This window comes from Watersipora subatra, chromosome 11 (assembly GCF_963576615.1).
Source record: "Watersipora subatra chromosome 11, tzWatSuba1.1, whole genome shotgun sequence".
Lineage (NCBI taxonomy): Eukaryota > Metazoa > Bryozoa > Gymnolaemata > Cheilostomatida > Watersiporidae > Watersipora > Watersipora subatra.
Genome location: NC_088718.1, coordinates 38290034 through 38362122, shown reverse-complemented (window position 1 = coordinate 38362122; position 72089 = coordinate 38290034). Strand labels below are relative to the sequence as shown.

The window sequence follows — 72089 nt, the reverse complement described above, 5'->3', positions numbered from 1 at the left end:
ATAATGTTACAAAATGCATATAAACCTATTTAAAAATGTTACCAAGCCTTTGAAAGGTTACCGCAAATTCCTAAAACTAACCCATCTTATCAGATTATACACAAATAGACAGATTAATTTTGACAAAAATCGCCACAAAACGCTTGAAAGGCTTGGTTTAATAAAAGTTAAGACCGGAAATTGAAACGCTGAGCGACAGGAAATAAAACGATGAAGTTTTGAGCATTTCACGAAAAACGTCCACTTTTCACCAGTCTATAGCAATGTCGAATTGCCGAAGGTTTCGGCAATTAACATAGGAGTACAGAAATCGTTTCATTCTTGCCGGTTTCAATTTTTTCATTTTCAATTTCATTTGCCGACACATTTGAGTACTTTCGTATTCTAACTGATGTCCAACGCAGTATACGTAAAGGAAATGGCGATGATATTTTTTAACGGTTCTTATGAGATTATTATAATAATTAATTATAAGTTTGGATGACTACAGAACAATGACTACGTAGTACAGATTTTCTAAAAATCTATATAAATATCACAACTTCGTGATATTGTTAGCAATGACGTTTTGAAATGTAAACAAAATTGTGCATTGGTTTTATATTATTACTATATTATTAATATTGGTTATTCTAATAATATCAGTGCATTTTACTTCTAATATTGGCCAACATTGCATTTCTCTTTTTGCAGGAGGAAAGATATAAACATATAATCTTTTCCTTTCATTATTGCTATTTGTTGTATATAATAACACCTACACCCAGTACATTACAGCTACCATTGCAGTTATCCTATTTGACTGCTAATATTGCATTTCTCAACCATCAGTACCCTTTCTTTTTTCCAATATCACTTTGGTCATGGGCTGTATGACAGGTGAATTTCTAGTAGGTAGTAATTCTTTTTTCAAGTCATTGTATTAAATTCTCTGAAGTTTTCTTAAAAGTTTGACATTTTTACTTCCATAACAGTATAAATTCAGTCATTTTAAACAGCTTAAGCACTTGTTTCTCAAAAAAGCGTTTAGTAAAATATATTCAGATTCCATACTGCATAGCGGCGTAACAACCGAAGGGAGTATTGTTTCTAAAGATTGGCAAATAAGGAAAACAAATAGGGAAGGTTCTAAACTTTAAATTGTTACTAAGTTTTCGTAATTTGGCTGTTTTAAAAAAAATCTACAGCTGGTTGCATGTGTTACAGAAATGCTAGATTATTGCAGGCGGTTCTATACTTTTACATATAACTGAAAAGCACATTTTAGCTTAACTGAAAAGCACATTTTAGCTAAGTTGAAGTTATATACAATCAGGAAATCAATGTGTCAAGAAATATTCAATATTGAACATGTGTCTAATAACAGACAAATATTTTTATGGGCAATTAGAAAAACTATCCACTACCTGAAATGTTTTATTTTTTCTATTTTTTAAATTTGATTTTTATCTCTTTTAGGACTTCTATGTGATGGAAGATATGTGTCCACAAGCATTCTTTGGAAATCAAGAGTTGACTAAGTTCAAAATTACTCCCAACGATGAGAGAAGACTGGAAAAAGGCTATTTTCAAAGCTCTCCAGGTTGGGAGGCTCATTACCAAATTAACATTATGTCTTCATTATGACAACAGCTTTTTAAATAATTCCTGCGGACAATATATTTAAGCTAAGTGTCTTCTAAAACTGTGACATGTAGCAAGAGCTTGACTCAAAGTATTTCTAAAACTTGACGTAATAATATTCAAAATTATTAAAAAACTTTTTTCACAACATTATTCCTAGAGATGCAATAACAAATTAAACTATTGTTAAATTAGTTTATTAATAATTTGATAATAGTGTTGAGACTTGAGATAAGTTAATGGCAAAAAACGCACTTTCACAAACTGAATTGTCTGCTCTTATTTAAATGTTGGTTTGAATGGAAGAGGAAGCAACTCTTTGTTCCTATTTCGGCAAATTTTAGCACATATTGTTTTCAGTATAGTTTGCAGTTCTTTAATTTTTTATCTGCATGATTTCGGTAAAACTGTTCATCAAACGATTTATAAACAAGTTTTCAATTGCCATTCATGTGCATGTGCATGCCCGCGCATGCGCATGCTTGTGTGCATGTGCACCGCACACATATGCACACACATGCACCCTGTGCACACATATGCACACATATGCACCCTGTGCACACATATGCACCCATATGCACACATATGCACCCTGTGCACACATATGCACCCATATGCACACATATGCACCCTGTGCACACATATGCACCCATATGCACCCTGTGCACACATATGCACACATATGCACCCTGCCTTCTGCCAGGTCATTAAAAATATTTGGTTTTAAAACTCTGCATGGTTTCTGAGAAACAGACTCTATTTCTGAAAACCTCGTAAACTTCTGCCAAGAGCCTATTGGATTAAAAATAAAACTGTTGATTAACAATGATTAAAGTTTTGATTAAAGTTTTGATTAAAAATCATTTGATTAAAAATGAAAAAACTGTTATAAAAGTTTTGCAATATATAATTAAAATATAAATAAATAAAATACAAAATATAAATAAAATACAATTCAAGCATTCAAGGCTTGAACAACTAGAATTTGTTCAAGCCTGTTTGTGCTGTGCCTTTTGCATAATTTTTCACAGGCATATGTGTAAATAACCCAACAGGTGTCTATGAACAGCCTATAAACTCTTCACCTATTTCTCTATTAATATCTTTTAGTTGTCTATAACTAAAGCTAGCTATTACTATATCCTACATATCAGTACGGGTCTTCATTGTATTGTATCTTGCTATGTTTTCCAACTCACACACAATGGTCTATCTACGCAGGAAATCTTCTAATAAGTGGATTAGTTAAGGAAAATTCTACCCATCTCGTAATAGCTTCCGCAGTGCAGTACTTAGGCTACATGGCTACTCCAGAGACTGTGTTTTATGTGCAGCTAAGGAATCCAACAGAAAGGTGAGTGAAAAGGTTTGTTTGTTTAGAACCACGAGCTATACCTGCAAGATAATGTAACAATAAAAAGTTACAGTTTATCCTTTACTTTTGTGACTATATAGCCTGAGATTTTAGTTAGAAACATGAGGATAAATGTATCATTAAAAGTGAGTAGTATTTGTTTTAATTCTATTTAGTTATAATGTTTTGTCGCCTCTTTGTTTCATTCATTCAGATTATAGGCAGATTATTATATTAATAGGAGTTATTTGCTCAATGGGGTTATCTTCTTTATTGTAATCCTCATACAACAAAACATTTGGCTTATATGCATACATATTACATAGGTTATGTATTCCTTCTTTGTTTTAAATATTAAGCTATATCTATAAGCTAACATATCAACAAGAAATTTAGCTTTAGACATATCTTATTATTCACAGAGCCAAATATGTAGAGTTTAATAAAGAGGCAATCGAAGTAACAGATATAAATGTGTTATTGAAAGTTTGGTATCTTTACATCAACTGCAATAAGTTGCGATATATCAATCAATGCTTGTTATAATTTATTTCAAAAGCATTCATCTTAATGCCTTTGAAATAAATACTGTACATAATAATATATATGTACAGTAGATATGTACATACATATAAGTATATATATAATTGTATATATATATGTCTATATATATTTCTGAAAGTATGTTTTCTGTTTTCGGTATGTCCAGCTATAGCTATTAAAATTTTGGATTTTAAAATTCCGCGTTACACTCGACTTGAACTCACGAAAATTGCGAACACAGTTAGATAGTCTAGCGCTTCAACCACAAAACCACGGAAGCTCATACTGTTGCTCGCTCTTTACACATAACGTATACATCGTTTTCTTTTTTTCACACCAAAATGACGTAATAGTCACAGCTCTATAAAATCTTTCATTTCTATGAAACGCGATGCTTTTTTGTCCTAGCCCTATTAATGCCAATTTTGTTTTTCGCAAAACGATATCAACAATAGACTCTTTCAATATTAGAGTTTTTGTGATTAGATTTTATTAACTTGATGAAACACGGTGCCTTTTTGCGTTTTTGTGAACCTCTATTTTCGGTTTTTCGTAAGGTTCAATTGCTAAATCGCTATAAACGTTAATACTTTTCACATGGACAACTACATGTATATTATCTGGAGTGGGAAGACCTGTAGATTCTCTCACCCTCGATCAGACAGATCAATAAACATATATATAGTATATATATAGTATATATATATAGTATATATATATAGTATATATATATATATATACTAGCTATATATATACTAGCTATATACATACTAGCTATATACATACTAGCTATATACATGTGTATATATATGTATATATATATGTGTATACATATGTATATATATATATATATATATGTATATATATACCGTTGCATGTATGTATAACAACTTTAAATTTCTCTCTTTACAACTGGGCACGCCTTCAGTCATCGAGTTTCCCTTGCCACTGAACTCAGACATGTCCAGCCAAGATCACAGAATTATTGTTTGTAGAACAAGGTTATTGAAAGTATTCAAAGCCTCTGCCTGCAGTAATTAAGCAGATATTATACTCAATATTCAAGGGATTGCTCACATATATGAAAACATTGGTTCATTCTTGTTTTCAGAAATTATCAGCCGTGTGACAGATATGTTTCTTTTATTTTAGAACTATATCGTACTTATTTCATTGGCATCACATGAGAAAAAATCCAATCTATACAAACATGACGAGAAATGGTATGGACGCGAAGTTTGTAGACAATGTAATACGCAGTCGACTGAATAAACTCAAAAAATGCATTGCAGACAATGGAGAGTTTTACTGTGCATACCGTACCAGGGGACATGATGCTGACATGCTGGTGGGTCTAATTAAACATATTCTATAAATTGTCTGTTCTGTTAACACATGAAATGTTTAAGTGTGTAGAGTGAAACCTCAAGTAATGAATTTAATTCTTTCCATGATCAAGCTTGCAGTTTAAAGTTTGATACATTTAAAACAATTTAATCTAATCTAATTCAAAACAGCTGAACTTGAATTTACGCATTTCAAGCCTAAAAACATTTTATTAATACAGTAAATTATGAAAACTAAGCATGCATTTAAGTGGTAAGTACGTTACCGATGCATGATGAAAGCAGAAAAGTTGCATTATATAAAAGAAATATGTGTTTAGCTTCAGTAACAGATGGATAGAACCAATAAAAGTAGAGATGACTTAGGAAGAGTATTGTTATGGTCAAAAAAAAGTTTTTTATGACGACGAATTCCTTATTGATTAAATAAACAAAAAACTTGATGTGTTTACAAAAAACAAAAGCAGATAGCTTTATTAACTCTCACTTAAACTTGGCAATTTTTATTTTACTATTACTGGGTCTTACTTTATTATTTTCGCTTTCATCACTTTCACGTATTAAAATAACGCATTAGAGACAAAGTAAACAAATGATATGCACCAGAACTTGTTCACTTTATGTTGGGACATTACAATGGATAGCCAGGGAATTACATGGCAAATTATATTGACTATGTCATTATACATAGCTGGCTATTTATGTATAATTCCCGGATAATACTTTTGTTAGCAGCTATCTATACATATGTATACGTGGGATGTCTCCTACCAATTCATTGTAAACTCAGTACTGGAATAAAAAACATTACAGTGAAAATACAACATATTATTGGCAACAAGGATGGGATTGGCAACAAAGACACTCTTCAGCTGGACATTCAACACTCTACTCTAAATTTTCCCTACAATGTCTACTCAAACTGAGCAACTGATTCAACTGCTGACTCAACAGATGGCTCTTCAAAGAGAACAGATGGAACAGCAGAGACGGCAGCAGGAAGAGCAGTTGGAGTGGCAAAGAGAGCAGATGGAACAGCAGAGACAGAAGCAGGCAAAACAGTTGGAGCAGTAATTGTAGCAGCAAAGAGAGTAGCAAAGAGAGCAGCTGGAGCAGCAGAAAGAAGAAAATAGACGGCTGATCGAACTGTTAACGCAGAAGACCGAAATAAAAGCAGGAAGAACTACTCCTAATTTTACTGCTATTGACCCAAATACAGAGCTGTGGACAGACTATTTACTGCGCTTCAGGACATTCATAGGAGCCAATTCTATTACTGAAGACCGAGTTCCACAGATATTTCTAACCAATCAATCTAAAGCCATTTACAGACAATTAACTGATTGGTCAGATCAACAAACTCCAAAGAAAGAAGTCAACAAACTGACAATAGAAGATATTGAGAACTACATGATGACTCAATATAACCCTAGAACTTTCATTGTTAGAGAAAGATATCGTTACTGGAGCAATATGAAAAGAAATCCAGAAGAGGCAATTCAAGAGTTAGCAGCAAGAATAAGACATGATGCTACAACTTCTGACTTTGCAAGTATTGCCGATACACAAGATGAAGCTTTACAAACAAGATTCATCTGCTCAGTCGGCAATGAAGCAATACTTAAAGCACTATTCAAATTGAAAGATGAAGACCTTACTTTTGCCAAAGCTATCGAAGTTGCTATGGAAATGGAGGAAGCAGCAAAAGTGGCAAAGGAAACAGTCTATGGTGCAGCAAATCCTGTCAAGGTGGTAAACAAGAAGATGACAACTTCAAAACCATCAACATCTGCAGATCAACAGAAATGCTACCGATGTGGAAAATCTAACCACAAATCTATCGAATGCAGATATAAGAAATGTACCTGCAAGTACTGTAAACTTACAGGACATCTAGAAATCGTCTGCCGTAAAAAGCAGAAAGGTGCTAAGCCTCTGAACTTAGTGAAGGCCATCAAAACCGTCAACACTAATCCACAGCTACATGTCAACCTTGAATTACAAGGTCACGCAATGACTATAGAAGTGGACACTGGAGCGGGAGACAACTTCATATCATTGGACAACTGGAGGAAAATGGGGAGCCCTACACTCAAAACTTCAGAAGTTCATTAAAATATCAGCATATTTGAAGCTGAAGGAGATGCTATGCAACAACACGGTGTTGGCACATTTTGACCCTTCTCTAGATATCGGGATCTCTTGCGACGCATCAGACGTTGGGCTAGGAGCGGTGCTCTTTCACCGATACAAAGATGGCAGTGAAAGACCAATTTCTCACGCTAGCAAGACGCTGACCAACACTCAGAAGATACAGTCAAATTCAAAAGGAAGCTCTATCTATCATTTATGCACTAAACAAGTTTCAACAGTTTATCTATGGGAGAAAGTTCATCTTGGTGACGGATCACAAACCTCTACTAGCGCTGTTTGGACCAACCAAAGCAACACCCGCTATGGCAGCAAACAGACTAGCAAGATGGGCTCTTACTCTCAACCAATATGACTATACCATTGAATATAGGAAATCCTCTGAACATGGAAATGCAGATGCACTCAGTCGCTTACCGATTGGACATGATGACAAGTTTGATGGGGAGGAAAAAGGTGAAGATATTGACACAGTTTGCACAATCAAACAAATTGGAAGTCAGCTGAATCCAACAGATCCTGGTATTCTGAAGAAAGAGACTGCTAAGGATCCTGTACTCAGCACAGTGATGAGATATCTGAAGGATGGATGGTCTAAAGAGCATGACGGCAACCAAGCTGGAACCATGACTGAAGGCTATTCTGTAAAAGACTTCAGAAAACTTGAGATGTCATTGTCAGCTGATAGCGGATGCTTGATGTATGGAACAAGAGTTGTTATACCACTATCTCTACAAAGACAAGTTCTCCAACTCTTACATCTTGGACACTTTGGCATGCAGAGAATGAAGCAATTTGTTAGAACTGCTGTTTAATGGCCCAGGATGGATCAAGACATCACAGATACTGCACACCTGATGTACTTCCTGCAATGAGCGTCAAAACAAGCCGGATCGTCTACCAAATCACCCTTGGATGATGCCAGAAAAACCATGGAGCAGAGTACACATCGACCATGCAATTAACTTCATGGGAACCAACTGGTTGGTGTTAGTGGACGCATACACAAAGTATCCATGTATACATACTACCAATTCAGTATTAACCAAAGCTACTACCGACTTACTCGAGAATGACTTTGCTCACTTTGGATATCCACATACCATAGTGTCTGATAATGGAACTATATTTACTTCCGAGGAATTTCAAGAATGGTGCAGAAATCGGGGAATCATTCACCTGACAGGAGACCATACCATCCAGCCACCAATGGAGCTGCAGAAAGGCTAGTGCAATCTTTCAAACAAGCACTCAAGAAGTTAGATCTCTCAGCTCAGTCTGCTTTGCAAGAATTCTTAATGATGTATAGGAGAACGCCACTGTCTTATGGTTACTCACCCAGTGAACTGCTGAATGGGAGACAAATCAGAACAAAGATTGATACATTACTGCCATCACCAGCTCACTTAGCTCAAGCAAACAGATGCAAGATAACTGATCAACTAAAACAGTTAATCATTACACAGTTGGAACACCATGCTATGCTTTATACTGTGGACCCAAAAGAGATAAACGGCCTAAATGGGTAGAAGCTGTTGTTATCAAGGTATTTGGCAGCAGAACAGTCAATGTTAGAGTACTACCCAGAGGACCCACCTGGAAGAGACATCTGGAACAGCTTTGTCCTAGACATGCTTTACCAGAAGATGCCGAACCACCTGTCGAAATACCAACTACTCCAAGCAGTCTTCCACAATCGCAACAATTGCCTACAGCTGCAGCACCAAAGCCGAAAAGACGAAATCCAAGATTACCTGATGGCAATGAATACAACAGGGACAATTCCAGACGTTCAAAGAGACAAGCTAATCGCTGAAGTCACCCATAAAACTTCAAGCTAGCAGGGAGGTGTTGGGACATTACAATGGATAGCCAGGGCATTACATGACAAATGATGTTGGCTATGTCTTTATACATACATTATATATCTTATATATATCTTATTATATATCATTATATCTTTATACACATTGCTAACAGCTATCTAAACATATATATACTTGGGATGTCTCCTACCAATTCATTGTAAACTCAGTACTAGAATAAAGAGCATTACAGTGAGAATACAACACTGTACATGCCATAAACATAGTTCCTTAAAACAACAGCTTATATTCTAAAATTTTGTCCAAAACAAACAAAAATTGCTTTTAAATCAAAGCACTGAATGTTTTGCACTACTCATATTTCAAAATCGGACTGTATTTGCAGATAAAAATACACTACAAGCTAATGTATAGCAAAAATATGTAGTTCTTGGTGTACTACTCCACTGTATTTATTTAGCTATAATAACGTCTTTAGTTAACCAAATTCAGAAACAAAATTAAAATAAATTAATTGTGAAAACTGTTATTGAAACCCAATTTTTAAATATGCCAATGCATTAGTGCTGGCTACTTTCATTGCTAAAACATTGCATTGTATTCTAAATATTACTAAAGTAATACAATACTAAAATATTGTATTATTTACTCATCTAGCATATCTTTTGATAAAAATTTTACTGTATCTGTGGATTTGTTAGACTGAATTTCTAAAAAATTTTGCCCACATGGCAAACAACAGTTTATTTGGTATCAAAGCACTGAATGTTGTGCATGTTGAAGCATGTGAATGAAATCGGACTGTATCTGCAGATAAAAATACACTATAAGCTAATGTATAACAAAAATATCTAGTTCTTTGTGTACTACTCCAAATTTATTTATATAACTATAATAAATTCTTTCATTTCTGTCATTAATCAACCAAATTCAGAAACAAAAGTAGAATCGAATTATTGTGAAAACTGTTATTGAAACTCCATTTTCAACTTTACCAAACCATTAGTGTTGCCATCTTTCAGTGCTCATAGCATCCAGCATGTCTTTTGATAAAAACTTTACTGTATCTATGAAATTTTTGAATTAATTTCCGTATTAAGCAGCAGCTCATAATTTCTTGTTTTATGTTGGCTTATAGTTATAACAACAACATAGATAAAACAAGAAATTATAGACTGCCGCCTAATATAGAAATTCAGTCCAGAAATGCCATAGATACAGGAAAACTCTTATAAAAAAATATATAAATATACCGTAAAACTTCTAATTGAACACCATGGCACTCTGTTTTTTAAACCTTCCTCTATAGCGGCGCTCAATTAAAGGTGGCGTTCAAATAGAGATGGCGTTCAATTAGAGGTTATATGGTAAGTCTGGACGCTTTGGGAGTATGAGCTTAAAGATGATAGCTGTACAACCACAACATCTTATTAGATTTTGCACAAGCTATATAGGTTTTAAATTTTGTACATATTTAAAGAAAAAATTATTGATTAAATTATTACCAAAAAATAATTATTAAATAAATTATTTAGTAAATTTGTTTTATGTAGAATCTAAATATCCTGATATTTTCTGCAGGCCCTCATACCTCACAGCATGTATGTCGTGTACATCCAAGAAGCTTTTAAATTTATACCACGGAGTCAGATAAGATTCAACACTATTGAGGAGTATAGCAGCAATCCAGTGAGTAGTTGTCTTCTTAATCTGTTTTTGTTTTTGATCCATTCTTTTAGGTCGTTTTGTCAAATAACGTTCTTAGCTTTCTGCATAATTTTAGAACAGGGATTATTAATAAGGAAAAACCAACTCCAACTAGCGTTGTCACTTTTAATCTATCTTCAGATGTGTGCATTTACTAAATCAATTTCATTTCTTAATTATAAATTAAGTTAACCAATAAACCTGTGCAGCTACTCATTATATTAGTGGTGACCTGAGATAATAATCTGGAAAGAGTTTCAGTGCCAGTACCAAGAGTTCCAGTGCCAACATGCTGGTTTCCACTTTATGATGCTTTCTACATACAGATGTCTCTTTGAGAGTATCTGCACTGGCAAAATATTTCAACAAACTTTTTAATAACTTTTTAAAATGCAAGAGTAGAAATTTATGCAGAAGGAACCAATCAAGCACAAATGAGACAATGAGCAAACACTAGCTTGATAAATCTATGATTGATGCTATTGGCATAATCATAGATTTATCAAGCATCATGTCATACATTGGCGTGTGAAGCCATCCTCAGCCTTCTGCGGAGATTCTTGTACATACGCTCTCGAATGATTTTTATAAAATTGTAATCAACTGTGCTTCATTTCGCTATGAACTATTTTACTTTGATTTTTCCTGTTGTGAATTACAAATGCATCTGTTCGACAGGTCAAATATGCAGAGGAGTTCATTCAGCAATATTTAAAGTTGGGATTTCAGAGTCGCGCAAAAATATTGAGTACACCAAGAAAAAAGAAGGCAGCAAGAATCCAGTCTGGAAATCTACTAAAAAACTTCTAGATGCCTTTTACCAACCTTATAATATTCAACTAGCAGAACTGTTGGGTGATGAGAAATGGTTATTTTACATTGATAGAGATTCAGATGAACGGTAAACATGAACTTACAATAAGTGGGCAGCTGACAAGAAATGTTCAAGTGTTGGCTAAAGGCATGTTGATTGAGTGTCAACAAACTCTAAAGAATTTCAGGCATACTGGAAGTCTGCTTCCATACAATGTGTGCAGTGCAGTCTTTTCACTAAAAATGATTGTGCAGGGTTGGAGTCAGTATTTAAATAAATGCTTGATTTTTAATTGATATTTTTATTTTGTCAGTTGTTTTTCTATTGGTTGGCCATACTATAATACTAATAGAGCTGCTGATCTTATTAACAGGTCTGTCAATAGATTGTGTTTTTTTAGTTTTTAGCGTGAGAATCATGTTTAAATTTGAAGGTAGTTTCAAAGCTATATTAATGCTTCTTTTTTTATTAGCAACTTTTTTGTTTTAATCCGTACCATTATTAAATGTGGTGGTACAAGTGACACATGATTTGAATCTGTTTAACCTGTATTTTTTTACTAAATATACTCAATATCTGCTACTGTAGTATGCTTTAAATAAAAGCACTGCATAGAATAAAGCTGTATAAATACTGTATACTGTATATATAAAAAATTGTTTCCTCACCCCGGATACCCCGTATGGGTGGTAATTTCTGCTCTAACTCGGGTCCCCTACCAGAGACCTGGGAGTTTGAGCACTTGCCTCAAGATCTTAGCTGTTCCCAATAGCGTACTTTTCTGCAACTCACCTGAGTTGATTGCTGTTGGTATCTGGGCAAGACACATTTTATGCGCCGGTGTTATTGCACCCAGTGCCCCAATGACTTCTGGGATTACAGTTGTTCTTACATTCCAGCCTTTTTCAATCTCTTCTCCAAGAGGGAGATATTTCTCTACCTTTTCTTTTTCTTTGCTGGCTATATTGTAGTCATTGGGTACTGCTATATCTATTATAGTAACTCTCTTGTTCTCCTTGTCCACCACCACTATATCTGGCTGGTTTGCTAGGACATGCTTGTCAGTTCGGATGTAGAAGTCCCAGAGGATCTTAGCGCGGTCATTTTCATTCACCTTACCAGGAGCTTCCCACCAGTGTTGTGGTTTATTAAGGCCATACTCGTCACATAGACTTCTATACACAACACCTGCAACATGATTATGCCGCTCAGTGTATGCGTTTCCTGCTAGCTGCTTGCATCCACTGATGATGTGTTGGATGGTCTCAGGTGCATCTTTGCACAGTCTGCATCTAGGATCGTCTCTAGTGTGATAGATTTTTGTTTGGAGTTACCTTGTTGGGAGCACTTGCTCCTGGGCTGCCATGATTAGCGACTCTGTATTGGCTGTTAGGTTTCCTTTGTTCAGCCACGTATATGTCTGGTGAAGATCACCAACCTTAGATATTTGTCGATGGTAAGCACCATGAAGAGTTTTCATGTGCCAGTCAATTTCCTCATCATCAGGGCAAAGGTTCATTGTAAGAGCAGCCGATTGAAACTCAGCTAGCAACTTATCTGAAGTGGCCATGGAGGCCGCATATGCTTTGATGCTTTGCTCCTCTTCTTTCACTGTCTGCTGTACACTTTTGAGTCCCCTACCCCCATCTTTCCTTTCGAGATATAATCTAGTAGTATCAGATTTTGGGTGGAGTGCTCCATGCATGGTCAGCAGTTTACGAGTTGCTATATCGGTTTCCTTGATGGCTTCCTCAGTCCACTTTGTTATGCCTGCTGGATATCTCATTACTGGCAGTGCATAGGTATTTATTGCCATGACTTAGTTCTTGGCATTGAGCTGGCTCCGTAAGACCTGCTGAAGGCATTTCTTGTATTCAGTAATGGCTTTATGACGTACCTCGGCTTCGTGGTTGATGTTGATTTGCATAATCTTCAAGTACTTGTACCCTTCTTCTATATCTTTGATGGTACCATTTGGCATTCTTAAGCATCTGTGAGCATATAATGGTCTTTCTTAAGAATTAGCCTTCCACATTTCTCAATATTGAAGGTCATTCCAATGTCCTTGCTGTATACCTGAGTGAGGTGTATTAGTGAATCAATGTCCCTTTCTTTGTTAGCGTACAGCTTGATGTCATCCATGTAGAAGAGGTGGTTTATCTTGGTGCCACTCTTAAACTGGTACCCATATTGAGTCTCCTCCAGCATATTGCTTAAAGGGTTTAGGCATATGCAGAAGAGCAGCGGTAATAAGGAGTCACCTTGATAGATGCCTCGCTTAATTTTTACACTCGCCAGCTTTTTGCCATAAGCCTCCAGTTCCGTCTTCCATTTGGTCATTGACATCTTGATGAATGCCACAAGAGCAGGGTGAAAATTGTAGATACTGAGGCACTCAAGTATCCAACTATAGGGAATTGAGTCATAGGCCTTTTTATAGTCAATCCAAGCCATGGCGAGATTAGTTTGCTTTCTCATGCTGTCTTGACAGACCGTCCGATCCACCAGTAACTGATGTGTGGCTCCTCGGGTGTTGCGCCCAATTCCTTTCTGAGCCCTGGTCATATAGTGACTCATGTGCTCCTCCAGTTTGTCTGCAACTATTCCTGAGAGCAGTTTCCAGGTGGTGGGCAAGCACGTTATTGGTCGATAGTTTTTGGGAATCGGCCCCTGCTTTGGATCTTTTATCAGAAGTACAATTCGTCCTTTGGTCATCCATTCTGGATGGTCCCCTTGTTCTATTTGGCATTCCATCTGCTTAGCCATTCTAGTGGGAAGTGATGTCAATTTCTTTAACCAGAAGGCTTGAATCATGTTATGGCCAGGTGCTGCCCAGTTCTTTATACGCTACACTCGGCACTTGATGTCCACTTCGCTGATGGTGAGTCCTTGCTGAGCTACAGTGTGTTGATGGCTCTCTTTAAGCCTTTTCAGCCAATTTGCAGTGGTGTTATGAGTCGTCTCTTTCTCCCAGATGTCCTTCCAGAACTTCGAAGTGCTAGATCGGGAAGGATCTGACATTGGCCTCTGCAGTTCACTTTTGAACTGGGAATACACTCTAGATAGATTATTGATGAACAGTTTGTTCATTCTCTTGTTATCCCGCTCTTTGGTGTACCGCTTCAGTCGTGCCGAGAGTGCTACTAGCTGCTGTTTGGCAGATTCTAGAGCTTCTATTTTGGTTTCCCTTTCCCTCGCTCCAAACTGTGGTTAGATCTCTCACTGAGCCTACTAACTTTTTTGCGCAAGTCTTTGATCTTATTTTGTAGCCTCAGCTGCCAGGATGGAATGGCTTGAAGCTTTGTTGGCAGTGGCTTAATACCCATCTCCTCCAAGATGACGGTTGCTGTACTGTAGATTAGGGCATTAGTCTCACTGATCGATCCAGTTGAGATCGACTCCAGTGCCAAGTTAATGTCTTCTAACAGCTTCATAGGTATGGCTTTGCTAACTCTCCGTAGTGATACCCTGTTTCCATAATCATTAGCAGCTGGCATCTTGTTTAGGATATTTTCCGCAAGCTCTTTCACCCTTGGGTCAAGGTCCAAGTGCATTTCTTCTTCAACCCGTGAGTCAACACACGATTGTGTATGTGTGACAGTGTGTGTTGATATGCACTCCTCGTTGGTCAAGGTTACCTGGGTGAACTGTTCCCTAATTTCATCTACCACAAGTTTCGATATGAGGTGCTGCTTGATTATGTTACTCCTCTGAGCTACAAGTTGCTTAGCAGTTAGTGGCAATTGTGGGTGCATTTTTATCCACAGTTGATGCATCCTTCCCATGTAGTCTCACTTTTGAAGTTCACTCATAAAGTAGCACTGCATGAGGTCCGTGTTTTCAGTCCGAGTGCATTTCACCCGTTTTGAACCAGTAGCCCATATATATATATAATATATATATAGCCCATTTTTCATATATATATATATATGTATATATATACAATGTGTATACATCATCTTTAGTGTGATAGACAGGACGCTATCTGTCCTGTCTATCACACTAGAGACGATCCTAGATGCAGACTGTGCAAAGATGCACCTGAAACCATCCAGCACATAGAAGCTTATAGAATATCAAGCTTATAGAAGATTACGAAATGCTCCACTAAACCCTGATTTGAGTAGGAAGTATACCATGCTTAGAAATGCTTTAAGCACAAAATTGAAGAATGCAAAGTTTAGCTATTTTTCACAAGCTTTTGATCAATGTAGTAATTCTAAGCAGATTTGGAATGTTATAAACAACAAGCTTTTAAATAAACCAAGTTGTGCAAAACGTAAGCTACCAACAAAATTGATTAGCTTTCAAAATCGTTCTTGTATAGCTTCAAGTGATTATGAAATAGCTAATGAATTGAACTTATATGTCTGTAGCATTGGAAAGCGTTTGGCTTCTAAATTTAATAGCATTGCTACGCAGCTTGAAAGCAGTCCCGAAGCTGAGGTCAATAACAATTCCTTAGTTTTCCAATTTAAACATACAGATAAAAACGAAGTTCTAAAACAGATATCAAATATGAATTCAAACAAATCTTCTGGGCTCGATAATATTTCTGCTAAATTTACCAAGGCTATATCTTATGCTATAGCCGAGCCGCTATCTAAAATAATCAACTATTCATTTGAATCTGGGAAAGTTCCTGCACAATTAAAAACTGCGAAAGTTATTCCATTACATAAGAAAGGATCTTGTGAGGAATGCGCTAATTATCGTCCCATCTCTATCTTACCTATTTTTAGTAAGATAATGGAAAAACTTGTAAATCAGCAAATTCTTGATTTCTTAGAATCCAACAACCTTCTCAATCAAAATCAATTTGGCTTTAGGCGGGGAAGAGGCACATCGGATGCAAGTTTATCTTTTACTGATCAAATTCTAGAGTCTTTTAATAAAAGAGAATGTGTAATTAGCATTTTCATAGATTTTAGTAAGGCTTTTGACACCATTGATCATAATATTTTACTTAACAAGTTGAATAATTATAATTTTAATCCATTGACTATTACTTGGATCCATAGTTATCTGTCGAATAGAACTCAGGTCACACAAATAAATGATTCCTATTCTAATTCCTGCAACATAACATGCGGTGTGTCTCAGGGTTCTGTGTTAGGGCCAACTCTGTTTTTACTATATATAAATTATCTGTGTCAATCTCTGCAGTATCAAACTCCAATTTTATATGCTGACGACACAAATTTGTTTTTTTCTTCTTCTGATTTGAATGAATCTTACACAAAAATTAATTCTGATCTTCAAAAACTGAGCCACTGGTGTCAAGTAAATAAACTAACAATTAATTGTGAAAAAACAGCTTACATTGTTTTCAAAAACCACCAGAACAGTTTTAAATTTGAACACTTATTAACTTTAAATGATAAAAATATAGCTGAAGTTGATGAAATTAAGTCTTTAGGCATTACAATTGATAAGAATTTGAGTTGGTCCTCACACACACGCAATTTACTGATTGACTTAAGACCTATTTCAGGACTGTTTTTTCGATTAAGCACTACTGTTCCAAGAAAGATTCTGATAACGCTTTACTACTCTTTTATTCACTCTAAATTATGCTACTCGATAGAATCATGGGGAAATGCTTCTTGGGTTCACCTTGACAAATTAATTAAGTTTCAAAAGAAAATATTGTGTATTATATATAAAAAGCCTTTTGGTTACCCAACTTTTGATTTATTTCATGACTCTAACATTTTGACTGCTGATAGAATGTATCATTACAAATCACTTATTAGAGCACACAAACTGTATCATTCACAAACCTTTCAAAAACCTTCACATTATAATGCCCGATTTCAATCATCCTCACTTCCTACTCCTTTTTATTCTTCATCTGCTGGTCAACGAACATCTAACTTTGTGATGTCTGCAGTGTAGAATAAATTGCCAGCGTCGTTGAAATTAATAAAACCTATTGGTGAATTTAAAACGGAGATAAGGCTCCACCTTAGCTCGGCTTGGTGAGTATTAGTGTCTACACCTTATGCTGTCGACTCGGGCCTGCGACCGGTTAGCTCTGCTATTCCGCACTGGCCCCATCATCTCTACTTTTGTTTGATTCTTAATATACAATTGTTTGAAACTTTTCTTTGTTTTCTTGTTCGTATGTTTGCAATTGTATGTACTATATATTTGATGAAATAAATCACTCACACACACACGCACGCACCCACGCACGCGTGCACACACATCATCATCAGTGGATGCAAGCAGCTAGCAGGAAACGCATACACTGAGCGGCATAATCATGTCGCAGGTGTTGTGTATAGAAGTCTATGTGATGAGTATGGCCTTAATGAACCACAACACTGGTGGGAAACTCTTGGTAAGGTCAATGAAAATGACCGCGCTAAGATCCTCTGGGACTTCTACATCCGGACTAACAAGCATGTCCTAGCAAACCAACCAGATATAGTGGTGGTGGACAAGGAGAACAAGAGAGTTACTATAATAGATATAGCAGTACCCAATGACTACAATATAGCCAGCAAAGAAAAAGAAAAGGTAGAGAAATATCTCCCTCTTGGAGAAAAGATTGAAAAAGGCTGGAATGTAAGAACAACTGTAATCCCAGTAGTCATTGGGGCACTAGGTGCAATAACACCGGCGCATAAAATGTGACTTGCCCAAATACCAACAGCAATCAACTCAGGCGAGTTGCAAAAATGTGCGCTATTGGGAACAGCTAAGATCTTGAGGCGAGTGCTCAAACTTCCAAGTCTCTGGTAGGAGACCCGAGTTAGAGCAGAAATTACCACCCATACCGGGTATCCGGGGTGAGAAATCAATTATATATATATATATATATATATATATATATATATATATATATATATGTATATACTCATGCTACAGACAGTACTGTTTTGGCTATTGAGGCCTCATCAGTGCAGCTCACAGCAGAGGGGTGTGAGGGGGCTGTGTAAGCCCCCAACAGGTTTCTCTTATGTAGGGCCTCGGCTGGGCTTCTCATGTGAAGTTTTTAAAAATTTTATCGGAAAGTATCAATATTTTTCTATTTTTTGAGATTTGTTTTGTTTTAGGTGATGTGACTGACGAGACGTTTTTAAATTAAAATAGGCAAAACTTGACTGTGGTTAAAACGCTCAGAAAAAAGACATCTTTTTCTTTTAAGCGTTTTAAGAAAGATCAATTTTGCCGATGTTATTTTAAGTTCATCTGGAGGTTTCCACGCTTTCGATGGGGCATGGCCAAGTGGATGTTTGGTAAAACTTAATATTTTCAAACCTTTATAAAAGTCATTAAAAAGAATATTTTGCCACTGATGATGATAATAATGACGCCTAAGAACTACTAAAAGTTGATGTTTGTCTATAAGGCTTGGAATAAAGTGATATTCTACAGCGATAAAAACCGATTCCAAAGTCGTTGGGCAAATAACTTTTTAAATAAATGATGTTGAGGTCAAGTTATCTGAAGCAATTTATCATTGTGTGGGATCGGACCAAACAAATCCGTTCGAGTTAATCTCGTGTTTGAGATAAAATGTTACATTTTATCCAAGGGCGAGTTATCCGAGTTTGACTGTACTTAGCTACGGAAAGTTCCTAAAAGTTGGGGCAGCTCAGCTGGTTAGCCACCCCAGGGAATACGGGCTGATGAAGATGAAAGTCTGGTAGGTGAAGTCATAAAATTGAATAATAGTTATTGTAGTGATGAATTTTATTACCAACCAAAAACAATATCAACCCTTACCAGGTCCAACCATGTTATACAGTTTAGGCTGTAAAGTTGGTTGTTATCTATTTTCTTCTTCTTGGGGCTTGAGTGTGAAAGACATGTGAAATTTACGGTAGGAGGGACCTAGACATCATTGATAGTCCAAGAAACACTTGGCAGCAAGTGATCAAATTGAATTATCGATCTCACCCACACATTTCAACCTGCGGTTTAAAAATACGAACTAGTCCCAAAATGGAAATTTTTTTCTTATTAGCGAACTGGACCTGAGAAGTGTAATCTGTGTTTTCCACTGCATTTATTTTCACATCACTATATTCTTGCACTCATCAGAGCTGCGAAATTAAGTTGCAGTGAAATTTTACTCTGTATGCTGCTCACGAAACTAAATACTAGCGAAATAAAAGTGTCCTATAGTAATAATAATATTGATAAATATATGAAAATTTTCATCAAACATTTGATCGGAAATAATGACATGAATGCAAAGTGCAAACAAAATAGTGCAAATAGTAAATACACACTATGATAGGCCAAACATGCTTTAATGTCCTACTCTTGTCTAGTTTAGGTATTTGTAAACAAACACCAGCTTGCCAGCCTTCTCCACACCGAGACAATTTCTCAACTTGCTGTGAACCAGTCCAAATGATGAAAACACACACTCAACACTAGCAGTCAGAGTTATATCACCATATTTATAAATTTTATACTTAACCAGAATCCTTTGAAGCTTATTCATTGAAAGACTTTTACAGAAAATGATGAGATGAGTTACTCTGTCATCTCAGTGAGTCAGAGTAATGTGCTTACAATTTTGTTTCTAGGTGTCAGATTGTTCAATTCAAAATCAATGATTATGAAGTTCAAATGGTTTTCAGCAGACTGGTCTTCAAATAAGGCAATAACATATAACAGTTTAACATGAGATGCGATAATCAGGTTAGAGAGATAGAAGTTGGATGAAGGAATACAATTTAGATATGAAAAACTTTTTTCAACTCAAACACTAATCAATTGGTCTAGCCAATGTCATCTCCTTGGTCTGGCTGTCTTTGTTTGTTTGTGTTGAGTAAAGCTAATAGGCCCCTATAGAAGTATTTGATAATTTTAGGTGTTATTCAGCATTTCTAGACTGTTAGCACTAGTTGTAAGGTGAAAACGGAATGATAAACTTGATACTTTCCAAAAATATCAAAAATCTCGATCTTTTTTACCCAAAAATATCATATCTATCGGCGATATATATCGATAATATATATCAAGCAATATATATCAAACCAACTCTGATATATATAGTATATATTAGTTATATATATAACTAACTAGAGTGTTGGAATAGGTTGATGTTACTCATCTTTCTTCCAGATTGGTGTTTTTCTCTGGGGTCACAACAAGTCTATTCTGTGCTGGTGCACTCTTCAGGAGACTTGCGTTGAATGGCTGGTGGAATTGCTTGTCCTGGTGTTGTTGGTAGTGTTTGTAGCTCAGCCTCTGCATGGTTGTGTTGGCTAAGAAGGTATTTCTTCGAGTGTCGGCATGTGTTATCTCATTTCTTTTGTTTAAGGTGGCTGTTTCTGGCCTGCAAATGATGTAATACTTTTCACTAAGGCGCAGATGGCATTTCTTTGTTTGGTTTGAATAAGGTCTAGCTTTCTGCATAATTTCCCATTTAATCCTGTAACTTGTATTGCCATTCTAAAGTTTCCAGATGTGTTTACTAAGTTCTGTGCTGTTTTGTTTGTCACTGTGTATGAATGAGGCCGTGTGGTTTCTAAATCTGGATTTGAAGTCGGTTGTGCATAGTCCTATGTAGGTGCTCTCAGTGCCCGTATCTTCTTTAGTCGCTATGGCCTGGTATATTATGTTCGTAGTTAGGCAGTTTCCGTCATGTGGGCAGTTGTTCCTTAAAGGTTGACTTGCAACAAAATTCACATTACAGTTATTTGGTACCAAAAGATTCGCCATGTCTTACTCTATTGTGTTGTAGGTGCCAAATATGTGGGAATGTGATTAAAAGCTCGTAAAAGCTAAAAACGAACAGAAAATCGCAGCCACACGAGATCGCCCTAGTTTGGATTCGTTTTCCAAAACGGCTAAAATGTGACGTATGTGTGCTAAAACGGCTAAAATGTGTGCGAGATAGTTTATGTTTACACTTTCATGCATCCTTATTCGTCGAACTATTTTCACAAATATACTTCACGCTTGCGATAAAAACCATGTCTATTGTTCTTACGCGTCTATTTTACCGCCATCGTAATGCTGCAACTTTGAGCACTGATATCTCAAAACGTAGCATAAAAATATGTTTAATTTTTTAAGCTCAGTTTGAACGATTGCATATCATCCTCTGATAAAAATGATGAGCCTTTTGGTCCGCTATGATGGTTGAAAAATGCTGTAGAAATTTTTCGCGCCATATAGCGGGAATTGTAAGTCACATGATCAGATAATGTTAGTTTCAGTTCAAGTTTGATCTATCGCAAATAGCAAACACGCTTTCTCATATTAAACTTGTTTATTTCAATTCGTCATCATGACTAACGCGCCACATAGTGTTTGTGCAGCTGCCAAGCTGAGAAGCATCTTTTTTTAGCCAAGAGCTGAGAAAAGACCAGACCTTCACCGGGCGTGGAGCAACTGGGTGAAGCTGGATGTGACAAACTTTATTTATTCGCCTGCTTACTCTTACCTTTGTTTTCGCCAGTTCAAAGACGACATGTTTTCTAACCTGTTTGCATACTCCACATATCACCAAAGCACGTGAGTAATTTATTTTATGAACTACTTGTATTAGTAGTTGTAACTCGGGTTATTTTCTAGTATTCTCCTAATAGTACTGTATTAATCTATATTTAATATAACAATATTAATGTCATTTAATTGTAATATTATATTATTAGTATTTTATCTTTTTAATTACGTGTATTATTCTTATTATAATAACAAAACTAATTCATACTGCATATCTATCTGTAAAACGTAATATATTAATATATAATTGATAAAATAATGTTGTTTCACGATTAATTTCGCCAAATTTCTTAACCCCCACTCACTTATAGATATGTTATATAAAATAGTTATTGTCATTTTCTGGTATCATCGTTAATAGCATATTAATATTATTAGTTGATTATTATTAGTATTAGAGGAAGAGTTTGTGCCAACCACTGAAGACTAGGAAGAGTTTGAGCGCTATGTTGGCCAGCGTCAAACGCTCTCCAATTACATGTAAGATAGAGCTGAACTAAACCAAACTTGACAAAATATAAAAAATATCCATAGAGTTATTACTCACATTTTATGTTTACAATATCATGGATTCTGATAGGGTTTTGTAAAATCTGTGTCTTGATTGCATGGCTATATATTTATTCTTTTTCTGATCAAGCAAATATGATATAATAACAGGAAATGATGTTGTACAAATCTTATTGCAAGTCAACTATTGTGTTGTGATTTCAGACCCGAATCCTCCTTCAAAGAGGAGAAAATAATAGTAAGTGTGACAGCACTCCAGCGACTATTTCACTGTCACACCTGCGCCCTCCCCTGCTCATTCACGATGGTGAGAGAAGGCGGATGGGTAGCGTTCAAGGTTACATGTGCCTCCTGTCACCGATCGTACACTTGGGAAACAACTGCCAGGGTGAACAGAGCTCACGTCATCAACCCCCTGCTGGCAGCTGCATCACTCTTTTCTGGCGGATGCCTTACGCAGAACCTCCGTTTTCTGTCGCTCCTGAACATCGCAATACCAAGCCACAGCGTTTGCCTCTACCAACAAAGAGAATACTTACATGGTGTGAGTGTTAATATTTACTCATAAACTTGGAAAATGTGAGTAAAAGCTTGGCACACTAATTGAATAACAACATTTAGAAACAATTTTTTTCTTGAAATGAAAATATGTCATCCTTCAAGCAAAATATATTATAATTCAAAATTCTGATTCTTCATCATAATATAGCACAAAAAGGGGGAAGAGGATTCTACATTCTTAGACTAATGATAATGATACAAATTAATCTTGTATATTGAAGTTTTACAATATTTTACAGTATATTGCTGAGCAGTACACCCTGCATAACGAGGGATTGATGGCAGCAATCGATTGGGAGCTTGATTTGGCAGGTGACGGTAGATGCGATAGTCCGGGGCATTGCGCATTATACAGAGCCTACACTATGATGGATCAGAGCTGCGGTTTAATAGTCAGCAGCCATCTTGTCAAGGTAAAACTTTGGCAGTTTTTACTTCACAGCCTGACAAAAACCCAAATTTTTTAGTAGTTATCAATACATAAACATGAAGTTGCTCATCTAGCTAAATAGTTCATTCAAATAATGTGAAAGTAATTGTTGGTCGTAACTTTCTTTACTTTGCAGTCAACGGAGACCACCAGCTCTAACACCATGGAGCTGGAAGGCTTCAAGCGATGCCAGTCCGATCTAATTTCCCACGGCCTGAGAGTGAGGTCCATTACAACGGATGTTGTTACAAAGGTTGTGTGCATACTGCAAGCTTGTGTTTTGGCTTATGCCGCAAATTTGTCGCCGTGAGCGACGGCCTCTACCTGCATGCTTGGTGTCTAAGATTCGGGCTCTTTTCCCACCAACGGATGATGAAGAAGAGTTTGCAGACTTGCAAACAAGATTTGCGGCATAAACCAAAACACAAGATTGCGGTATGCACACAACCTTTTCCGAGCATTTGGCGATGGCTCTCCAAATGGGAATAGATTATCTACCAAAACAACTATTGAAAAACAATAATTGCTGATCATCAAAATAATCTCGATCTTTATATAATAAAATCATAAAACTAATACACTCTCTACTGTAGTAAGTGTACAAGCCAAATATACCAGTTCCTCCTTGTGTTCCACGAGTTCAGAATATGTGTGTTCGACTGATGCATTAAATGTGTAACACAAGAATTGTAGATAATGCTTGACACATTAGCATAGCCTTGGTGTTGTTGGCATTAAATGAATATCTAACTCACTATGATATCGCAGGTAATTATTCCACCTCAACTCAAGAGGTGCAGACGCCACAAATTCGTTTACACCAGGATGCATACGCAGGCATTCATGCTCCCCTCGGTCAAGGAGACAATGCGCAAACTCGGCATAATGGCAGCACAAACATTCAGGAAGAGATGGCATGTCTTGACAACGCTCGCAGGCACACCACTCTGTAGCCGGTGGTATTAGCTCCTAAAGAAATGAACAGATATGTCTATGCAACCATAGCTAATACATCAGGTCGATGTTATCCAACAGTATATCAGTGCAGCACTAGATTTAAATATTAAAATTGTTAATGTTGTCATTCGAGAAAAATCTGTAATTATTTTTTCGCAATATTGAAGCGATAATTATCATCATTAAAATCATATATAATAATATTCGTTCTATCACTCTCAAGCTAAAACTATTACTACTAGCTAGCTTGGCACATAAGAGCTGGCTAGTGGCAGTGCTTACTTGCTGGGAGGTTTGATTCTGTTGAGGATCTTCTTCAGATAGAGCGTCAGGCTCGAAACGCCAGGGTCTTAACTCTTCAGAATTTGACATTTTTTATGATCGCAACTCAGACATGAATAGTCGAACGGAATGGCCAAGCCGAAACTGTAAAGTAGCGAGCATCTATATTTGATACGGGGTCTTAGGTAAAACCCGAAGTGATTATCATAAACTATTGCTACGATAAGTTTGATATTGAGCTTTTTATTGGCCTTTCAATTCACGCGAGAACATCACGTGACAAGACAATAACCATACAGCGCGGATACGTCATCGAAATCAAGAGATTCCAATCTACGGCGGCTTTCTGTTTTTGAGCTTTTAAGAGCTTTTAATCACATTTCCACATATTTGGCACCTACCACACAACAAAGTAAAACATGGCGAATCTTTTGATACCAAATAACTGTAATGTGAATTTTGTTGCAAGTCAACCTTTAAGGCCGGGCCACACGTATCGTGTAATTTCAACTAATCTGGGAAATTCCATTCGTACAAAATTTCTGACCTGCCACACGGAGTTTCCCCACCACGGATTCGTACGAAACTAACTTTCAACTAGCCAATCATAACGCGGTGATAAATTGAAGCCGATTCCGTTTCAATCATTTGCTTCAGTACAAACATGCGTCTAAAAAAGAACGATTTGTGAGTTTCTATTAGCAATTCCTAATTCCTAAAATCGTTTGCGGAATGTACACGTAAATTAATTTCGGCGCCTACAATATAACTGCGCGTTAATAAGGTCGTTTCTACGCAACTACAAAACTGCTAATGCTAGTTGCACTGAGTAGTTGTAGTAGGCTGTTGTTGTAAATGGTTTTTAGTATACTTTTGAATAGAGCTTGTACATTGATAATATTATTACGAACTATTACGTATGTACTACATTGCAAAACGGTCATTTTGTATGACTACAGCAGGTTTTGGCTTGCCCACAAAACCGTTTTACTTTTTCTTCTAATTACAATACAAATTTGAACCTGACTTTTTAGCAATTATTAGCCTAGCTACAAAATAGTTATATTTCTATTAAATACATATTGGAATCTGACTTTTCAGCAAATTTTAGTCTAGCTACAAAACAGTTATATTTCTATTAAATAAATCCATTACGTCCATGGTACTACTGATTACATGTAATCGCCAACACAGTACACAGTTTTCAAACCGAGTTAGGAACTGCGGGCTAGAAACTCGCAAATCGTTATCTTTTTTAGATCTGACCAAACATGCCCAAAAGAAAACGGCCTTCAACATACAACTAACCTTTTCAACCGACCAATCAAACAACGATTCGTAGGAATATCAGACGTTTCGTCCAATTTAGGATTCGTTCATCGTGCGCAACCAACGATGGACGAATTTGTCTAAAGGTAAGGCCACACGTATCGTGTAATTTCAACTAATCTGGGAAATTCCATTCGTACGAAATTTCTGACCTGCCACACGGAGTTTCCCCACCACGGATTCGTACGAAACTAACTTTCAACTAGCCAATCATAACGCGGTGATAAATTGAAGCCGATTCCGTTTCAATCATTTGCTTCAGTACAAACATCTAAAAAGATTAAAAAGATAACGATTTGTGAGTTTCTAGTCGCAATTCCTAATTCCTAAAATCGGTTGCGGAATGTACACGTAAATTAATTTCGGCGCCTACAATATAACTGCGCGTTAATAAGGTCGTTTCTACGCAACTACAAAACTGCTAATGCTAGTTGCACTGAGTAGTTGTAGTAGGCTGTTGTTGTAAATGGTTTTAGTATACTTTTGAATAGAGCTTGTACATTGATAATATTATTACGAACTATTACGTATGTATTACATTGCAAAACGGTTCTTTTGTATGACTACAGCAGGTTTTGGCTTGTCCACAAAACCGTTTTACTTTTTCTTCTAATATATATATATTTCTTTATTGAATTAAACAAAGAGCCTCTTTTTGCAGACAGAGGAAAGACCTTAACAGTATTTAAAAATATAGATATAAATGTAATAAAGGGATAAATGATAATGACAGATTGTCTTCTTAAAATATCCTTGAATTTGCGCGTCAGTGCAGACTGCGGTGCCCGGCATTTTCTTCATTCTTCTTTCATTTTCCGGCCATTTCTTCTAATTACAATACAAATTTGAACCTGACTTTTCAGCAATTATTAGCCTAGCTACAAAGCAGTTATATTTCTATTAAATACATATTGGAACCTGACTTTTCAGCAAATTTTAGTCTAGCTACAAAACAGTTATAATTCTATTAAATAAATCCATTACGTCCATGGTACTACTGATTACATATAATCGCCAACACAGTACACAGTTTTCAATCCGAATTAGGAACTGCGGGTTAGAAACTCGCAAATCGTTATCTTTTTTAGATCTGACCAAACATGCGCAAAAGAAAACGGCCTTCAACATTCAACTAACCTTTTCAACCGACCAATCAAACAACGAGTCGTAGGAATTTCAGACGTTTCGTCTAATTCAGGATTCGTTCATCGTGCGCAACCAATGATGGACGAATTCGTCCAAATTTCAATTCGTACGAATCGTTTCGTCCAAATTTCGCCGATTTCGTGAGAATTTTGTCTCGTGTGGCCTTACCTGTACTCTACAGTTGCAGGCCCTACTTGTAGTCGTGCTCTGCTGGTTGTTCAACAAGCATCTGTTATGTGAGTCTATGTGTTGTTTCATGTTAGGCATGCAAAGTAGCTGAGTTTTAGTGTGTGTCTGTTAAATACTTTGTGCAGCGAATGAGTAGGCGGGAAGCATGTATCTATAATGTTTATAAATGTTCTGTCTATGTTAGTCTGTACGTCGGCATTAAAAGGTGGGTTGTACCATGTTACGTGTTGCTTACGCTGTCTCTTGTTTGTATTTTAGTGTGTGGTTATAACCACTGTCATTGAGTGCTTTTTGGTAAAGTGGTGCTGCTTTGTTAAATTCATGCCCATTACTGGATAGTGTAGTTAGTCGCAAGTTAATGTTGTGTGGTAGATTTTTGATTACAGTAGGTAGGTGGTTACTGTTTTTGTGATCGTGTTGTGTTGCTAGGTTTGGCATAGGGTCAGTAGGTGTTTGCGTTGAGGTTAAAGGTTAAAGGTTACATCAAGAAAATTTACAGACTTTTTATTAGCTTTAATGGTTAATTTTAGTTTGTGCTGATTAAATATTTTGCATATCAATTTCTTGAGCCGTCTAAAACCTTTAAAATCTATTATCTGTTATATATATATATATATATATATATATATATATATATATATATATATATATATATATATATATATATATATACATGTATATATATATATATTTATATTGAATGAATGTAACCACACATATATGTATATATGTGTACTTACATATGTACAAATCTATATATATATTGCTCCAAGTTTGTGTGTGTTTCTGTGTATTCGTGTGTGTATGTCTAGCTGTAGCTATTAAAACCTTGGATTTTAAAGTTCCGCATTATGATGAATTTGAACTCACGGTGACTGCAACCAAACAATCGTAGCAAAACAGACTTAATTTAGCAAATACTTGCTAATTATTTCACATTTACATTTAAAGCCTGTTATAATTGTTTTATTTTTTTAATTTATTTGACCTGCACAAAACATTTCTCTCGTGATATTAAATTTGAAAGTTACAGTTGTTGGCCAAAGTTTGAAAACCTTTACAGCTGTTTTTTATTTTTTCTGTATAGGCCTAGTTATTTCAGCTACACAAAACACTCTTCTCATCATAGGTAGTTTGAAAGTTACAATGGAAGATGTTGTTGTATGTTAAATACAAATCAATTTTCTGTCCAAAGATTTTTTACTACCCGGGCAACGCCAGGTAGCACAGCTAGTAAACATATATGTATATATATATATAGATATATATAAATATATATATATATAATTGTTTCTTCACCCCGGTTAACCCGTATGGGTGGTACTTTTCTGCTCTAACTCGGGTCTCCTACCAGAGACCTGGGAGTTTGAGCACTCGCCTCAAGATCTTAGCTGTTCCCAATAGCGCACTTTTCTGCAACTCACCTGAGTTGATTGCTGTTGGTATCTGGGCAAGCAACATTTTATGCGCCGGTGTTATTGCGCCCGGCGCATAATACTGTATATATTATGCGCCGGGCGTTATATTATTATATATATATTTATATATATATATAAATGGTGATTATAAATATATCATCAATATTTATATATATAAATAAAAAATATATATATATAAAAGCCAGATAAAGCCGTGTGACAGAGAGTAGAACCATTAAGTCGTGCTCAGTTCACAAAAAATCGTGCACATTTCACCAGTCTGTGGCATTGTCCAATTGCCGAAGGTTTCTGTAATTAACGTAAAAGTATTGAAAAAGTAAACATTTTTTTTGCCGGTTTTAAAGATAACTGACATTTTGGACACTTATAATGAGTACTTTGGTATTCCAATTGATGTCCAAAGCAGTGAAAGTAAAGGAAATGACGATGATATTTTTCTAATAATTCCTATAAGATTATTACAATATTTAATTATAAAATTAATTATTCGATTTTATAAGATTATTATAAAATTCAATTATAAGAATACTCATTCGAATTTACAAGATCGAAGTATATAGTGACTGATGGTGTGCAATATGTTACTGTTATTATTTTTCTAAAGATTTTGTTGATGATACTGCGGCTGTGCCCAATATCGCGGTACTGCCAAGCCGTTTTTGATACCGTGCAAAAATATTTAATTATAAGAATAATTACTTGATTTTACTAGATTATTATAAAATTTAGTTATAAGAATAATCATTTGAATTTACAAGATCAAAGTGAATAGTGACCGATGGTGTGTAATATGTTACTGTTATTATTTTTTTTAAAGATTTTGTTGATACTACAGCTATGCCCAATATCACGGTATTGCCAAGCCATTTGTAATATCTGCAAAATTAAGTTATAGGGCTACACTTTTCTATAGATATACAGCTATTTATATGACAACCAACTAAAGTCTGTTTAGATTTTTAAATTCAGCATAATTTTTTGCATGTACATGTTAATACATAAATCTAGATAAATATCACAACTTATTGATATTGGTTGCTATGACGTTTTGAAACGTAAACAAAATTGTGCATTGGTTTTCGTTTCTCAAACTTTAGCACCAGTTTTCTCAGAACTATGTTTTTGCACTAATGTTAAACATGCATTCAGTTTATTGACCATAAAATCTGCTGTAATTAAGCGGAAATCAAATTTTTTGCAAAATAACTGAGAGTTTTCTCCTTCTGCTAGTGTAGATAACTCTAAATCTCACACACTCGACTTAGCCATAGTTTCTGTGATCATGACCCATTTCTTCACCTTAGTTACAGATCGCTGTCAAAACCATTCTACATTCAACACAACCAACTTTAAAACTGTGTATATTACACCGCAGTTTGCCATTTTACTTCTAATATTGCATTTCTCCTATTGCAGGGGAAAGATATAAACATATAATCTTTTCCTTTCATTATTGCTGTTTGTTGTACATAATAACACCCAGTACATTACAGCTACCATTGCAGCTACCATTGAAGTTATCCTATTGCACTGCAGTGCCGTTTGACTGCTAATATTGCATTTCTCAACCAGCAGTACCTTTTCTTTTTTCCAATATCACTTTGGTCGTGGGCTGTATGACAGGGGAATTTCTAGTTTTAGATTAGCTGGTCAGAATTCCGCGAAACTAAATTTGGCCCTTTTACAGTTGAAGCAATGCTAACATCACCTACATTTTGCACTCTCTTCCAAAAAATGCGACAGTATTGACGGCAGCCTCAAAATTTTTGCCAAACAACTTTTCATATACATCAGACCATATAAGTATCAGACCAAGCTAAATGAAGAACTACTTGGAGTAAAACATATTAGACGTATACAGTTATTCCTTATTTCAATGGTGCTGGTCCGAAAACTTTAAAGAAAAAATCGAAAAGCTTTAGAGTTAGAAAAGGGACTTCAATACGTCGTAACAATGGCTGCTATTATGTTGTACAGTGTTCTTGAAGAGTATTCTCATCATTTAGTAAAACATTTTTAAAGTTTTCAGCTTAGGTTGTCAACCACATTATAGACGAATCTGAAGACAATGAATTGGATTTAGACCTTAGTGACTTCAAATCAGAGTGTAGTTCTGATGATCAGAACAGTTCTCAGGTATACCATCACTAAAACCATGGCAACCACTTAAGCAACAAAGAAAGAATTGGTTGTTTTTTATGTAACCGAGTCATTGTTAGTACCATGTTGTGGAAAATATTCTACTGATCACTTTCTATTATGGATCTGTAAAAATCAAGCGTAGTGAATATCAGAATGGCGGTTTAGTGGAGGTGGGCTATTTCTGCCTATTGGATTACATCTCTGCACTGCTGAGAGAAGGGCTTCACTAATGCAAAAGCTCATGTTTCTTAATACCTTCAGTATGGAGTTTGATGATTTTTGTTTTTATATGTACAGTATGTAAGTTTTGTATCACTAGATAAGGTGCTCTTCATGAAAAACAAAAGAATAAATAATTAAATCAAGGAATTTGCTTGGAAACTATAAAATTATTTTATTATTTTCAAGTTTCAAATATAAAACGAAGTTCTTTAAAAAAATTCATAAATTTGTGATTAAAAGTTTGTTTGGAGGATTGTCTTTTTATGTCAGCTTTTCTAACATACAATGGCTTCGGCTTAAGTATTCCAAGCAGTAACTCAAGTCCACTCAAATCAATTCAGCTCAATTTCTTGGGTCATCTCTTTGGGTTAGTCCGAGTCCATTCGTTTTTTAGCACAAAGTAAAAACAGATTCGTGTAGCACTTAATGATCATAATATAAAAATTGGACTAGAGCATTCTGGATTCCGATTATATTTGGAGTTGTCATCCTCTGCCTATTCGATAATGAGATCTTGGAAACCTCTTGTCTAACCACATGTGGGTTTGTTCTAGCATGCTGTCCATTTTGGGTATATCAGTTAAGTGTTTTAAAATATGGTAAAGTTCCCCCTGAAAAAATGAAGTTGAAAAGTTAATATACACGTAGGTTAATAGCATATAAAATAATTATTTAGCAAAGGTTAGTTAAAAATCATGTTTTTTACGCTATACTTATAATACACATAAGAAAGATAAATCAATTATTGTATGAATTATATTTATAATATATATTATATATATACATTGAATATTATTTCAGAGAGCAGGAATGGCCTAGTGGTCTAGAACCCCTGGCCTACAAACAACAAGTTGGGGTTCAATTTCCAAAAAAGGTCACTGATTCTGGCATATATGACATCCAATCTTAAACTTCTTTCTGAACTAGGCATGTCTCCAGTCATGAGACTCCTTTGCCACTAGACTCAGACATGACAAGTCAAGATCGCAGAGCCATTGTTTGTACAACAATGGTTCTTAAAAATCACCCACACGACCTCCGTTTGCAGTAAGCTAAGCAGACATACTTGATCATCGACAAAATTCTCACCTAGTACATTATATATACCATAATATATTATATATATTATATATAATATATATTCGATATATAATATGTATTATATATAATATGTATTATATATATATAACATACTAATATGTAATATATGATATATTATATGTAATATACAGCATATATAATATATAGATATACTATAAATATTAATAATTATATTTGATATATGACATATATTATATATGCAATATACATTATATATAACTTGTTATATAACATTATATTATATTTCATATAAATATTGTATAATAATCTATTATATATCATATATAATACATATATTATATATATAATTCTATATTGGATCTGATAAAAAGCTTGAGACACTATACACGCTTGCCTTAGACGTTTGAAAGTTTATTATACATTTGACCGTGTAACAACTAGATTTTTGTTATCTTTCTGTTTTCATTGCAAATTTTTAGAGTCAAACATTTTGTGTCAGAAGGTATGAAAGAGCAGCATTACAAATGGGATAAAAAACTGCCAGCACAAAAAATCAAGGATGTCAAATTTTCTAGAACGCATTTCTGAATTTAAGCAAAGTGACAACTATTAATAAGATGAGATAGAATTAGTTATCCATATTATAGCATGACAGCTACAGTATTCTCACCTTATAGCTGTCTATCTCTGATTTCTGACGTATGAGAGAGGGATTCGTAGAATCGGCCATCACACAGCAATGTCTCCTGTAAAGGTACACAGGAGTTGTCAAACTTTTTCAAGTTTAAAGATGGACAGCCATGTTCTTTACCATAATTTTTGATTACTATAATAGCACACTCTCAGCTGTTAAAACTGAATATATTCACAGTAAATCTATTTCAAAACTACTTGGAATTAAGTGAATCATTCAAATTTGCCCTCACTCATTCGTGATATAATAAGACATGTCGCTACAAACGTTAGCCATTTTTCTTAAGTCTCTGTAGGTTTTTAAAGAAATTTTTAAACACGGAAAGGCATATGAAAAATAACAAGAAAAAAATAAATAGCTGAAATGGTAATAGTTGATAAAATGACCACACTGGTAATCAGTTTATTGAAACTGTCATGCTATGCACACATATTAAAATAAAGTTGCGCTGCAAAAGCAGGCTGCCATCAAAAATGTTGAATAGCACCAAACTATCAAAATTTTTCTGAAACACTCGGCTCTGATATATAAACTATTTTTGACTTCAAATTGTATTTAAGAAAAAATTGACAGCCTTTGCAATGGCGGCGAACTTTTTAGTACGTTCTCAAAGTACAAAGGTTTGTAGCTGAGATGAAAGTTGTCAAAAATACAGTCATACTTTAACTTACGAGCTTAATGCGTTCCGAGACTGAGCTCGTATGTCAATTTACTCGCATGTTGGTGTAATTTATTTATATATAGAACAATTAAATATATATTGATTGGTTTCCACACTCTAAAAAATGCAAATAAAACACTCAAAACAAGATATTGTAACGGAAAGAACATGTTGGTTATTGTCCTTACTTACCACATGCTTTCAAAAAGCAACAAATAAAAAATAATGCAAGGAAATGTGATTAATTAAAATGTAAAATTAAATACATACAATAGCAGCTAACGCTAGCATTTGCCAGGGAGGGAGATATAAGTTATCCTTCATTACAACAGCTGACTTTGATAAATTTGGATTTTATCAATGTCTTAACAGATAAACTTAGAAGCAAACCTAAAAGCAAACTTTCATTTTCAACTTAACGTAATTAAAATTTCTTCGGCGTTCATAGTTTGAAGTTTCTCGCTGGTTAGCTAATCTTTCCTTTGTTTCGCTTTCACAACCAGCCGGCCATTTTAAGATAAACCTATCTAAGGACGTTTGCCTTTGTCGCCCTTTTAACATGTTGCGATTAGGACGAACACAGGTGTCGTCACAAAGGGTTAATGCACGACCACCAGCCAACTTGTCCGAATGTCTATTTTTATAGTTTTGATAGATAGCACCCGGCCTTTTCACATAGCATCGTTTCAGTACGCTGTCACCGGCCAATTGTTTATCTTTAACTGATGTCTGAGCAGTCTCTCCATAAGCAGTCGTGAAGATCGCTGTGCCGTTTATAAACTATCGTTAGTCCTTTTGCGAACTAAATGCCCTGAATATTATCCTTCTGTTTGATAATTGTGGATGTATTTCTGGCAAATTGCTGAGCTAGCTCAATCACGCATATATATTTTGCATATTTTTCAATATTTTCCCGTTTAATATCAACTGTTATCATTCGCTTTTTCTTTGCATTATTTTTTATTTTACTGGCAAACTTTCGGTCAACGCGCAGTACTTTTAATTTACATAATTCTGCACTGAAAATCGCGCACAAAAAAAAACACGGTACAAAAGTATAACCTGAGCAGTTGAAAAATACAGAGTGATGCTGTTCTCATAAAACACCTCTAGCATACTTGGCAAGTGACTCACGTGCTCGTATCTCAAACATGGCTCGTATGTTATTGCTAACACTTGCTTAAAAGCTGGCTCGTATCCCAAGTTTCTCGTATGTTGGAGCACTCATAAGTTGAAGTATTACTGTAGTTGCTAAATAAGTTATTCTAAGTGAATCCAGGGTGCGTTTCTGTTTGTAGCTCACCAGTTATATTGATTCTTGCTACTCAAAGAATCGTTGTGTTTGGATCGAAAAGACCACAAGATTTTGTTTTTATGCGTGACTGACGTGACGTACTTGTCTGCTGTGATGGTGGTTCAATTTAATAAGGGAGATCTGAACATATTTGGTGGCCAGCCCTGTGTTTTGATGCTTTGAATATTTCTGTTATTTATCCATCATCCAAGCTTGTCAGGGCGCCTACTGAACTTTTATGACTCAAGGCGTAACCTTATGACTGACAAACCATTCTTGTGATCAGCGCATCTATTCATTCCTTCTGTTCTTTGATTTCATCTATATATAAACCTCAGTGTTTGTTTGTCTTTTTGTTGGTTTTTTCTTTTTATACCTGTGTCCAGCTATAAAAATGAAAATCTAACAATAAAAAATTTGCATTGCACTGGATTTGATTGCAGAACCTCCAGATCAAGAACTGGCAAACTTAACCATTACACTAGGTGTCCAGTTGAGCATAACGATCAATAATAGTCAAGACATTTATTGCATCGGTTAAAATACTTGAGCTTAAAGCTTTTGGGGTTATTAACTAGCACTGTTAATCATTACGTGTAACGTAATGATTATTCAGCCGTCTGCAAACACGAAATTGTTTCAGTAAAGATTAGTAAGATTTAGTAAGCTTACAAGGTAAGTACAAGGTAAGTTACTCAAAATCCAGTGAGTATTTATTTTATTACCCATTTTCCCTTTTTTGCAAAGTAGTATTATATGAATACGCTCTGCGAGTGTTTTTTAAAGAAGGCGAAAGGTTTGTGTCAACAATGTTTTATAAAATCATTATTTTTATATTGTAATGAAAGAAAATATAGTAAAGCTTTTGATTCACTTGCAGACTTCATGATCTAGGTAGTGATGCAATACTGCAGTAGCAAGTCATCTCCAAATCAGTGAGCTAATTGCTTCCGTAGACCCTAACAAACTTTGAACTTAGCAGAAAACCGCTATAGCGGAAATGTTAAGCTCGATTCATAGCAGTTCAACTATTGAGATTTTTAGAGCGGGTTCACAATCGGCTATTTTTTTTAGGAGTTGTCTCCTTATTATCATGACCACCTCTAATATTTATAGTATTTGAGCTCTACTCAAGACATTTCTTGAGTTACAAGGTTGTGCCTTGTTTCTTATTAAAGAAAAAAGCTGTTTAGGTAATCTAGTTATGCTAATACCACAGAATTGTTATTAGTACGTTTTATAGCGCCTAAAATTAGCTCTAGATATATTCAATAACAACCTAATTTTTTAAGAAAAGCAAAAAACAGAAGAGTTTAGAAAACCAAGTTAGAGAATTCCTAAATTATTACAATGAAAGCGGGACAGATATCTGTATTCCTCACCTGAAATTCACTCCGTCAAATTTGTAACCAAAGAATCTTTGCATTTTTTCAATTTCCCTGGTTGTGTTTTTCTTTACTACGTTATATATGAGAATATGGAGAGGGCCATCATACTTGTTTAGCCAATAGTCTGTATGCTGCAGCCATCTTTGAAGAAACATTTGTAGAAAAGCTTTGAATGCTACAATAGTCATAAACATTACAATCAACAAACAATTATCATTCAGTTATTCTCTGCCGTACAGTTTCATTTGAAATCAACAATTTTTTAGATTTAAATTTTATTAGATTTTTATGAGAATCTAAAAGGCAAATGAAAATGCTAAATTTATATTGATAAACCGTGCTTACTATTTTTCTTATTTTAACAATTTAAAGTATGTTAAGTTTTTGAAACATTATAAAGTCTTTAATGATCTTTATGTACATATAGAAAAATAAAATTAGCTACAATTTTGTGCTATACCTTAGCTTAACAACATATATAGTTTAACTCAGCTTTAGCTATATTAAATTCTTATTTTATATTTCTGATAACAAGTATATGTATTATATATTAAATATATAATAAAATCAGTTGAAATCCCGCGATATATCTTTGATTATCAGCATATAAGAATAATATTTAGGTCCAGTGCAGAACCTTGTTTTAGTTAGCATTTACAGATTTTTATTTTATATTTATAACATGTAATAGTATACAATATATGTAACGATAAGTATATATATAATGTTAACATTATAAATTGCTCTACATCCAACATACTTTAATATATAATGTGTACTTACCATACTTACTATGGAGTAGACCAGCCTTCATACGTACTATCTACCAATGACTTATCAACAAAGCGCTTTTTATAGAACCCAAGATCTAAAGATTTATTTGGTTAAAATAGCAAAATTTTTAATCAAGCATCTTCATTTATACATTTGTTGCAAACATGACAATTTATATATACCAGACCTGGATTGAGGGCTTTGGCCTTGACATCGTAAACTTGGCTGACTGTGAGACCATCAGCTGAGGTTTTCAGGTCTTTGCTAGTCACATTCTGTTCTAAAACAATCCTAAAAATACATCAAGTTCAAGGTAAAATATTTGTAACATTTTACAGTTTTTATAGATGCAGTATCCGTATTCCTTAGCGATAATATACAAGAATCATTTCTCCCTTCGATTTTATATTTTTAGAAGAATTCAATAAGTTTGGAAAAAAGTCAGGCTTGCAATCAAAGTAATTGTCTACTCATGCAGCCCATTTGTGTGTTGCTACGTGCAAAATTGTATTTTTTACTTTTGATGTGTTATATTGCAGCAGATGCCGGCTGGCTACCAACCCAGGCCAGTCGTTCATGAAAAAGTTCAACCGGACGAAAGTCAATCGGTTGAGATAAGACCAGCCGGTCTCCCATGGGCAGAGAGGCGGGTTAGACTATATAAAAGTTTGATGCTTTCCCTCAGGGTGCTCAAGATTAACGAACACATTCACTTATACTGTAATACTCTTCATTATAAGGCATTGATATCTGATTGATAAAATATATCCTAATAGCAAGCTGGAAGTGGCTGGTTGTTTTGGTGTGATAGTGTAAATGGTCACACAAAATCTTTCATAATGAGGATCGCCTAGGTGTCTGAGGTTATAGAGATTATAAATGTGTATGTATGTTATACTAGCTGTGCTTGCCGGCGTTGCCGGGTGTTAAAAATCAGCTTATAAACAATGAGAAGTGATGAGAGTTGTCTGCAACTTGCTATTAGCCTGGCACATTGCCGATGGAAAATTTGAGTAAGCTTAATAATGAAAGCTTCCAGCCTCTCGTGACGTTATGCTATAACCCTGCGTAAATCAATCTCTGTGGCCCAATTGGTCCGGAGCTGGACTGGCGAATGAGAAGGTCCACGATCAAATCTTCTTTGGTGTGGATTCTTTATTCCAAGATTTTAATAGCTACAGCCGAAATGCAATATACGACACACTTCGAGAAATATATATATATATAGACTAGCTGTGCTACCCGGCGTTGCCCGGGTGATAAAAAAGTCTGGTCAGAAAATTTCTTTGTATTTAGCATATAGCAACATTTGCCATTCTAACTTTCAAACTACAATAAATACTATTAAATTTTAAAAAATCAATTGACTATAAAAAAGTTTAGATGTAAATGTGAAATAATTAGCAAGTAATAGCTAAATTAAGTCAGTTTTGCTACGATTACAATAAAAGATGATTCATTAATAATACAATTAATACGAACTGAGAAAACAAAATAAAAATCGTGAACAAGTTGAATTAATAACAATTCCTGCATAGAACTGTGTGTATAAAAAGGTTACTGTTCCACCAAAAGCTATCCATCAAAACTTTGTAAAAATTTAAAAGCAAATTAAGCAAAACAAATTTAAAAATGAGATATCGTACTGTCTTTGTCTGACCGAACGAAGAGATAATGTCGAAGCTCTTTCCACGGAGACGATATAATTGTCCGCATGAGAAGAATTGGCCTTGACCCCAGATAAAGTAATTGTACCTTACAAAAAATATTTCTTAACAGGAGCAACGTAACGCGTGACCGCATTGGTAAAGTAATCAGCATGCGCTATAGCTATATCTATAGCTGGACGCAACTACACACCAACACCGAGAAATACATGTATATACATGTATATAGATAGATGTAAAATTTTACAGTCAGATATGCATATAGGCATCCAAGAGTATAGAATTAGATGTACGGAAGGGCAGGTGTACAGGTGTTCAAGCAAATTGGTATACAGATGTACACGCATATGAGTGTACATATGCGTAGGCCTGTAGCTCTACACACTCTCTTGTACCTCAATATTAATCCAATAAACTTCTTACCTTTTATATTCCGAGAACGCTGCATCAAATGGGTGCCTTAGGAGCAGGGTGCTTCTTACAGCAAATTCATTTGGATTGAGGAGCAGACCCCACGGCTCATGATTTTTTAAAAACAGACAATTTGTTGAGTTGATGGCAGCCAGCTCGAACGCTTCTAATTTTATCATATCACCGTAATAGGAGCACTCTGACTGCTGCTTCTTTCTTGGCCAAGTGTATTCTAAAAATAACCATTCACTAAAGGTGTTATAGAGCAGTCATGTGTATTCTGAGAATAACCATTCACTAAAGGTGTTATAGAGCAGTCATGTGTATTCTGAAAATAACCATTCACTAAAGGTGTTATAGAGCAGTCATATGTATTCTGAAAATAACCATTCACTAAAGGTGTTATAGAGCAGTCATGTGTATTCTGAAAATAACCATTCACTAAAGGTGTTATAGAGCAGTCATGTGTATTCTGAAAATAACCATTCACTAAAGGTGTTAGAGAGCAGTCATATGTATTCTGAAAATAACCATTCACTAAAGGTGTTATAGAGCAGTCATGTGTATTCTGAAAATAACCATTCACTAAAGGTGTTATAGAGCAGTCATGTGTATTCTGAAAATAACCATTCACTAAAGGTGTTATAGAGCAGTCATGTGTATTCTGAAAATAACCATTCACTAAAGGTGTTAGAGAGCAGTCATGTGTATTCTGAAAATAACCATTCACTAAAGGTGTTATAGAGCAGTCATGTGTATTCTGAAAATAACCATTCACTAAAGGTGTTATAGAGCAGTCATGTGTATTCTAAAAATAACCATTCACTAAAGGTGTTATAGAGCAGTCATGTGTATTCTGAAAATAACCATTCACTAAAGGTGTTATAGAGCAGTCATATGTATTCTGAAAATAACGATTCACTAAAGGTGTTATAGAGCAGTCATGTGTATTCTGAAAATAACCATTCACTAAAGGTGTTATAGAGTAGTCATGTGTATTCTGAAAATAACCATTCACTAAAGGTGTTATAGAGCAGTCATGTGTATTCTGAAAATAACCATTCACTAAAGGTGTTATAGAGCAGTCATGTGTATTCTGAAAATAACCATTCACTAAAGGTGTTATAGAGCAGTCATGTGTATTCTGAAAATAACCATTCACTAAAGGTGTTATAGAGCAGTCATGTGTATTCTGAAAATAACCATTCACTAAAGGTGTTATAGAGCAGTCATGTGTATTCTGAAAATAACCATTCACTAAAGGTGTTATAGAGCAGTCATGTGTATTCTGAAAATAACCATTCACCAAAGGTGTTATAGAGCAGTCATGTGTATTATGAAAATAAAGATTCACTAAAGGTGTTATAGAGCAGTCATGTGTATTCTGAAAATAACCATTCACTAAAGGTGTTATAGAGCAGTCATGTGTATTCTGAAAATAACCATTCACTAAAGGTGTTATAAAGCAGTCATGTGTATTCTGAAAATAACCATTCGCTAGGCTGCATCGACTTTTTAAATTTAGCTAAAAATGCCAATCCTTTAAAAGATTAACTTGCTCAAAGTTTTTGTAGATTTTATCTGAAAGTATCGACATTTAGGCATATCTATTAGTTTCGATTGTTTTTTATGTTTGAACATCTGTACAATCTGAGTAATGCAGACCACCTCGCCAATGTCGATGGTAATTGCCTGTCGCGGACTGCTTGATCTATTTTTCCCTCCATGACAGTTGCTGTGAGACTAGTATTTCATTGTTTCAGCCACCACATTGTGTAATAAGAGCACTGCTGTACTATTCACCGATGTAAATGCAAATGGCATGTGATATACAACAATGTTATCACAAGCAATTACTGATGTATTGTAGGATTAACGCTGACTACTGCTTTACAGAGTCAAACAGCCGTAAGCAATCAAAAGACTGGAGTCAAATAAAAACTTACTGCTTAATGAGGCCAACCATAAGAGCCAGTCATTCCCGCTACCAGGAGCACCGGACAAGAATTGAAGCGGAAACCTTTGCGGCTCTACCTTCTCTTCTTTTCCTAGAACTTGGCATTCGCTTTTTTCAACATGCACATTTTGACAGGCGGTAGAGCGTTGTTTTGTGTGATTGGATGGCTTTGTACTGGGATTATTGACCGGCTTCTTGATTGGCTCCCCGCTGGGCTCGTTGTTTGGTTCTTTGTTCGACTCCTTGATTGGTTCCCCGCTGGGTTCCTTGATTGGTTCTTTGCTCAGCTCTTGGATTGTTTCTTTGCTAGGCTCCTTGATTGGTTTTTTGTTCAGCTCCTGGATTGGTTTTTTGTTGGGCTCCTTGATTGGTTCTTTGCTCGGCTCTTGGATTGGTTCGTTGCTCAGCTCCTGGATTGGTTCTTTGTTCAGCTCCTGGATTGGTTCTTTGTTCAGCTCCTTGATTGGTTCCCCGCTGGGTTCCTTGATTGGTTCTTTGCTCAGCTCCTGGATTGGTTCTTTGCTGGGTTCCTTGATTGGTTCTTTGTTCAGCTCCTGGATTGGTTCTTTACTGGGCTCCTTGATTGGTTCTTTGCTCGGCTCCTGGATTGGTTCTTTGCTGGGCCCTTGGATTGGTTCTTTGCTCAGCTCCTGGATTGGTTCTTTGTTCAGCTCCTGGATTGGTTCTTTGCTGGGCTCCTTGATTGGTTCTTTGCTCGGCTCCTGGATTGGTTCTTTGCTGGGCTCTTGGATTGGTTCTTTGTTCAGCTCCTGGATTGGTTCTTTGTTCAGCTCCTGGATTGGTTCTTTGTTCAGCTCCTTGATTGGTTCTTTGCTCGGCCCCTGGATCGGTTCTTTGTTCGGCTCCTTGATTGGTTCTTTGTTTGGCGCTTTGAATGGTTCTTTTATAAATTCTGTTGAATAAATATTGTACCTATTAATCAATATTTACATCCACATCCATCATCTATGTTGTTACAAATAGCCAGCTTTTAAGGCAAAAAGTAAATGTATACAGTAAAAAGAGATCCTCAGGAGAAGAGATAAAGCAGCCTGCAAGCTTATAAGCGATAGTAGATTTACATAAATTTATGTTCTTGCCCCTATCAAGAGCTGCCTCGGCTGTCTACAAGCGACTACCAGAAGATGAAAAGAAGGAAAACCTAAAGTTAAAAACAAATACTTGCATTATAGATAAAACAATTGAATGCAATATAATGAGTGAGAGTAAGTCAGTTTTAGAATTACAAAGACATCCTATTGCATAGCAGCATTATTCACAGAGTAATATGAAGCTACTAGCCAAATGCCTGGCATTTCTTGGGTATTAAAAAACAGTTTATAAATAATGGCAGGTCATGTAGTTGCCTGCCACTTGTCATTAGCTTGGAACATTGCCAATGGCTCATTTGATTAAGCTAGTAAACTTGGGAGTAAGAGCCATGAGAGCAAACTTTAGTGACATTGGGTAAAGCAGAGCGCTATTTTAACCCAGATAACGACTCATGGCGCCTGATGAATCCATTGCATATTCCGTAGCTTAATTGGTTAGTTTATCGCCTGGTGAACGGGAGGTTCCGAGATGAAAATCTTCTGCAATACGAATTTTTCATTGTTGTATAACTACAACCAGCTATAGCTGGACAGACCAATCGACAGACAACAAAATTGGAGATTTATACTTATAAATAGAATAATTAAAATTTATTATCTATAACTATCACTAATATCGTGGCGCGGCAGTCTAGTGTCCCGTGAGAGATCGTCAGGTGTAATCACTATAGGTACAATTATTCTGGAAGCCCAGAAGGTAGTCAGTTGATTGGTGCAGCTATTAAAGTGCTGGTCTACCATGCAAAAAGTCGTGAGTTCGAATCCCAAATAATGCAATATTTTTCTCAACCTCTAACGTGGCTTTGAATAGACAATAGACACGGCTTTTATCGTAATAAAGATTTAAAAAGTTTTTTTTTTAAAACATATGAAAGGTTGTTTACTCGGAGCAGCCATCCAAGGCACATTTGGAGCATTACTAAAAATGTTGCTTCAGGGAAATATCCTGGCTAGCCACTGTTTTGCACCGCACAAGAGTGCTCACAAAATCTAAAGAGCTGCGGTTCAATCTTGGAGTTTTCTTTTCTCATAAAATATAAATCGATTGGTTCCCACACTATGTTTCCACAAATTGGAGCCAATCCGCAAGTTAATCGCCTCATGGAAACGGCATAAATCTACAAGCTAAGCAAGTTTTGCGATTTGCAAAGCTTTATTGAATCCATCATGCTTCAGATTAATAAAAACAGCACTTTCGAATGATGCGCATTGAAATACTGCGCCAGCTATTCAATTTTAAATATTTTCAATACTTCCATTTGCCCTTTTTCGATCAAGCTTTACGTGTTTGCATTACTAACACAGGCGTCGCTAACACGAACGTCGCTAACACGAACGTGGCTAATTATTAACTTATGGCGTACAATTCCTTACCTTTTGTCAACAAGGCACCGGAGTCAATCTGCATCATGAGAATATCCATAGAAAAACTTAATTTGCATGATAACACAACTTGTGCACAACCCTAAATCCGCATGATGAGCGTCATGCGAGTCATGAAAACTTAGTGCCAGTCTTTGAGGAACCAAATCCCTGATGTTTCAAATTCACAGTTTAGACAAATCCTCATAGAGTTGACACACACCACATTTTAGAATACATAGCTATTTTTTATATTTCATAAATGAATAGCCTTGGTCATTGTTAGTTACTCAGGCTAGCTTTTCAACTACTAAAAACCCTGTTGCACATTATTAGTTAATCAATCTTGGCCAAACGGATCGAAATATTCATTATTTGCTAATAACAAACCAAGCAGTTCGCAGAGAGAGTTTATCTAAATCTGTCTATTGTGGGTAGTGTGTTACCCCGGCCAAATAAGTGATTGATTTGGTAATCCTGTTTGTTGAGCAACCTAAGTAGTGCTATTGAGAGGTCGAGAGCGATAGAAATGGCGCTATAGAAAGATAGAGGCTCATACAAAAGGGTATAAAGCGGCTGTCAAAGACCAACATCCCAATCTAGAATTGATGTTATTCTACTTTTGAATTGATCGGATGTAATTTTAAAAAGCTAATGTTTTAGCCGGCATAGGTCAATCTAGAATTTATTTGCACAAACACCGAGCCCTGTAAACTTGTGGTCACATAAATGAGCTACATCAACAACATATTTTCCATGTTTCCATTACAATTTTTGTATAGTTTTATAGATTTTGTGTACTTATGTCGGCGCTGCTGTTTATCAAAATCTTAAACTCTTCATTTCCTTTGTTCTCCAGTTACCATTTTCTCTTACCTCTCTTGCTATTGAGTAGCCATGGCTTAGAATGCCCGAGATTCAAACAACAGGTTGGGGTTCAATTCACAAAAATGTCACTGGTGATGACAGGAATGACATCCAACCTTAAATTGTTTTCAGCTGCTGGGCATGTCTGCAGTTGTTGAGTCTCCTTTCCTCTGGACTCAGACATGTCCAGCCAAGATCACAGAGGCATTGTTTGTACAACAAAGCTTTTAAGAACATGCACTGCTTCTGCTTGCAGGAAGCTAAGTAGACATCTAACGCGATCTTCAAGGAATTGTCCAAAATTTTTGCTTGACTTGCGACCATTATGAGTTTTTCGTTTTTTGATCTTTGTCCGCAGTGTTAATGGCTTACTAGAATTTCCTCTCTGCACCTACAGTTTTACTCCATCAGCAGTTGGCAATATGAAATTTGGCTTTTACAGCAATAAAATGTCAACTACTAATTTAAGTAAATTTAAAAATTTTCCAAACACCAAATTTTGTCTTAAAGGCCGGTATGTACCAAACCATAGCACCTGCCACCTACCTGCTGATTGGTGTAGAGCCTTGTCAGTTGTTGTTTGGTAGGCCTTTCCTGCTGTTTGAACTTGTAATGTTTGACTTTTATGTCCAGTCGTTACATAGTGTGAGCCATCCTCTTCAAAAATATAAATGTTGGTTTTTATTGCTCATCAGTTTGCTTTAATCAATTTACAATCAATTTAATCAACTTGCTGCTAAGCTATCTAACAATGTTCTGAGTTATAGTTAAAGGTTTTCTATACAATGGCGGTTTGAAAGCTAAGATATGGCCAACAAACTAACGTGTAAATACCTGAACCCCAGCAATCATAGTTTCCAAAAAACAGCCACATAGGAACCTCAAGAACGTCATTTGCTACGTTAAGAATTACAAGTAAATAAAAGTTTAAAAATAAATAAATAAACATTGCATTGCTGCTTCTTCCAACTAAAGTTTTAGACATCTTTAAGTGATTTGGTCTCCGAGAGACTGTTCCTTTAGCCACCAAATATTTACCAGGCCATGTTGATCTGAGTAAGGAAGATTTCAGATAAAACCAACAACTCCATTAAGCATCTTTTTAAAAAAGAATTTAAAGGTTTAAAATTTGAAATATTTTAAAAAATAACTTACACCAAATTTCAGTAGATTTTTATCAGAAAGTATCGGTATTTTTTATTATTTGCAATTATTTTTTATGTGTGAGGTGATCTGACTGCCAGGATGTTTAGAGGACTTTCAAAATGTTTCAATCCACAAAGCTTAATCTCGATTAAATCGCTCAGAGAAAAGCGGAAGTATGAATATAACATCTATAAATGCAATGAGACCAACAGAATAAAGACGTGTAAGGCTGCAACTTGAATACAATAGCTGATATCAACTATAGCAACTATAGCAACTAACGAAGGAATTTCGCAAATGTTTTTCTTCTGAGCGTTTTAATAGCGATCAAGTTTCATCGATTTTAATCTTGGCACATCCTGGCAATCAGATCACTTCAAACAATCAAAAACAATCGCAAATCTTGATTGCAGTTAACAGACTCATATTCAAGTGGGATTATAATGTCTATAGTTGCGCTTGGCCAAAGAGATTGACAGAATAGAAACCTGCGATGCTGCACCTTGTACGCAATAGCTGATAAGAATAAGGAAAGATACAGGCAGCTGCGCAACTAGTGGCATCGTGTAGCACTTTTTTCTGAACATTTTAACTGTCATCAGGTTTTATTGATTTTAACCTTGAAACATCCTGGCAGTCAGATCACCTCAAACGCCATAAATGCTCTGCATTGCATGAGTAATAAAAACATTTTACAAACGTTACATTACCTACATTACCTTACCTACTACATTACCTTTACATTACCTTAACTGCAACTGTTTATAAGCTGTTTTGTAGTACCAGTGCTACGCGGAGCATTCATCCATGAGGCCAGCTGGTAATCGTTTCGTGTGATACTATTGGGTGTTAACTGGGTGTTAACTGTTATGTGTTTTAACTGATGCAATGAATATTTGCGCTATTATAAATCACTCGGCTCAGTTGAACACATAGCCTAATGGTCAATCTTGATGCCTCCAGAACTGGAGGTTCAAAGTTCGAAACCTCTACGAAACTTTTCGTTGCTAAAACTTTGTCACTATTACTGCACAGACGAATGACAGACAAATATTGATATTTATAGATAGCGGAATGCCCGGCGTAGCACGGGTATTAAAAATCAACTGGTAAACAATGAGAGGTAATGTAGTTACCTGCCACTTGCCATTAGCCTGGCGCATTGCCAACGGCTAATTTGAGTAAGCTTCCTAATAAGAGCTAACTACTTGCTCTCACGATTGAGCACTCATAAAATAACGCTACCGCTTTCGGTGACGTTACGCGCTTTCCATGACATTTCGCAGTAGCAGAGGGAGGTAGCGTAATTGCACTCACATAGCAACATATACTGCCTAATTAATCCATCAAGCTCGTGTGATTTTATTGGTAAGGAATCGGTTTGACAAACGGGAGAGTCCGGGATCAAATCTTCTGCGATACGGTTTCTTCATTCCAGGATTTTAATAGCTATAGCTGGATACACCGAAGGACACACCAACTATGCGATTCATATATATAGACAATTGGAATCTATATATTTTAATCTATCTATTGCCCAGACTTTGCGATTTATAGATATAGATAATTGGAATCTATCTATTGCCCGGACTTTGAAATCAATATCACAAGTAGACCAAAATGAAAGAATAACTTGATAGAATCAGATTGGGTACATTTTGATGTACATGTAAGTTACATACTCGTCTTTGATAAGATATACCAATATCTAACTTCAATTGGTCATAACCAAGTAAAATTCTTTGTTACGGTTGTGCCTACCACAGATTATGAACCACCAACCACTGTTAATATTTTATATACTGTATCAACCATACGTTGGCTGTCGGAATACCGCTAATGTTCTATATACGTGCGGTATATATGTATTATATTATAAGATACCAGTTCAAATCTCTTATAATAAAGTATTATTTTATCCCAAGCTCTAGACATGGCTCCCGACAAAGAAACTGATGAAAGGACACGGCTCTTGTTATAGTAAGAACTACTGCAAATGTTCTATTTGATATATTGGTATTATATTAAAAGAAGATGTCATAATCGATCTACATTTCTGTCCAAGAAAAGAAGTACCGCTATCAAAGCTGATAGCTAAAGTATTTTTGCTTGTTAGCTTAGGATTATGTGAATGTCATGTTGCATAGGAATAACATAACTAGAGGTAGAATCTAGCTTATAAATATTGACTAATTTTTCTTAGTTTCACACGTAAATGTCTGGCTGTATTGTAACAAAGGATATTGATTAGTCTTTTAATTCTACCGGGTCAAACTAACATGAATTAGCTAATATTATGATCAGGGAGCAAGAAACATACCTTGTGATTGAATTTGATTTACATTTCTGACTAAGTCTAGCATGTGGGCAGTCTTCAGAATTGATGAATCAGGGATTACATTCTTCTGCAGCATCACTAACATCAAAAATGTCAACTTTATTGTTTGGCCAAATATATATGATATTCTGCTTTTAATATTTAGCAGATGACGAATTAAGTTTTATATGGTATTTGCAGAAATACATCCGTGTGCAAAATAAACTGTAACACTTAGTTGGAAAACTAACATCCTCATTTACAATATTGTTACTCAATGTGAATTTAGTCAATAGCCGCAAATTGTATAGTAAATTAAACTTTGTTCTGTCCTGATTTCAAATACATAAACCAAACACTATAAAATTATGTTTTTGAATGATTCTGAAGGCTCAATTCTGAGCATTTCAGCTTCAAAGGTTTATTGCTTGCTGGTATACATCAGACGATATAAACTACTATTTTTTAAACTGTGACACGTATATTCTAAAATCACTTTATTGAATGTTATCTTTACGTATGAAACAATCTGTAAAGATGTAATTACACTACATACATTTTAATTGGTTTATTTCAAAACTGAATTTAGCTACAAGACTAGATTTTTGAAACAAAGAATTTATATGCATAAATTTTAGAAGCAAGAAATCATCTCGTGAAACTGGGTGATATGTAATCCAATTCTTTTACTAGATTGGTTTGAGAAACTGCATCTAATCTGATTTGAGTATTTGACACATTATTTGATAAAATATTCTGAATCTTTTAAAAAAATTTAAATTTTGTGGTATATAATTTGTGTTTGGTTAAAAGGGACAAAGACAGGAACAACAAATTATGAACAAGTTTGAGGAATTCGTTCGATGAAAACTGGGTCCAATTTATTTTGCAGACTAATGTATGTATGGATTTCTAGACGACCACGTATATGATAAGTTTCTGTTAATGATATAACTTGCTGTGTTATGTGTTCTTTCAACTATCTACTTAGTTTTGCAAATAAACAGGAAAAATCTGTTACCTAGTAGCTTCTATTATTTGTAATGGCTCTGATAACACCACCTCTTACCTACAGAATATTGAATAACTTTCTGTTCTAAATATACACAAGAAAATATATATTTATTCAGCTATGTTACTTAGGCCAAGGATAATGTTTGTTTTATTTTATGCAAACGAATACTATCAATTCGATTCTTATGTTTTTGCATATAGTACATACGAGTTCATGGCAATGAAATAAGTTATTGATATCTATTAACTGAAAGCAGTTTTAACAGAGTTAACAGCTGCTGATCTTTTTCACAACATTTACTACACCTTATACCAGAGACCAGGCCAATCCACATTATCGAACAAAGTTATTCAAAGAAAGCTTTATTCTTCCAATACTATTAATGATACTTTACTGTTGTGTATTTTCTGTTTCACAGTTTTTTTTGAGCGGCAAATCTTTTTTTTAAATAAAGCTCACATCATATAATATCTGATGTACTTTGCTAAAATAACTAAAAGACAAAAGTTTTAGTTACAAACTAGAGGGATGTAACAGGTTTTAAATAATTCAAATCATCTCCTGGTTTACTAAACATCAAAAAGGCTAAAGTTGACACAAAGACAAACAATTTTTTATTAAGCTCAAATTTGCAGTAACTACTGAATGCTCGGCATTGTACAGGTAATACTGAAGGCTTTGGTACAGAAAATTTATTTTTAATCAACGTATACAACATTTACCATTCTAACTTATAAATGAAGGTGTTTTTTATTTCTGTGTGCTATAATTTTAAAATGTTTATGCTATATATACATACATTTATAGCATTTTGGGGAAGTCTGGGCACACATTTTCTTTTAGTAGTTCAAAGCATGTTAGATGAAGTGTGAAGCATGCGTATTTTAACTAATCGTCAGTAAAGATTGGCAGGTGGAATAAGTATGTCCATAATTATTCCGTAGTATGACAAGGTGATTGCGCGGTGTGGTGGTTAGTATGCTTGTCTGCAAACCCATTGTTTTCGAGCCCCAACTCAGCGCAAAGCGGTTATAGCAATAACTTTGTTGCTATAACTATAACTAGACTTAGTGGTGACAGACCAACTTGGATTTATATATATAAATTAAGATCATATATATTTATAGTATATATATACATTATATATATACATGTATATACATATATATATATATATATATATATATATATATATATATATATATTAAGATTATTAAGTAGTGCAGAACCCATTAGCTCACTACAATGGCTACTTGATACGTTATATCATTTGAACGCCAATAGTATTTGAAATAGTACACTGTCTCTCCTGCAGTCAGCCGAAGTGACTGACTTTGGTTTTGGCTCGATTGTTACATTTGTCGTTTGTTCCAAATAGAGCTGCGCACGTTGAAGTTGAAATGTGAAAATGTTGAAGTGTTTTTGGCTTTCGTCGAACCATATTCCTTCTCTCGGCAGGACGAACATTGAATCCAACAGGCAATAGCAGAACGAGACATGCTAGCATTTCAATCTTGCTGCTACGTCCGCTGATAGATAGGATTGTTTAACCTCGCTCTATAGATGCTGCCGCAATCCATCAATAGTAGAGCATATAGCTATAGTATAGCATATAGCTCTAGTATAGCATATTGCTCTAGCAAAGATATAGCAGTTCACTTTGTTGCGTGCACAGCGCAAGAAAAAGCGCAGCGCTTTTTTTGTGTTTCGTTTGGTAAAGGGTCCGGTCCACCCTACACATTTGTATGAGATTTGACGGTTTAGTCTTGTCACAGGTACCATATTATATGTGCTAGTACGCTTGGTAATCCCGGGCACTGTGAGAGATCATCGTGAGTAATCAATATATACCTAATTAATTCATAGAGTGGCAAGGTGGTCGAGTGGGGTAGTGGTTAAAGAGCTTTACTATAAATCAGGAGAACCTGAGTTCAATGTCCTGAGCAAAACGATGTTTTTGCTAACTACTGCTAGTATGGCTTCAGACCAATGAATGACCAGTAGCAGGTTTATATATATTAATCTGGCTGTAGCGTAAAAGGCAGTCTCACATCTTTAACTGGTTTAGCAAAGTTTGTTTTACATCAAAATTATTGTAACTACTAAGTATAACTGCGTATTTGTACACAGATATAGCCAAGTAGCATTTGTACCCACATATAGGCACTAGTCTCTTAATTTACTATAGAGTGCAGAGCTGACCAGGAGAAGCAAATCTAATTTAAGCAAGAAGCAAAAGCTAACAAAGCTATTGCTCATTAAAAGCCTTCTGTTGCACTTTCTTAAATATGAACTTAGACAAAAATTGTGGTATATTTTGTTCAAAAGTATCGGTATTTTTCTATTATTTGCGATTGTTTTTGATGTTTGATGTGATCTGACTGCCAGGATGTTTCAAAATTAAAATTGACAAAACTTGATCACGATTAAAACGCTCGGAAGAAAAATATACCGGTGCGAAATGACATCACTAGTTGCTATCTCTGCTATAGTTGATATTAGTTATTGTATTGAAGTGGAAGCGCTACGCGTCTCTATTCTGTCAATCTTTTTGTCGAAGAGCAATCATGCGCCATAATCACACTTTTGCTTGACCTGAGAATTTGAATCATGATTAAGTTTTGTTCATTTTAACTTTAAAACATCCTAGCAGTCATATCACCTCAGACATCAAAAATAATCGCAAATCATAAGAAATTTCAATATTTTCAGGCAAAATGTACTAAAATTTTGTGCAATTTCATCTTTAAATCCAGCGTTTTTTAATTATTTTCTGTTATGCTTTCTAGGAAGAAAACATCTTGTGCCAACACGTTCCCGTTAGTGACTATAAATAGTATTATTGGACCTAGTTATTGACCTACTTACAAAAAAGATTACCTTTGTTAGCTGTAACATGTAATATTTAACACTTTATACTCCTGCTCTGTGCTCAGCGCATGCTCAATGTAAACAAAACCCTATACCACAAAGCTGGATGCTCCTTGCACACACTGATAACGAGATAGCCATGCCCCTAAATGTAAGAGAAGTGTGTTTGGGGTATACTTTATTCGGGTATAGTGAAATAGCATAATAAAAAGCATGTTTTTGAGGTTAAACGTGCCCCAATGGCAGGGCCTCGTGCCCTCCAGTGGGCTAGGAGAAGCGCCCCTTTACTTGAAAAGCACTGGGTTAATCGTACATAACAGTTGTGGCTTTGTGAAGATTTAATTGAACATTGTTTAGGAAACCATATCACATTGTGGCCGCTAAGACTAAATTTTATGAGCTTAATCCCCCAAACGTGAGTTATATAAGGTATATTAAGATATGTGCAAGGGATGAATCATGAGTAATTGCAGAGACAACTATTACACTCGCAACTCTACGTAGGAAAGAGAAATCAGGGTAAAGTCAGACAGAGATACAAATATGTAGCATGTGCAACAGGAAGTGGAGGGAACTAAACACAAATGGCTGGTAAGAGAGGGCAGAAACCAGAGCAGAATGGAAGCCAGTGATAAAGCCAAAATCTTAAGATGGTCAATGTCAAAACGACTGACTGTGAGAGAGAGGGGGAGAGCGTGACGGAGAGGAAGAGTGAGAGAGGGAGTGAGGGAGAAGCAGAGTGAGGGACGGAGTGAGGGAGAGGAAGATAAAGAGAGGGTGTGAGGGAGAGGAAGAGAAAGGGAGGGAGTGAGGGAGAGGAAGAGTGAGAGAGGGAGAGAGGAAGGCAGGGAGAGAGGGAGGCAAGGAGAGAGTGAGAGAGGGAGGCAGGGAGAGAGTGAGAGAGGGAGGCAGAGAGAGAGTGAGAGAGTGAGAGAGGGAGGCAGGGAGAGAGTGAGAGAGTGAGAGAGGGAGGCAGGGAGAGAGTGAGAGAGGGAGGCAGGGAGAGAGTGAGAGAGGGAGGCAGGGAGAGAGTGAGAGAGGGAGGCAGGGAGAGAGTGAGAGAGGGAGGCAGGGAGAGAGTGAGAGAGGGAGGCAGGGAGAGAGTGAGAGAGGGAGGCAGGGAGAGAGTGAGGCAGGGAGAGAGTGAGGCGGGGAGAGAGTGAGGCAGGGAGAGAGTGAGGCAGGGGCAGGGGGAGAGGGAGAGAGTGGGAGAGGGGGGAGAGGGGGGAGAGGGGGGAGAGGGGGAGAGGGGGAGAGGGGGAGAGGGGGAGAGGGGGAGAGGGGAGAGGGGGAGAGGGGAGAGGGGGAGAGGGGAGAGGGGGAGAGGGGGAGAGGGGGAGAGGGGGAGAGGGGGAGAGGGGGAGAGAGAGAGGGGGAGAGGGGGAGAGGGGGAGAGAGAGAGGGAGGCAGGGAGAGAGGGAGAGAAGGAGAGAGAAGGAGAGAGATTATGATAACCATGAAAAAGTGATGATATAGTTCACATCAAAGCCAATACTATGAGAGCTGTACTAGCTGTACTAGCTGTACTTCTTTGGCTATGAACACTGTACCACACTTGCAGTTAGCTAAATTCCTCAATCTGAGATTGTAAGAAATGGAAGGGATAGAGAGGTAGTAAGAATTGTGGCAGACTCGACTTTGATTCCTAAGCAATAACATTTTGTTTTCACATTATGTATTTTACCATGAAACATCACGGCTATACTAGCAGTGGCTGTTCCAAAATATTTGCTTAATAATTTATGGCCTACATCTTATCTGTAAGTTGGTTTAGGAGTATTTGAGTAACTGATATCCTTAGATGTTTCTCATCAAAACAAGTCACAACTTTGGTAGTTGTAGAGATGCACAGTAAAAACTTTATGCAGGTATATAAAGGTGTACCAATCCATGCTGTGTCCACTAGAGCATTTTGTAAGAGTCACGCAAACAAGAAGATGAGAAAGGCTTATATCAAGCGAGTTACTTAATTGATCATAAACTTTAGAGTGAAATGTTTAAGGTCTATTCAATTTATTTCAGACACTTACGTGAATAGTTGTCGTTATAGTTGTACGCGAGAAGGCTGGTGAGAACAGCAAAACCTCCGATGAACGAAAACGCTTTCAACCTTCTTTCAGTTTTAATTCCAATCATAGCGGTCCATTTAGAAGCTTTATTCAGAGTAGTAGAAGAACGACTAGTACAGAGTTAAACAGTTTCATGAATGGCTTGTTGTATTGATTCTCGGTCTCTTTGTAGCCGCTTCTTTCATGTAGGTCGCTGTAAACTCACGCAGTGGTCAAGTATGTCGGCTGCAATGAATATCCATGTCTTAATCAATGACTGGGTGAAAATGAAAGAGCGTTTAGCACTCTCTTGCACCCACTCTCATTCTTTTCATGGAGATTAAACTCATAGCCATAACAGCGAATGGGCGTGAACAACTGATGCGTGTCGAAGGCCTAGTCTCAGATTTGGTTCACAGTCTCAAAAAGTAAATACTAGAGAAGTTATTTTCATACACTCTCGGGCGAAAGTAAATGCTTGTATTTTTTTTGCAAAATTAGCATAGCTCTTTGCGTTGTGATCTAAAAATTGACTGACTTAAATGAAACTAAACGAAACACTTAAAAACCTCCGGCTATTGCACGCAAAATGACTTTTTTCCCACATTTTTGTCAACTTTGGCTTGCATTTATGGCATCTCACTTATTTTAGTTAGTTTATAATGTACAATGTAGTTTGTAAGCATGTGGATGACAGCAAAAATTCTCTGCAACTAGAATGTGTCAGCTAACTATATCACAATCGTGAATATTAAAGACGTGGTTGTGTCAAAAAATTCAATTTAATGAAACTAAGACCCATAAAAGGCTAAAACATCAGCTACAATTTAATGCCATTTTTGTTTTTGTAGACCAACCCTGTCCAGAGATATATGCGTTTGAATGAAGCCCTCTTTTAAAAAGCTCACGTTCCAGCGGGTGCTTCTTTCGTGACGTCACAAGCAATACAGACGGTTCCCAACCTACGAACGAGTTACGTTCCGGACGGTTGTTCGTAAGGTGAATTTGTTCGTAAGTTGCTTCTGTGCTATATTTTGTATTATAATTTATGTTTAAGGGCTATATAAGTATATTGAAGGTTTATATAAGTATGTTTAAGGCTTGCATAATTAACCTGTATTGGTTTGTACTGAGAAAAAATATTTAATAAAATGGAAATAATACTTTGGTTGACGCCGGGCCATGACACTGCATTTCTTATTTATTGTATGTCTTGTCCTTTCAATTACATTGTTGTTTTAATCGTTATGCTATCACTTATCGTTGTTGTCTTTTTTTTTCTATGTGTTGTCCGTTTATTATATCGTTGTCTCACTCGTTATGCTATTGTTACATCTGATATACCGTCATAACACTATCACTTATCGTCACTTAGATGGTGTCATTCCAACGCGCTAACGGTCCTATTCATTCACCTTGTTAGCCGGTGTTCTTACCGTTTGCCGTTAGCCGGAACGGTTGATATTATTGTATATAAATGAGTGCGCCCATTTAGTTGAGCAGAGCAGATAGCCGTATGCTCCTCGGCTGGTGAATTTCCTTCGCTAATTAAAAGCACTTTAATTAATTACAGGCACTCTCTTATCTTTATTTATTAGTAGAGATCTTGCCAAGTAAAGGCCGGCAAATCTCTTTACAATACGTATGTAAAGTTCAAACAAATTTCAAACAAATAATTCGAAAGTTAATCGAGTTACGAACAACGTACATGCGTTCGTATGTACCGTTGTTCGTAACTCGAATGTTCGTAAGTAGGGAACCGTCTGTACATCTGAAAAGAAACCACGAGCGATAAATATGAGGTCGCTTGCTTAGCCAATCATCAGCGCGAAACTTTTATATAGGCCGTAATAAATTTTATCACTCGTAATACGCGTTGTCTGTGATCTCAAATTTAGGGATTTTACTCTATTATTAAATCGCATGCACATCGATATTTGCTAAATTAATTAACATCATTACTTTAATGAATTACTCGATCGACACGTTTTATTGGCAAACAACATAATTGTGAAAATTGCTGTGAAGTTACTGCGAAGGTGACTCCGAGTTTTCTTGGCATCAGGTAGTTAAAGTTCTACGGAGGAAGATCGGAGAATGGAGGTAAATTTATCTTTTACTTTGAGTCTCCTATAGAGTTTCCTGGTGAGTTTACATTCAGATTATATTTCTCTGTTTGAGGCTAAAATGTAATTTTCTGCGCGTGCGAGATACGTATGTACAGCGAGTTCTTGACGGCTTCTTTTTAATCTTTAGCATCTAGCAATACAATGACTTAGATTGATGAATATACTAAAGGTAATATTTTAGTACTCGTTAATACATGCACTAATTAATAAAATTATAACTTTTTGCTATCACTAATCATCGTTTTATATTTTTTATCGGTTCACCTAGCTACATTTGCTTCAAATTTTCTGTGGCAGTTTATCTAGTAAATTAAATTTATGATTTGACTTTAGATGTTCACTTTTCACTTGTAGAAAGTGTAGAAAATTGATTGATCAATGCAAATCTTTAACTTCCAGAACCAAAGCTTCAAATTGTTGGCTTGGCGTACTTGTGCTTTTGTTAAACATTTATTCATTTTTAAAATTACACTCGCAATCTATCAAACTCCCAATTTGAAAGTTTTCAGTAGATACGCTTTAGAATGACATATCTATGAATGACATATATTTATTGCATTTGTTTTACTGATTACAGGATGTTTATGTCGTCCCACCAGCCGAAGCAGCTTTGTCAGTGTGGAAACTGCCATAAAGGGGAAAGAGAGACTTGAATGTGTGCTGCATAAACCATGATGTTTTGTTTGAGTTTGTTGCAGTAGATGAATTTGTCTTATTGTATCAGCTAAAACTATGTGAGTGGCCACGACTTGATGAATATTTTTAATAAAAGCTTTATGCCGAGATGAAAATCTTTTTGCTTGTCAAAATTATATAATGAAATAATATTGTTGAAGATAATGCAAAACATGATTTGCAGAATATTGTAGTGAATTGGATACCGTATATCGATGTCCGCAGAACTGGAAAATGTGAGTTCAAATCCAGTTTGCAGCAGACTTCTCATCCTTAAAACTCTATCCCTATGTATATTCTTTTCAAAGACGCAGCTTGCTCATTTTACTTACGGTAGTAAGAGACTATTTTTCGGTGTGGGCAATGATATACAGCCCCGCCCCAAGGATAGGCGACGGACATAATGTGGGCGGGGCTTTTGGGAGGCTGTATATCGTTAGTGTGGGTAGCGGCGAAACTGTGCTTATACAAAGACCTTATTCTACATAGTTTGCTTGACAGAATTACCGTAGACCGGTAGAATTGGTAGTCGGTACTCAAATGTTTACACAGCATTTGGAGAAAGTGAGTAAGACACATTTTCCATTTTGATTATTTGAGGCCTTTGAAACATTCATAATAATGTATCTGTAGCGGGGTTTAAAATTTTATTCTAACCAACATGAGCAAATACAAAATAAAATATATGTCAATAGAGCCGCGTAGGACTAGACTTTTATCGCAAATAGCTGATGTGAATACGAGAGAAGGAGACAGGTTGTATCACGCGTGACATCATTTTGGGCAAGTCTGGGCATGTTTTTTGGCCTGAGCGTTTTTACCGCGATCAGATTTTTTCGATTTTAATCTTCAAATATCTTGGCAATGAGATCGCCTAACACAACAAGCAACATATCAACTGATAGAGAAAAAAAATGCTTTCTTTTAAGATCAACTCAAATTTGACGCAACCACATCTTTAAATGGACCCGAGTGGCATAGATGCGCAAGGTATCGGTCCGAGAGTTCTAGAATCAGGAAGATCATTATTTGCTGATTTTTATTCCATAAGTAGAAGTTCCCACACCTATTAAATTACTTGTTATTTTAAAAAATTGAATATTTAAAGATTATTGGAAAAAAAGAATCAAAGTCGGTTAGTAGTTAAAAATCCCTATTGTTTGAGTAGCTTGCACTCTTATAAAGGTATAATCGTATCATATTCTCCTGTTGACTAGTAAGTTTTACTTCTCTCACATATAGCAATGCAGCTGCAACAAAGTGACTTCTTCATCAGTAAACAAAAGTCAGTAAACTCCCAGTAAACAAAAATTGTCAGCTCATTAGAATTGGCAATGAGAGCAGCATACAGCTTTGACCTATCAACTATCAGTGCTCTCTTAAAATCACTCCAAACAATCTTGGAGCCACAGAAGATACGCGCCTAAAAATGTTTTGCAATGCATATACTGTTATCTCGGAAACAAGCGCACATTTCCTCAGAAGGTTTAAGAATTGAGGCTGTCAGATTTTTCCCTAAAAATCATATACAAGATTATAAAATTTTGTGATAACAGATTCAAATCTGTTTGTTATATTTCAGTATTTAAGGAGAAGAGTTGAAAGTGAGCAACAAAAGAAATCTCAATGTTTGTCAGTCTGTTTGTCCGTCTGGACATTTGTCTTCACACACATAATTAATAAATAAATAATTAAACACAGTACACAGAAATAAACAAACATCTCCATTTAAAAGTTAGAAAGGTAAATGTTTCTGTTGATTAAACGTAAATTTCCTCTACAAAAACTTTTTATGCAACGCCAGGCGTTCACCTAGTTATATCTATTCGCACATGTGCCATGAAAATGCCTCTTTTGTTAATGAGAGTTTTAATTATCTGACGTTTGTGCTGTCAAAGGGTGTCTAAGATTCACTAGCGCTCTAAACATGAAAAACTCTTTTTGAAACTTTCAAGGTTGAAGATACGCATGCGAAAGACCTGTTTAGTATCAAACACAAAGCCAACAATCGACTCAACCTGCAAACTGAATATTATAAGGCAACTGACCTATCTTCATATATTATATAGACAATATATATGTTATATATATACTATAACATATTTAACATATAACATAACATGTTATATATATAATATATAACATATATTATATATGTAACATATGTTATATATATAACTGTTATGTTATTTACATAGCTGTTTGTTGACATAAATGCTAGCTCTTACTTTTCGTACCAAGAGGTCCAGCCAACCTGGCATCGAACTGCAAGTAATAACTGGTAGCGGGCTTTTTCCACCACGAGCCGCTGTCAGAATGTGGCACTGCATAAATCCCAGTTCACTCTCTGTTCTGCAAATACAGTCCCCGCGTTGTGCGCGCCTTTACGTAATTGCATAAAGTCATAGGCCTAGATTTAGACTTAGCCTATTTGGCTTTATGAATTGTTGATTGGATTTGCTCTGCTTACAGCTCGATGTAAGTGTAGCTAGTAGAAATACTAGCTAGTAGAAATACTAGCTAGACATAGAACTGCTTCAACCTAGGTAAATAATGCTTTGATGATTGCAGTAAGGAACAGTAGCGAATAGATCACTATTAGCGAAAGACCCTACCAATACTACTAACTAGTGATCAAGGATATGGCTTTGGTGCCTCGTTGAATTTGTCATCAAAGTTTGCAGTTCAATTAGCTTTCTTACTTTATCCTCAAGCTCTTTCAGTTTCCCACTAATACGCTCATCAAGAGGATATCTGCAGATAAGAATAAGCCAATGGTTGCACCAGTCTAGTCTTCCCTTTCATCTGTTGCTCTCTAGCTTTTGACTGTCGGTGACTCCGTAAAAGTTTTTTTCATATATGATGCAGCAATAGAATTGCAAGCCGAGAAGACAATTACAACAATTTTGTTGCTGATTTGAAATATATATCGGGTGATTAAAAATTGTCTCGAACGGACACCTTCTTTGGCTAGTGTAAAGCTATTGCAGTGCTTATACAGAAAAATTATTTTATGTTCACTATAGTGAAAAACATAGCCCTTTGTTTTCCCTCATGCTATCATGTTCCACGCCAAACATCAGCACCTTAATCAGTCTGTGCAGTTACCAACTTATTTGTTGGTTTTTAATTGACCCCTATCAGATAACAACTGTGCTAAAGCATCTGGTCTTGGCCAAAACCAAAATTTACATCAACCAAAATTTCACTCATAATCTGAAGTATTTTTTGAGCTTTTGCAAAATTTTTTAATATATTAGGCGCCATGCATTTTCCAACTCCACCTAGTTAGGTAGCTGAAACTAAAAGTATTGTACAATTTAGGCCTACAACGATAATTTACCTCTGAAAAGTGCTATGATAATGCAAAATTTGTATCAGTTTAGCCAAATGCGCCATGATTATAATTCTGGATAAATTCTATCGTTTGAGTATTTCAATACTACATACATTTTCAAAATATTATAATAAAAAATTTTCTAAATTGTACCAAGCTAACAAGTTCAACCTAATAATCCCTGCTCATAAACATGTGAGGGTCATATTACAAGTGTCATGTGAGTGTTGTATTACAAGTATCATATGAGTGTCATATTACAAGTGTCATGTGAGTGTTGTATTACAAGTGTCATATGAGTGTCATATTACAAGTGCCATGTGAGGGTCATTTTGCAAGTGTCATGCAAGTGTCATGTTGTATTACAAGTGCCATATAAGTGTAGTAGTACAACTTTCAAATGCTTGTCATACTAAAGTTGTTATATGATTTTCATATTACAAGTTTCATATGAGTGCTGTATTCCAATTAGTCATATGATTGTCGTACGACTCGTATGAGTGTCAAATCACCGTTTAAAAAATCTCTGTCAGATCACAGGTGATACATTCACTAAGCTACTTCATCTATACATTTTTGTTCATTTTAGTTTGATTCAAACATTGCATACAATGTATATAATCAAATGTTACCCAACATTTACACCATATTATAAGTTATGTGCCCATGACAACCAAAAATCTTTATAGGCTACATACAAAGCCTAAATTGACTGAGGTTTTCAAAAAAAATTTTCAAATATATTATAATGCCAGTTCTGCAGTTCTGTAGGTTATTGACTTGATTTATAACTATTATTATAATAATTATAATTTTATTGTATAGTAAAAAAGAAAACTAACGATCTGTTGAATCAATATTGCGCTCACATCGAGTAAATGTTCATTCTTTATTTGCTGTTTGGGCTCTTTGTGATAGTCCTATCATATTTGCAGGCAACATATCACTACAAGCGGTAAGTTTGGAGTTGCCCAGCATCTCTTTCACTTTCAAACAGAAAGCTAGAAGCTGGGTGTTTAAGAGGCTGGTTTTCAGGAAACAGATGGAGTCTGAAATCAGATATTTTTAGCATGTGCAGTTTGAACGGAACTGGCTACAAAAGTGTGGAAACGCATCGCCTTTAAGCAGACTAACAGACAGATCCATTGTCAAGGTTAAATTTATTAATACAGGTTAGAAATTAAAACTGACGAAAATAACAATATCGAAATCTCGCAGTGAATGAAACTAAAAGGAAACTTCACTGTTTAGTATAATTTCTAGCGATAGTGTGCTAAAACTGCATCTGGTTTATTTTTCGCATACTAAGAAGTCGGTTATTTTTACAAGAACTAAACGCTTACGCGAATAAACGGAAAATAATTCTTTAGTAAGTAAGGACATAAGTTTAGGTTTTGTATGCACTCAAAGTATTGTACAATTTAGGCCTACAACGATAATTTACCTCTGAAAAGTGCTATGATAATGCAAAATTTGTATCAGTTTAGCCAAATGCGCCATGATTATAATTCTGGATAAATATCTATCTTTTGAGTATTTCAATACTATATACATTTTCAAAATATTATAATAAAAAATTTTCTAAATTGTACCAAGCTAACAAGTTCAACCTAATAATCCCTGCTCATAAACATGTGAGGGTCATATTATCTTTGGGACACATTTTGTCCCAAAGAAACTGTTAAAACTAGTCAGAAGAAAGCAAGCAGTCTAATCATCATCTCATCTTGCAGTACACCTTGTGACATTGACAATATAAAGGCTAGAGCCCAATATTAAACCATTTGTGTCAATATTTGTAAGGGGATTTTTTAGTGGACATTTGCAATAATATTAGTAAAGTTCACGATATGTTTGACAAATGCTCAAAACAAGGATGTTTTCTGATTCCCTATTTGTATAAAGGCACAAGTAAGAAATATGAAAAAATTATGCTTTCGATAGGATAAGCAATTCTTTACTCTTTCGTGTATCCATAAACTGTAGTTATCTTCTACTTATTCTATTATTTATATCTACAATTTACATAGTAATAACTCTATTGATTTTCTACAAATGAAATCAATAAATTATTTTCAGTTTGTATATTAAGACCAACATTCAGTTATCATAAGTCTAAAATCATAAACCTGTTTACGGTGATCTCGGGCTACTCTTTTTGCTGATACACTCGCTTATCGACTGTCAATAGAGCCTACCCAACACAGTTATAGTTTTTCATCATATACCTGTATGGAGGCAAATGCCATCTATTTCTTCTGAAAATGTATATGTGTATATGGAGTGAAACAAGCAAATAAAGATATATGTGGTGTGATCATATTTGAACAACCTGTTATCGGCCTTAAAAATTTAAATGTTCAGAATTTAGTCTATTATAATGATTCAAAATGTAATTTTACAACTGTTTGGCTTGCATATTTGAAATCATGACAAAATAAGGATTAATTTAATATATAATTTTGTACGACTAAATATGCCAGTTATAGCTCTCAAAATTACATTGAAATTGTTTTGACAAAATACAAAATGAGTTAGATTTAGTAGTTTTATACATTATGCATAATTATCACTATTTCAAGATTGCTTCTTAAAGTCTTTTTTTGGCTTAGTTTTGAATTTAATTCTAAGCAAGATTGTCATGTTCAGCATAAACTGATCATTATGCATAGAATTACAGTAAAAAAAGTTGAATTCCTAGCTTTACAAAAAGTCTTATACGACTTGGTAAATAATACTAGTAGATATCAAGGGCAATTACAGACTGAGTTTCTATTCGACTCCATTAGACTCAATATCAAAATAAGAATTAATTTAATATGTAATTTATGGCTATTGACTAAATTCAGAATGAGTAACAATATTGTAAATGAGAATTTTAGTTTTCTAACAAAAGGGTCCAGCTTATTTTACACACCACTGTATTTAATGCTTTACAGTTTTGGTTGTAAACCATTGAAAGAGGCTCATTGAATGAATATATTCGGTGAGCATGATTTAGGATGGAATATATCAACAATTTATTATGAGACTGGTGTGGAAAGCTAAACATATGAAAAAAGCAGCTCAGCATTAAAGTGTCACAATGGATTAAATAAAATAAATTCACAATGAGTAACCATGTTGTAAATGAGAACTTTATTTTTCTAACAAGAGGGTTCAGTTTATTTCGCAAATCCCTGTGAAATGTAAAAGATAGACAATGAAAATCCTAGTGTGTCATGCTAGTACTTTAATAGGGCATCATCTAGGTAGTCCGACAGCATGCCAAGTGATTAGTAAGGTTCTATATTTAGCCATATACACAAATTATAACGCTAGTAAGATCTGTTGCTGGTCAGTTTAGCAAAAACTGTTTTGGGTACTTTGTTCTTAGATCCTGAATAAAGGAGCAGGTTTCCAAGCTAACATCGCGTCAGATGCTTTGCATACTACTTTTAGGTTATGTCTAACACAAACAAGTTCATATTGATGGCTCCAGTGCCTACAGCCTACAGTACTGAGACTATTAATTGCTGATTACATAACAAGACTAATAAACCATTTGACCAGGTTAAGACAACTTGTCATTGAAAGGTTTCTTTTTCTTGCCGGATTTCATATATACAGCTGTAACTAGCACTCTGGCAGTTCCATGCGCAGCGAGAGATCGTCATGTGTAATAACTATGTGCACAATTATACTTAGATTTGGGAAGATGGTTGAGTGGTGTAGATGGTAATCTGAATGTCTAGGTTCGATCCACATGCGCTGCAAAACTTTTTCCCCCAAACCAAGCTCGTAGGTTGGCTTTGGACAGATGGACAGACACGGCTGTTATCATGGTAAAGATTCTTTGACAAAGTATGAGAGGACTGTTGCATACAGACTAGGTTTTTATAACCGGCAGGCATTCGTAGGTAAAAAAACTTTAGTAACTGTTGGGTTGGGGTAGTGCTTGCTACCTGCAAAAGCAGCAAGCGCTAACCATTATGTACCTCATTATGTAGTGCACCTTTCGCTGAATATTTGTATGGAGTTGTGATCATGCGTCAAGGCTTGGCTGTAGATTCATATTTATAGAAGATGACTTTATTTCAACCACACTGCATTGTTAGATAACATCCAAATATAGGTGCTTATCCTTGACCTCGAGAAGCTAAATTTATTTCCTGTAGTCGAGTAGGTTTCCTATCAGTAATTATGAAGGAGAGGTTAACTCACACAAAGCATATCTCTTGTTGAATCAATTAAAGCTATTGCTTGCAAATTGGTTGTCAGGGTGATCAGCATAAATTTAAGTTTTCAATTTGGTTTAAGCATATTTTAGGAAAACTACTGTTACAGTAATAACACAATTCAAGCTTGAACAATAGTTTTATGAGCGCAAAGACAACAAATATTTTTGTTTTGGCTGTGTGAGGCTGTGTTTGTATCTGCTTTGGGAGCGTGGCTACCGCTTGAGATGGTCCTTGTTTACAATAGTTCTGTTTTCACAAATATTGGTTAGTAAGTAGTTCCTATTATGTAGGCATTATTGACCGCTGCCAGCTATGCCCACGAGGTCCTTTAGTCCAGTAAACTAGTGCTATTCTGCCCGTTGCTTAGGAGATGAAGAATGCGAAATGGCAGTTTGCAAGTGGCTGAAGAAACAGGTCTTTGTAACAACTCTAATTTCTCTGAGTTTCGCTTGGATGATTCATACAGCATATCGAGGAGAAGATAACGGTACGACCATATAGCCTCAACTTTCACTCTCACGGGCTTAAAGCAGTGATAGCATCTCTAAGTAGCCATATTTATTGTTCGTAGCGAGCTGGAGAAGCAAATGTTTGTTAGTCGCTTAAAGATGAATTCACACACAACTGCAGTAGATTTTATCAGAAGACGTCGGTATTTTTCTAGCATTTACAATCATTTTTGATGTTTAAAATGATCTGTTTGCCTGAATGCTTCAAGGTTTAAACCGACAAAACTTGATTCGGTTAAAATGCTTAGAAGAAAATCAAGTGCCGAAATGACATCACTAGTTGCTCGGCTGGCTATCTGGCTCATTGTTATCGGCTATTGCGTTCAAATTGCAGCATTACAAGTCTCTATTCTGTCGGTCTCTTTGCCGAAGTGAAATTATAGACGTTATAGTCGCACTTTCGTTTGAATCTGAGCATTTTAAGAAAGGATCTCATTCAAGCTGTTATATCCCTAGACTACATAGGTCTACAAAGACAAAAATTACATCACTTGAGGCTTTATGTCGTAACTTTATATTGATATTATTTTCTTTTGTGTCACTTCAATCGTGTAAGTTTACCTTCAAGTGTAACTAGGAAAAGTGCGATAGCTTAAACTCAAATGTAGTGCATTAACCTATTACTATATGGCTATATTACTATATTACTATATTACTATATTACTTATGGCGCTGCAGTGTCATCATGGAGACAGTGGCTTTGCTCTCATTTTGTAGTGGTTTAGTGTCGCTGTTTGCAAACAAAATACTCATGTGATGCTTGATTCATCCTTTTAGCGAAGTGTATTGAGATGTGTTATGTTATGTTATGTCGTGACATGTTACGCTATCTCAACAGTGAGATAACGTAGTGACACACCCTCATATGGTGCTGCAATGCTATCATGGAAACAGCCGTGTTGCACTCATTCCTAGTGGCTCAGTCGCGCTGTTCACAAGTGAAACACCTGCCTGATGCGCCATCCCTGTGTCATGTGCCATTTTAGCAACCAACTGCGTCGCACTTGTGCGCGCGTATCAGACGTTTCCTGTTGCTTAATATCTGTCGTGCAACCATCGCTGTACTACAGCGCCCTATTGAAACATGATCTGGTTATCGGCTCAACATTGCGCTCCGCCACTGACTCACCCAGGTGTCACTACACTAACTCTGTAATGAAACTCGAAAATATTCTTGCAAATAATTTATGTTCTAATTATAAAAAGAGTACTAGGTTCATTGTTATTACTAGTCGCTTGCAGTTGATTCATTCTTTTTACAGCAACAGGGTGCTTGTCGAGTGGTCCTCATTGTTATGGTTCAGTGAATTTGCATAATACTAATTGATTACCATTATCCAATTGATTAGGTTATAATACAGTAGTTTAGACCCCCTTATTTCACAACGCTTTCTCAAGAGTCAAACTTTTCTTCTACGAGTTCTTCATCAAATGTTTTTCCACACCTTATATTTGCTATACTTCTATGAAAGATTTGTAACACTGGTTTTAGAAAAGCAATGAAAATCTATTGTTCTAAAAGGCTTTATTTTATAGAAAATAAGTTTGGGTAGTAGTGAATTGCTATTGTTTTCACATTATATTCATACTCAGGCAGTCCAATTAGCCGTGAGAGATTGTCATGTGTGATAAATGTCTCTACAATTATTCTTAAATAAGGATAGATAGTTGACTGGTGCAGATGGTATCACTCTTTGCTGGTAAGCCCAATATCTTGGTTTGATTCTGGTGTAGTGTGATTTTATTTCATTACCCCTTGGCATAGCTTTGGACAGACGGTCTGTTGGACTTATGTTGGTCTGGTCAGTTGAACTTTTATTATAGAAAAACAATTAATTTATTTGGTAACTTAATTTTATTAAATGTATTACTATTTGCATATTTCTTATGCATAGTATTCCTTAGTATCCACAGTCTTTTATTGATTTATTCTATTTTCTTGTTAGTACCATCCAGCTTTCTGACAAAAACCTCTCCCACCCATTCATTTCCATCCAAGTCCTTAATCCATACATCTACTGTATGCAGCAACATGACCATCTCACATGAAGAATGCACATTTTTAAACTCAAATGAAAAAGTGGAGCCGCAAATGTTCCCTCTTCAGTTCTTGTCCGGTGCTCCTGGCATTGGGAATGACTGGCTGTTATGGTTAGCCTCACTTAGCAGTAAGTATCTGTACAACTAAATAAAACTTACAAGTACACCTTTGCTAGTGGTAACTTAGTAAGATGGAGCGTTGTATCATTTCAAAGAAGTTTGTTTAGTCTCAAAACTTTCGACCTTTTTCATTTGCATAAGTAGGTAAATTCATTTAATGGAAATTAGCAAGGTATTTGTTAAGCCATTATTTGCTGTGAGCTATGTGCTGTACTGGGCCACTCTTAAGGGCTTTACTGATAATACCTAGCGTCTCCTTGAACTCAAATTTCATTCTTTGGTGGCTTATTTAGTAAAACCAACGCATAGCACAGCACAAACTAGCTTAGCGTTCTCTACGGTTAAACGGCAAATCAAAACAGCTCTTTCTGAATCGCAGTTGAGCTAATTTTAGATTACCAAGTTTTGTTTATTTTAATATTGAGCAGTGATATTTCCTGAGAACCCAATAAAGAATATAACTTTTTAGCTTTTCACTCAGCTTACAATCTTTCAACCATTTATTCAAACCCCTTTTTAACAAAGTATGTTTTTCATTTATTCGGTGCAACAGGCATAATTTGTATTTACCCACAAAAGAGAGAACTTTGCGGTCCAGTCAACTATGAAATATTATTTAGTGAATTCTGAGGTATTGTATTGCATTTTATTTCATTTTATTTTTTTTAAATACTTCATACTAATACTTTAGTTCTTTTTAAAAATGTATTTCATCAACACTTACGTACTTCTTTAAAATTTATTAAATTAACCCGTTAGTGCGTTTTAAAAGATTTAATGTATTAATATTTTAGTACCTTTAGAAAATGTATCGCACTACCACTTTGGCGTTTTTAAAACTTCATTGATTTAACACTTTTGCTTTTTTAAATATAACAAATTCAATTTTTAGCTGTTTCTTAAAAATTTATAGTATTGAAACTTTATTTACTATACAATGTATTGTACAATATACTACCAAAAAATTTCACTACGTTAGCAGTATAGTTTTTTGTAAAGTAGTGCTTTGCATAACAATTTTTGAGACCACAGCCCGCAAAATGCATTTCTAAAATAATGCATTGCATTAAAACTTTTATTTTATTTAAAACAAGGTACTGCATTACAATATTACCACGCTACCGTGTCAGTATTTTTGGAAGAACAATTTTCTGTGTGCTTTCTCAAAGTGTTCTGTATATGATTTATGTAGGCTTCACATACTACCTGCTAGCTTTTTGTTCTGCATTCAGTTTGTAGCTATTATAGCTTGGTAGCTACCTAGCAGCATGTTATGACACAAGTCTGTGTGAGAGAAGAATCAAATAAAGAATAAAGAATCAAACATTTGCTAATTTTTGCAGAATACACTTGGCCAAGAGTGCAGCAACATCGCGAGTGTTCCAAGTACGGACAACTCCTTAACTTCACCAAGGCCAAGTTTTCTAAGACACGCAGTTTCAATTGTTTGTTTTTCAAGTCTCACGAGCCTTGGGCTTTATCTCACAATCCTGGCAAGTTTAGCGTGAAAGCGGCGCTGCTCCTCAGGCACCCGTATGATGCTACATTTTCTGAATATAAAAGGTCAGACATAACCTTCACCTTTTTCATATTTAGGTAAATTTCATCAATTATGCTAAAACAGTTTTATTATATTACTTTTAATTTGAGCAATTGACTCTATGATGCCATAAACATAACAATAGCAGTCACAAATTATTCAAATTAAAATTTTGTAAAATAGTTTTATTACCGTTTTTGCTGAAAATTGTTAGATTGGCTGTTTTTTATAAAAGAAAATGTTGCGATGCCGTATTTCTTTACAGCTGCCACTGTGTTAACAGTAAAACCTAGTTGAATATTTATGTAGCTATCAATACCACCATTAAAATGTTAATATTAGTACATACTAATATATAATATATATGGGATAAGCTACCAAAATAATAGCTAAATTTTCAGTGCATAGCAAATTGCCGATGCGTTTTATGTCCTAAGCCAAGTTCTTTCAAAATTATCCCCAGGTAGGTTGGCAACAGCTGAAGTATTAGTTCTATTGTGCAATAGTGTTTGAGGTAGGGCCTGCTATCATATACAGGTAGCATAGCTATAAACATAAACTACTATTTTTTAAATTGTGATACTGGTTTTGCAAATAAATATTAAAAAATCGTTTTATTGGGTGTTACCTTCATGTATACTACTCGCACCTTGAATATTCTTGCTTGTATCTAGATTGTGACACTGCTAAATTAGTTTCAATGTTTTAGCCACCCTAGTTTAACTAACATCATTACCAATCAGAATTTACACCCCAGTTCACATTACCTCAGTTTGTCAGCTACGGTTGGTTGTTGATGAGCGACAATAGATTCTGTATATCAAATAATATAGGGATAATGAGACAACGTTTCATTAACAGTTTACATGATCATATTTTGTACATCAAAGAATATTTGGATAATGGGACAACCTTTCATTAACAGGATATATAATCATACTCTGCATATCAAATAGTATCTGGATAATGAGACAACCTTCCATTATCAAGATATATAATCCTACTCTGTATATCAAATAATATCTGAATAGTGAGACAACCTTCCATTATCAGGATATATAATCATATTCTGCATATCAAATAATTTTTGAATAATGAGACAACCTTCCATTATCAAGATATATAATCCTACTCTGTATATCAAATAATATCTGAATAATGAGACAACCTTCCATTATCAGGATATATAATCATATTCTGCATATTTAATAATATATGAATAATGAGACAACCCTCCATTATCAATATACGTGTACATAATCATAAAGTCACCTTTGTGATTTTATGATTGCGTGTGAATATACAAGTAATTATACTTATAGGATGCTTGTTGAAAACAGAGCAAACTCCAGCGACATGAAAACATCGGCCAAAGGAGTGCAGGTCGCTAATATCTACAATACTCAACAAAAAAAACTGAATATAGGTCAGTAGAACATGATTTAGTGTTTAAGTTAAAAGCTTTTTGTTGACAGATTTTTTGTACTTACTTTTTGATAAGTTTGGATTTTTTTAAACTTTTCAAAAAATGGTCCAAGGAAAGACAATTACTATTCCTTCATAAAACTCAGTCACTTATGATACTTTCATATAAAAATTGGTAAAATATGCTCTGAGTGTTTAGATGGGATTTGTAAGTAGCAGATGTTAGTTAATCACTACTCACTAAAGAACTCCCAATCAGAAAAAATTGCTTCCGGTGTAAAAAGGTTTTAATCAATTTTTAAGTATCATTAAGGCCTGATGAAATATCGACTGCTAAGATTTTAAAAAATTTATATTCCTAATGTGATCATCTGTGTTCAAAATTGTCGGAAAATGTTTTTTTACCAACTTGAGATAAAAAATATTTCACCACTAATTTTATTAATGCTTTCCTATTAAAAGAGGTAGACATACCTGTAGTTGCTGCTGCCTTCAAAAATGACTAGAAATTTATATATGGAGACTTATCGAACAAATGTGAAATTTTTAAGACTCAAATGACAAGTTAGTCATTCAGAACATTACTTAACTAATCAACACCATCGGTAATTAGGTTATGGATTAAAAGGGAGTTTTTCTTTTACTAGATAGTTTGTTCATTTACATATAGTCATATATTAAAGTAGCTATAAAACAAAAATGTAATAAATTATAATAATCATAAAGGTAGCATGACAAGGAAGGAGATAACTCCTTGTTGTTTTAGATTTTGCTGAATTCTTCAGGCGTTTTATTCAGCTTTAGGAGAATCATGCTAACTATTGGTTGAATGTGAATCATAAACCTCTTCATGTCATCCTATATAACTCTGTAAAGACAAACACCACGATGGAAGTAGAGGCTCTTCAGAAGTTCTTCGGATATAAGTTCGACGGAGTAAATATGAGGTAAGTTGTACATGAGATAGAATTGAGAGATGCCAGCAAACTTAGCTGGTAATAGAGAAGTTAATGCTATTAGGAATGACGCTCATATTCAGGAATGTTTGGCAACAGTAAATAATTATTGGAGGAACATACTCAAACTACCTATTATCTAAGTTCTTGGGCTATTCAACCTATGAATGTGATAGGTGCTAAAAATTATTAATGTGCACGCAAGTCGTTTGGTTGGGTTAACACAAAAGTCTTAACACAAAAGTTTTAACACAAAGGTTTTAACAGAAAAGTGTTAACACAAAAGTGTTAACACAAAGTGTTATAACACGATGTGTGCTAATACGATATCTGTAAAAACCATAAACAAATGTGTTATCACAGACTATGTTCGTGACCCAGTCACTTGTCTATCATACTGTTAACATAGTGCTAACACAGTGTTAACACTGTGATAGACAAAGAAATTTCATAATGTGCATGTTTTGTCATGCTTTATTTTTAAGTTGAGTTTCACGAGGTGTTACATAAATAAAAAAATAATGAGCATTTTAAGCATAATGGAAACCGAATTGAACAAATATCAATTGATTTATAATTGAATATATAATTGATCTATTGAATATATAATTGATCTATTGAATATATAATTGATTACTTGAATTTTGTTTGCAAAGATGTGTTGTAGGCGCTCTTTTTCAGAAGCGCATAGATAAATTTATGGAGGTAAATAATTTCACATATTTTATTCGGAGAAGCGAACGTTTGAGTTGGCAATAGTTTTTGATGCATGAATAGTCTAGATGATTAGCTAGTGCCTCTGAAAAGTCCATAGATAAGGGATGGCACATACCTTGAATAAATAGTAGCCACTCTTACTAGTTATGAGTAGTTACTATTAGCAGTTGCGAGTAGTTACTATTAGCAGTTACTAGTAGTTACTATATTAGCAGTTATGAGTTGTCACTATTAGTAGTTACGAGTAGTTACTATTAGCAGTTACGAGTAGTTACTATTAGTAGTTACGAGTAGTTACTATTAGTAGTTACAAATAATTACTATTAGTAGTTACAAGTAGTTACTAGCAGTTATGAGTAGTTACTATTAGCATATTAGCAGTTACGAGTAGTTACTATTTGCAGTTACACGTAGTTACTATTAGCAGTTACGAGTAATTACTATTAGCAGTTACAAGTAGTTACTTTTAGCAGTTACGAGTAGTTACTATTAGTAGTTACAAGTAGTTACTATTAGTAGTTACAAATAATTACTATTAGTAGTTACTAGCAGTTATGAGTAGTTACTATTAGCATATTAGTAGTTACGAGTAGTTACTATTAGCAGTTACGAGTAGTTACTATTAGCAGTTACGAGTAGTTACTATTAACAGTTACGAGTAATCAACATTAGCCGTTACGAGTAGTAAAATAGTTATTATACTTATATTAGTATTGATGGTAATG

The 72089-nt window shown here is 35.4% G+C and overlaps 2 protein-coding genes across 3 annotated transcripts; one reads left to right on the top strand and one right to left on the bottom strand.

Annotated features, from left to right (window-relative positions):
* The first annotated feature begins 8168 nt into the window (after positions 1-8168).
* LOC137408039 (uncharacterized) lies at positions 8169-8833 on the top strand. The gene is made up of 2 exons (XM_068094429.1): positions 8169-8358; positions 8484-8833. Exons 1-2 carry the CDS (start codon positions 8169-8171, stop codon positions 8831-8833), a joined length of 540 nt encoding a protein of 179 aa, XP_067950530.1.
* Positions 8834-31203: 22370 nt separating this feature from the next.
* Positions 31204-53994, bottom strand: LOC137408381 (serine/arginine repetitive matrix protein 5-like). Of its 2 annotated transcripts, XM_068094888.1 has the most exons (9): positions 53679-53994; positions 47766-47861; positions 44846-44956; positions 40948-41871; positions 39014-39233; positions 37111-37214; positions 36144-36324; positions 32783-32858; positions 31204-31661 (listed from the first exon to the last, which is right to left on the bottom strand). In XM_068094888.1, exons 1-9 carry the CDS (start codon positions 53782-53784, stop codon positions 31536-31538), a joined length of 1944 nt encoding a protein of 647 aa, XP_067950989.1. In that variant the 5' UTR covers positions 53785-53994; the 3' UTR covers positions 31204-31535. The 2 variants fall into 2 exon arrangements, with proteins under 2 accessions (XP_067950989.1, XP_067950990.1); XM_068094889.1 differs by lacking the exon at positions 47766-47861.
* Between the last annotated feature and the right edge of the window lie 18095 nt (positions 53995-72089).

Excerpts from the sequence above, each read along its gene's own strand:
- LOC137408039 (XM_068094429.1), top strand. The coding sequence starts at position 8,169 with ATGGTGCAGAAATCGGGGAATCATTCACCTGACAGGAGACCATACCAT. Across the intron at positions 8,359-8,483 it reads GTCTTATGGTTACTCACCCA|TTGGAACACCATGCTATGCT; the intron begins GTGAACTGCTGA and ends ATCATTACACAG.
- LOC137408381 (XM_068094888.1), bottom strand. The coding sequence starts at position 53,784 with ATGATTGGAATTAAAACTGAAAGAAGGTTGAAAGCGTTTTCGTTCATC. Across the intron at positions 41,872-44,845 it reads GGCTCTACACCAATCAGCAG|AATTTATAAAAGAACCATTC; the intron begins GTAGGTGGCAGG and ends TTTATTCAACAG. Across the intron at positions 39,234-40,947 it reads ATGGTTGGCCTCATTAAGCA|AATACACTTGGCCAAGAAAG; the intron begins GTAAGTTTTTAT and ends GGTTATTTTTAG.